This window comes from Sturnira hondurensis, unplaced genomic scaffold (assembly GCF_014824575.4).
Source record: "Sturnira hondurensis isolate 20B ecotype Veracruz unplaced genomic scaffold, ASM1482457v3 Scaffold0019008, whole genome shotgun sequence".
In the NCBI taxonomy this organism is placed as follows: domain Eukaryota; kingdom Metazoa; phylum Chordata; class Mammalia; order Chiroptera; family Phyllostomidae; genus Sturnira; species Sturnira hondurensis.
In genome coordinates, this window is record NW_028091639.1 from 106,590 (window position 1) to 178,678 (window position 72,089).

Consider the following 72,089-nt stretch of genomic DNA (forward strand, 5'->3'; position numbering starts at 1 on the left):
ACTGTGGCCGTTATCACCACTGTTCAGTCCCTTCCCCCCCAGGACAAGTCAAGCCCCGCCCCCCGGGGGGGGGCGGCTAGTGGTGAAATCATCCGCCCAGGAGCCCAGGTGGCCAGGTGCCAGCGACCACAATCGCACCAGCAGACACTTTTTGCACCAGCAGACACTTTTTGCACCATAGGAGTCTGCCTACTGTATTTCCTGAGTTCAAAGGCAGATGCCTGGTGTAGCATGTCTGTCCCACTGCTCCTAGAGTGCTGGCCTGGTAGGGGAGGGGCTCCCTGTCCAAATAGAAACCCTAGCTGCCAACCAGGAGAGTTCTAGAGCTCCCTCCCAGGCACAGGCTGTACCTCCCACCTGTCCCAGAGTCCCTGACCCCACACCTGGTTAGAACCCACTGCCCGCCCCCCCCAAATCCATTCTAGAATGCTATTGCCCCCTGACAGTCCTAGAACCCTCTCCCTCCACCTGTCCTAGAGCCCTGATGCCTGTATGGAGAGTTGGGGTACAGGGGGACGGGGGTTGAAGGAGAATGCCTGTGTGGAGAGTTGGGGTACCGTCTCCCTCCACCTATCCTAGAGCCCTGATCTGTCTCAGACCCCTGCTTCTCTAGACTGTCGTAGAACCAACCCCTACCTCCCCAGACACCTGTCAAGAAGCCCCTGTCCCCCCTAGACCTGCCTAGAACCCACTGCTCTTGCATGGGGCCAGGACATTTGGCTGCAGTGTTTTCTGCCCTGTGTCAGTAGCAAAAAGGTACAGTTCCCATCGAATTCTCAGGTCTCTGTGGGGATGGGCACAAGGTGACAGCAGGGACCTGCTCTGGTGATGGAGAGCAGTCGAGGATGTGTCACTAATGACTAATTCGGTGGACAGATGGATGGCCTCTCTACTAGTGGTAGTGGCTCAGGATCCACTTTGAATGCGCAGCTGTGTGGTTCTCCAGATGCTTAGAGTCTGAAACGCAGAGCCAGTTTTGATCCCCAGATTCTGTGATGGAGAGTTGCTGCCCTTGACGATCTGGAGGCTCTGTGCTGACACTATGAGGGGCCTGAATAGAGTGGCTCTCCGGGGCGGGTGGGGGGGGGAGAAGACCATCTGTGGCAAGCACCGTAGGTGCCACTGAGTGACGGTACCGATTCAGATTGAGGGATTGCAGCAGGTCCTCCCAAGGTTATAGACAAAGCAGGCTGCAAGCACCTAACTCCCTGGAAGATTTTGGAGGTGGCATGGCCAGGGCCAGAAAGGGCGTCATGATAGGCTTGTCCCTCTTTGTGCTCAGCTGCAGGGTGCCTCCCCATTCCATCGATGAGGCTAGCTGTGTTGTGGGGCGAGGGGCGGGGCAGGGTTGTGCTACGACAGGGCCCAGGATGGGGTTCTGCAAAGCACGTGTCCTCAGCTCAGACCTCAGTCTAATGATGAGGTCCCATCAGGCTGGTGAGGCCACAGGGGAGAAGGTGCATGCTCAGACCCAGCGGCCCAGAGCACCGAAGGCTCAGACCTGCGTGGGACCTTGTGGGTAGGGCTGGGGTCCTCGTTGTTGAGGCAAGCCCAGGGTGGCCAGTGGCTGGCAGGTTTTCTCAGAGCCCCTTAAAGTTGGCATAGACCAGACTAGGACAGGAGAAAGGCTGAGAATATGAGTCGAGCCAGGTGGGACAGAACAGTGGACGGTAAGACTAGGGTCTGAGGTAGTACAGGTATTACCTGGAGCAGATGTGGATCAGGCCAGGTAGGAATGGGAGAGTTGGAGGCAAGACTGGGGGGACTGGTATTGTCAGGCTGCCATGTGGGCTGAAGGCAGAGGCCAGACTCCAGAGGGCGAGGTCAGGCTGAGGAGGGAACCTGGAAGGTGGGAGGTGTGCAACTTTCAGAAGATCCTAGAACATCATTTGTCAGACTTCATAAAAAAATTAAGTTGTGCCTCAAGCACACCATCAAAAGAGTGAAAAGACAACCCACTGAATGGGAGAAAATATTTGTAAATCACATGTCTGATTTGGGATTAATATCCAGGATATATTCGGAACTTCTAAAACTCAACAACAACAGCAAAAAATGAAATCAATCATTTCAAAAATGGGTGAAGGACTTGAATAGACATTTCTCCAAAGAAAATATGTGAATGGCCAATAAGCGCATGAGAAGATTCTCAACATCACTGATCACAGGGGAAATGGAAATCAAAACCACTGTGAGATACCACCTCACACCCATTAGGATGGCTTTTAAAATAATTAGCAAACAAAATAACAATTACTGGTGAGAATGTGGGATACTGGAACTCGTGTACATTGCCACCGGGAGTGCAAAATGGGGGCCCTGCTGTGAAAAGCTTGGTGGTTCCTCAAAAATGTAACCCCCTCATTGCCGTGTGATCCACCACTTCTACTTCTAGGTCTGCATATTCAAAAGAACTGAAAGCAGGGAAACAAACAGGTACCTGTGCACCCATCTTCATAGCACCATTATTCACAATATAGAACATGGAAGCAACCCATGCCCACAGACCAGTGAATGGAGAAGCAAAATGTAATCTGTCCGTACAATGGAATCTTATTCAGCCTTAAAAAGGAAGGGAGATTCTAAAATGTGCTACAGCCTGGACGGACCTTGGTAAATGGAATAAGCCAGACACAAAAGGACAAATATTGTATCATCTCACCTAGGTGAGTTGTCTAGAATAGGGAAACTCTAGAAAGAGAAAGTAGAACAGGGCTTCCCAGGTGTTGGGGGCAGGAGTTAACAACAGGTACACAGCTCCTATTTGGGAAGATGAAAAAGCTCTGGAGGTGGAAGGTGGGGGTGGCTGCCCAGCGCTGGGAATGCATTTAGTGCGACTGAGCGGGGCACTTAAAAGACTGTCAGAGCAGTGAATGTTGTGTTGGGTGTAGTTTACTGCAGTGTATGTTTTGCCACAAGGCATAGGACAGTAAAGTGCCTAAAACATTACTGGTAGTAGTGAAATATTTGAAAAATAAATGGCTTTCAATAAGTAAACCGGGAAACCACTCAATGGCGTCCAGAGATGAAAGAAGAGCAAGAACTCAGAAGACAGCTTGTGGCCTGCTGGCACTCCAGTCACACGCTCTGGAGAGCCCAACATTCAGGGTCCTGTTATTATTGGCACCTCATTCCTAAAAACAAACTTTTTAAAATCTAATTTTGTGACATTAATTAAACACATTTTTACACAATTTAGGTCAATCTTTTCCAAATAACAAGTAGCCTATATGTTTATGATCCACAGAACAGAACCAAAAGTCAAGACTGCTCATTTTGTACGTTTTCCACACAGGCGATGACATGCAGGCCCCATGCAGGGCCCAGGCCAGCCAAAGCCTGTAGCAATTATGCAAATATTGTGGGCTTCAATTGATGCCACTTTATGAACTTCAAATATTTTGGAAATTAAAAAAATACCCTCTTTGTTTTTCTTTTTTAACTTTGTTTCCTGATAACAGGCATTTTTAAAGTGTTTTTTTAAAGGCATTTAAAATTTTTGCTTTAACGTGATTACAGGCTTGCAGGATCATGTAAAGTATGAAATTACAGAGAGTCCCAGGTACCTTTCACCCAAGAGTGATATCTTACATAATTGTGGTATGATGTCAAAACCAGAATTAACATTGGAGCAATATACAGAACTAGACCACAAACTTTAGTCAATTTTCACCTTTCTAAAACTACATTTCTGTGTGTGCATATGTGTTTGAGTGTGTTTCTGTGCAACTTGATCCTATAGACAGATTCGGGTAATATCCCACCTTTGGGACACAGAACTATTCCATCACCACAGATGAGCTCTGGTGTTGCCTTTTCAGAAGAACTGCTTCCCCCAAACCCCCTTCTCTGTAAAGCAACTTTGAAAGTTGTCCCTTTCGAAGAAATTTGAGTCTTTCTTTTTTTGTTGCTGTCAGTCTAGTTAAAGGTTTGGCAACTTTGTTGATATTTTCAAAAAACTTTTGGTTTCGTTGATTTTCTCTATTTTCTATTGTATTGATTACCCTAATCTTTAAAAAAATATGTCTATTGCTTTTAGAGAGATGAACACAGAGAGAGAAAGAAACATTGATGTGAGAAAGAAACACCAATCGCTTGTCTTCTATATGTGCCCTAACTGGGGATTAAACCTGTAACTGCACACCAAACCCACAACCTTTTGTTGTATGGGACAACACTCTAGTCAACTGACCCACACCAGCCAGGACCCTAATATTTTATTATTATTCACTTCTTTTTGTTTGCTTTGGGTTTATTTTCTGCTTTTTCCTTGTTTACTTAAGGTGGAAGTTTATGTTATTGATTTGAGAATTTTCTTTTGTATGTATACATTTAAAGCTATAAATTACTTATAAGACCTGCTTTAGCTACATGTTATGTTTTGACATGTTGTGATGTTGTGCTTTCATTTTCATTCATCTCAAAGTATTTTCTTACTTGCTTTATATTTTTGACCCATTGGTTATTTAGGAGTATACTGGTTAATTTTCATATATTTGTGAATTTCACAGATTTTATTCACTTCAGATTTAATTCTATTTTGGCTCGAGGACACGATTGTGTGATTTCAATCCTTTAAGTTCATTGAGGTTCATTTTTGACCTTGCATTTGGTCTGTTCTAGAGAACGATGTGTATTTTGCTCAAGTGTTCTGTAGATCTCAGTTGCATCTCATCAGCTCATGCCATCACTTCAGTCTTGTTCATCATTGTTAGTCTCCAATGCAATTGTTTCACTCATTCTTGAAAACAAGTTATTAAAGTACCCAGATTGGTATTGTTGTCTATTCTCCCTGTCAGTTCTTGCTGCATGAATTTTGGAGCTCTGTTGTTAGATGCATGTATGTTTATAGTTATTGTATCTTTATGATACATGATATAATTCATGATAAAATGACCATTTTATAATTTTTTAATGGTATTGCTTATCTCTAGTAATATTTTTTGTTTTAAAGTCCTGTGTTGGACTTTAAAACTACTCAGGCCTTTTGTTTTAAAGGCCTGAGTAGAGAACTCGGCCACACCATTCTACACTTCTGACCTATAGAACTGTGAGGTAATAAGCACGTGTTTTGGGTTTTTTTTTTAAGTTTTATTTATTTATTTATTTTTCTTATTTAATTCTTGTTCAAGTACAGTTTTTTGTCTTATATTTCCAGCACGTGTTTTTATGTAAGCTGTTAGGCTTTTGAGAGTTTCTTATGCACCTTATTTCTCTTATGCAAGAGAAAACAAATACAGATTTTGGTGCCAGGTTTGATCTGCTGCCTTATTAAATACATAAGTGTGTAATGCCCTTGGAATTAGGCAGAGGGTGCTGGAAGGATTCTGAGAAGTGTGGCAGGATGAGCCCAGATGGCATGGAGGAGAACAAAAGCAGCAGTGGGGATGTCAAGAAGGCTGCAGGTGACCAGAGGCTGGAGAATCCTTCTTAGGTTTTGGAAGAATGCTTGGAAAAAATTGTTTCCACAGTATTCAAGGAGAAGCCTGGTTTCTTCTTGCTGGTTACAGGAAAAATGCAAAAGGAAAGAGAACCAGATGGAAGCCCTAGTAAACATAAAGGCACCAGATGTGATGGTTCTTGAAATTTTCATCCCTGCTGTTGCTTTTATCAGTAGTTTCCTTTCACATTTTGCAATAGTGCTCTACTGTATCAATGTACCGCAGTTTGTTTATGCCTTCCCATGAATTTGTCTTTGCTGTTGTGATTTCTTTACTCATTTACCAACTTTGTGCTGTGGTTATAAAATACATTACATTCCTATGTCAGTGACCCCCCAATTATATATGTATCGCTTCATGCAATTGATTTCTAAATAATTAAATGAGAGGACATATGCATTATACTGCCCTTTCTGACTACTTTTGTGATCACCTTTACCAGAGCTCTTCATTTTTTTCCAGAGACTGTTCAGGCTGCCACCTGCTGTCATTTGCTTTCCACCCAGGGAATTTTCCTTAATAAATCTTGTGAAGTCGGTCTGCTAGCAGCAGATTCCCTCAGATTTTGTTTATCTGGGAAAGTTTTTTTAAAAAATGTCTGTATTTTTTAAAAGATTTTCTTTATTTATTTTTAGAGAAGAGGAAGGGAGAGAGAAAGAGAGGGAAACATCAATGTGTGGTTGCCTCTCACATGTCCCAACTGGGGACCTGGCCCACAACCCGGGCATGTGCCCTAGACTGGGAATTAAAGCAGCTGCCCTTTTGTTCACAGGGCCCTTTCATTCACAGGCCAGCGCTCAATTCACTGAGCCACACCGGCCAGGGCTTGTGGCTTCATTTTCTAAAGCTTTTCCTGGACGTAAGATTCCTGTTTGATAGTTTTTTTTCTTTCAGCACTTTGAATATTTTATTTACTGCCTTGTGGCCACCATTATTAACTATTGTGAATAATGTTTAAAATATTTTATTTTAGCTTTATTTACTCCTTCTCCAATGCTTCTATATGTAGATCCAAGTTTCTGACCTATATAATTTTCCTTTCTTTCTGAAAAGTTTCTTATAATGTTTACTGCAAGCTAGATCTACTGGTGACAAAATTCCTTAATTTTTGTTTTTCTGAGGAAGTTTTCATTTCCATTTTTAACTTTTGAGGGATAATTTTACTGAATATAGAATTTTAAGTCAGTAAGATTTTTTGTTATGTTTTAAATATTTTCTTTCACTCTTTTGAGTGGTTTTGAGAAGTTAATGTAATTGTTACCCTTGCTCCTTTATACATAAGATTTTTCCCTCTGACTTCCTTCAAGACTTCTTCTGTCCTTAATTTCCTGCTTCATTGAATATATGTGTAGGTGTGTACTTTTTTGGTATTTTTTATATATATTTTATTGATTATACCATTACAGTTGTTCTATTCCCCCCCTTCATTCCCCTCCACCCACACACTCCCTCCCCCACCATTCTCCTCCCCCCCTTAGTTTATAACCACGTGTCTCAATTTCTTTAGATTCTATATTTCCCCACTATTCTTGCCCTCCCCCTATCTATTTTCTACCTACCATCTATGCTATTTTCTGTACCTTCTCCCCTCTTCTCCTCCTCCCACTCCCCTGTTGCTAACCCTCCATGTGTTCTTCATTTCTATGGTTCCACTCCTGATCTAGCTGTCCTCTTGGTTTGCTTTTGTTTTAGGTGTGGTTGTTGATAACTGTGAGTTTGCTGTCCTTCCACTGTTAATATTTTTCATCTTCTTTTTCTTATATAAGTCCCTTTAGCATTTCATATAATAAGGGCTTGGTGATGATGAACTCCTTGAACTTGACCTTATCTGAGAAGCACTTTATCTGTCCTTCCATTCTAAATGAAAGCTTTGCTGGATAAAGCAATCTTGGCTGTAGGTCTTTGGATTTCATGACTTGGAATACTTCTTTCCAGCCCCTTCTTGCCTGTAAGGTCTCTTTTGAGAAATCCGCTGACAGTCTGATGGGTACTCCTTTGTAGGTGACTGTCCCCTTATCCCTTGATGCTTCTAGGATTCTCTCCTTCATTTTGGTCTTGGCTAATGTAATTATGATGTGCCTTGGTGTGTTCCTTCTTGGGTCCAACTTCTTTGGCACTCTCTGAGCTTCCTGGATTTCCTGGAAGTCTATTTCCTTTGCCAGACTGGGGAAGTTCTCCTTTATTATTTGTTCAAATACGTTTTCCACTCGTGGCTGTTTCTTTCCCCCTTCTGGTACCCCTATAATTCGGATGTTGGAACGTTTAAAGATGTCCTGGAGGTTCCTAAGCCTCTCCTCATTTTTTTGAATTCTCATTTCTTCATTCCTTTCTGGTGGGATGTTTTGTTCTTCCTTCTGGTCCATTCCATTGATTTGAGTCCCAGTTTCCTTTCCATCACTATTGGTTTCCTGTGCATCTCCCTTCATTTCAATTAGTTTGGCCTTCATATGTTCCTCTAATTTGTGAGCATCCTGATGACCAGTGTTTTGAACTGTGCATCTGAGAGTCTGGCAATCTCTTGGTCACTTAGAGTTATGGGCTCTGGGGCTTTGAGTTCTTCTTGAGCCATCTTTTGAACTGTTCGTGCCTGTTACTTATCAGGATCGGAGCCCTAGGTATTCACCAGAGCAAGGTAACTCAGTCGCTGGGTTGTGACCTTATATGTGGGGGGCGGGGTCAAAGAGGAGCAATGCCAGTCTCGCCTGCCACCTCCCACCACCACCGCCACAGGTGCCGCAGCTGCCACCATCACTGGGGCCCGAGTGCTTCGTCTCCCCGCGCACAAATGTGCCACCACCGTCAGCCCTCCACCACTAGGTTCACCGCTGGGGCCTGTGCAGTCCGTCTCACTGTGCGCGAACATGCGACCTCGGTCAGTCTGCCCCACACCCTGACTGGGTCTGGGCCACTTGCGTGCCTAGGTCAGGGGATCTTTTCTGCCTGACCCTGCTCCACTGCTGGCTCTGCCCCTCTTACCGTCCCGGTTGAACGGTTCGTTATTGTTGGACTTCCATATAATTCAATTTTCTGTTCTTTGGCTGTGTCTTTGTTCTCCAAACCTTTGTTGTAGTCAAACTTGGTTGTGGGAGAAGGCACAGTGTTTCCACCTATGCCTCCATCTTGGCGGAAGTCCACTTTTTTGGTATTCATCCTATTGGATGTTCTCTGGGGTTTCTGGATCTGTGGTTTGAAGTCTGTCATTGGTTTCAGAAAATTCTCAGCTACTCCTTTGTTTCTCTATTTCTTCTGTTCTTTTCTCTTCTTCTGATATCCCTATTATGTGTATGTTACACCTTATTTATTGTCCCACAGGTCTAGGGCACTCTGTTCCTTTTCATTTTTCTCTTTGCATGTTAGTTTTGGAAGTCTCTATTGATGTATTTTCAGGCTCATTGGTTGTTCCCTTGGCCATGTCCAGTTTACTTATGAGCCCGTCAAAAACAGTCTTCATTTCTGTTAGGATGTTTTGATCCCTAGCATTTCCTTTTAATTCTCTCTTAGAATTTCCATCTCTCCTTACATTTCCCATTTCTTCTGCATGCTGTCTACTTTATCCGTTTGGGTCCTTAGCATTGACTTGAGTCCCCTTAGCATATGAATCACAGTTGTTTTAAATTCCCCATCTCATAAATTGAGCATCTTTGCCACATCTGAGTCTTGCCCTAATGCTTGCTTTGTCTCTTTAAACTGTGTTTTTGTCCTTTAGTATGCCTCATAATTTTTTTTGTCAAAGGTGACATGAGTCAATGAACTGAGGTAAAAGCAATCTTTAGTGAGAGGTTTGGTTTTCTTGATGGTGTAGCTATCTTGTTAGAGCACAGACTTGCCTGTAGGTCCTTGTTTTGTCTCACCTACCCTATTTGATCTTTGAGCTTCCCTAAAGATTTATTAAATATTGTCTGAGAAGCACACTTTTTAAAAATTGTTTTACTGTTTTTACCCAGGAGCCATTTCAATGTGGTGGTGAGGTGTGAGGCAGAAGAGCATTCCATAGACCTATGAGACTATCTCAGAATTGGTGGGCCTGTATCCTGGGCTGTGACCTACACACGTGCTCCTCAGCCCCTCTTGGTTGGGACCAGGAAGACAAAGGGACCGAGGTGGGTGGGCATTTCCTTCCCCTGGTGGGCCAGGCTCTGGGGGGAGGATTTCTCCTGAGGGCAGGCCTTCTGGAACAACCGATGTTCTGGTATTCACAATGGCTACTTCCCCCAGCAGTCCACCTAAAGCAGGAGGGGATTTTTCTCCCACCTTCAGTGGGAGGGCCTGGTGTGGCTCCCAGAGGCAAAGTTCATGGAAGTGTGGGGTCCCTGGGGTGTTGAACTCTGTCTTGTCCACACTGAGCCTCCAGCATTTGTCAGTTATAGCTCAGGTTTTCCTGCCCAGCACTGGTTCTCCACTCAGGGCTTTCTGGTCATGTGTTTCTGCTTTGGTAAGTTGTGATTCTCTGGGTTCACCTGTCCCCCCAGTTTGGGGGGTTTGCCCTATGGCCTAATTTCTCTGAAGGACCAAAGAAGAGTTGTTGAATTTCAGTTTGTTCAGGTTTGGATGATTGTGAGGATGGAGTGACCATTTCCAGCTCCTCACATGCCAGACTGGAAACCAAAAGCTACCTTTATTTTTAAAAAAATTTAAAGAGATAATTTTTTGACTTTTATTGAGAAATAATTGACATACATCACTGTACAAGTTTAAGGCATACAGCACAATGGTCTGATTTACATATGTTGTGAAATGATGACCACCATGATAGATAATCAGCTAATGGCCACCACCTCATATTGATACAATAGAAAGAAGAGTAAGAAGAAAACAAAGAAGAAACATGTTCTCCTTGTGATGAGGACTCTTAGGATTTACTCTCATAACAGCTTTCCTACTTGTCACACAGCAGTATTAGCGACAGTTGAATATTGTTCATTACCTCTCTGGGACATAATCGTCTTATAACTGGAGCTTCGCACCTTTCAACCACCTTCCTCTAACTCCCCTCCCCTCACCCAGCACACGTCTGAGCTCCTTTCTATGAATTGTTTTGGATTCCATGTATGAGTCAGGTTATACCTTCTTTTGCCTGTAGACTTTCACATAACATAATGTATTTAACTTCTATCCTTATTGTCATAAATGATAGGGTTTCTCATTATTTATAGCTGAATAGTATTCCATTGTAAATACATGCATATAGTATGGTTATATCTCAAAATTTCTTTATTTATTCATTCCCTGATGAATACTTGGTTGTTCCTGTGTCTTGGTTATCATATATAATATAGATATTTGCATATAGAGGTGCAGATATCTTTCTGAGTTAATGTTTTTATTTCATTTGGATATATTCCCAGAAGTGGAATTGCTGGACCATAGGGTAGTTCTAATTTTAACTTTCTGAGGAACCTTCATAACAGTTTTTCATAGTTACTGCACCAATTTACAGTCCCTCCAACAGTGCACAAGGGTTCCCTTGTCTCCACATGCCAGCATGTGTTGTCTCTTGTCTTTTGGGCAGTGGCCATTCTAATAGGCCTGAGATGATATCTCATTGTGGTTTTAATTTGCATTTCCCTGATGACACATAATGTTGAGCATCTTTTCATGTACTTGTTGAATTTTCATATATTTTCTTTGAGAAAATGTCTGTTCAGGTCATTTGCCCATTTTTATTTTTATTATTTTTTAAAATTTCTATTTATTTATTTTTAGAGGGGCAAAATGAGGAATGAAAGAGAGAGAGAAACATTAATGTGTGGTTGCCTCTCGTGCACCCCCCACTGGGGACCTAGCCCAAAACCTGGGCGTGTGTCCTGAGAATCAAACTGGCGAACCCGCAGTTTGTAAGCTGGCGCTCAGTGCACTGAACCACACCAGCCAGGGCATTTTGCCCATTTTTAAATTGGGTTATTTGCTGCTGAGTTGTATGATTCTTTGTATATTTTGGATATTAATCCCTTATCAGATAGATGGTTTGCAAATATTTTTGTTCACTCATAGGTTGTCTTTTCACTTTATTGATGGTTTCTTTGCAGTGCAGAAATTTTTTTGGTTTGCTATCCCTCTTGTTTATTTTTCACTTTGTTGCTTGCATTTTAGGTGTCACATCCCCACCTTCCCAAACATCACAAAGACCCATGTCAGGGAGGTTTATTTCTGTTCTCTTCCAGGAGTTTCATGGTCTCAGTCTTACAATTAAATCTTTAAACCATTTCAAGTTAATTTTTGTGAATGGTGTAGCATAGGAGTCCAATTTTATCTTTTACGTGTAAATACTCAGTTATACCGGCACCATTTATTAAAGAGACTGTCTTTTCTCCATTGAGTATTCTTGGCTCCTTGTCAAACACTAGTTGACTATATAAGCTTGGGTGTATTTCTGGGCTCTCAATTTTTTTCCATCAGTTTATTTGTCTGCTTTTATGCCATTACCATATTATTTTGATGAATATAGCTTTACAGTATAGCTTAAAGCCAGGAAGTGTGATGCCTCCTGCTTTGTTATTTTCTCAGGATTTCTTTGGCTGTTTAGGGTTTTTTGTGGTTCCATGTAAATTTTAGGAGTGTTTTATTCTAATTCAGTAAAAAATGCCAGTGTTATCTTCATAGCAACTGCACTGAATCTGTAAATAACTTTTGTTACTGTTGACATTTTAACAATATTAATTCTTCCAATCAATTGAAAGCGAAATACCTTTCATTTGTGCCTTCTTCAGTTTATTCCATCAGTGTCTTGTAGTTTTCAACATAGAGACATTTCACCTATTTGTTTAATTTATTCTTTTCAATTGTTTTTGATATTATTGTAAATAAGACATATTTTTCTATTTCTTTTTCAAATTAGTTGTTAGTGTATAGAACTACTAATGATTTTTGTATGTTAATTTTGAATCCTGTAACTTTTCTGAATTCACTGATTAGATCTACAAGTTGTTGTTTTTTTTAGATTTTATTTATTTATCTTTAGAGGGGAGGGAGAGAAACATCAATGTATGGTTGCCTTTTGTGTGTCCCCTGCTGGGAGTTGGCCTGCAGGGAACCGGCCTGCAACCCAGGTATGTGCCCTGACTGGGAATTGAACTGCAATCCTCTGGTTTGCAGGCCTGCACTCAATCCACTGAGCTACACCAGCCAAGGCCCTACAAGTTTCTTTTTTAAAAAATATTTTATTCACTTATCTTTAGAGGGGAAGGGAAGGAGAGAGGGAGAGAGAGATCAATGTATGGTTGCCTCTCACGCGTCCCCTGCTGGGAACTGGCCTGCAACCCAGTCATGTGCCTTGACTGGGAATCAAACTGCAATCCCTTGGTTCACAGGGCTGCACTCAATTCACTGAGCTACACCAGGCAGGGCTAGATCTACAAGTTTCTTGATTGAATTTTCAGAATTTTCAATATATGAAGTCAGGTCATTTGCAAATAGAGACAATTTTACTTTTCTTTCCAATTCTGAATCTTTTGTTTCTTTTTCCTTCCTGATTTTCCTACCTCGGACTTCTAGTATTGTGTGAATAACAGTGATGAAAATGGGCACCTTTGTCTTGTTACCATCTTAGAGAAAAATCTTTCAACCTTTCACCCCTGAGTTTGATGTTAGCTGTGGGCTTATCATATATGGCCTTTATTATTTTAAAGTATGTTCTTTGCTTAATTTACTAAGAGTTTTTTAAAATTGTGAGTGGGTGTTGAATTTTGTCAGATGCCTTTTTCTGCATCCATTGAGATGGTCTTATGATTCTTTCTTTCATTCTATCAACATGGTGCATCACATTTATTGACTTGCATGTGTCAAACCATCCTTGCCTCCTCAGGATAACTCACGCTTGATCAGGGTGCACTCTCTGTGATCATTTTAATGTGCTGCTGAATTTGATTTGGTAATATTTGATTGAGAATTTTTGCTTTTATATTTGCCACAGATATTAGCTGTAATTTTTTTTCAAGTTTTTTTGAAATTAAAAAAATTGAGGGGGAAATGCAGACAACTGTGCTTGAACAATAAAAGAAAAGAAAATATAAAATAAAATGTAACAGCTTTATTACAATGTAATCCACATAACATACAGCCCACCCATTTAAACTGTATAACTCAGTGATCTTGGGTAGATCACATCTTTAATTTAAAAACGGTGGTAAAATATATATAATATAAAATTTACCATTTAACCATTTTAAGTGTATTATTCAATGGCATTAATTACATTATATTCACAATGTGGTGCACCATCATCGCTATTTATTCCCAAAACTTTTCCATAATCCAGCCAGAGTCTCTGTAACTTTCAAGAAATGACTCTCTATTCCTCTTCCTCCAGCCCCTGGAAACCTCTGTATCACTTCTTGCATCTATGAATTTGCCTATTCTAGGACACTTATATAAGTGGAATAATACATAATTTATCCTTCTGTATCAGGCTTATTTCACTGAGCTAATTTTTTAAAGCTGATTTGTGTTGTAGCATATACTAGAACTTTGTTGTTTCCCCCAATATTTTGTTGTGGTAAAATACACATAGCATGAAATTTACCAGCTTAACCATTTTTAAATGTGCAGTTCAGTGTCATCAATTATATTCCTGTTATTGTGCAACCATCACCTCCATGAAATTTTGCAAAATTAAGACTCTACAGCTGGGGCAAAGGAGGTATAAGGAGACTAAAAGGTAATGTAAAAAATACAATAAAGATTCTTTTAAAAGACTTTATAGCCATTAAATAATACTTCCTCATTGTCGCCTGTGCCCAGACCCTAGCAGCCACCACTATACTTTTTGTCTCTATGATCTTGACTACTCTAGGGATTTCATGTAAATGGAAACATACACTTGTCTTTTTGTCATAGGCTTATTTCCCATAGCACAATGTCCTCAAGTTTTATCCATGTTGTGGCCTGTGTCAGAATTTCCTTCCTCTTGAAGGCTGAAAAATATTCCACTATATATATGGACTACATTTTGTTTATCTATTCATTCATCAGTGGGCACTTGGGTTATTTCCACATTTTAGCTATTGTGAATAACGCTCTCTCAACATGGCTGCACAAATCTCTCTTCGATTTTCTGTTTTCAAACCTCTTGGGTGTATACTCAGAAATGGAATTGCTGGATTACATGGGGGTTCCATTTTTACTTTTTGAGGAGCTGCTTTACAATTTTCCACAGTGGCTTCACTATTTCACATTCCCACCAACAGTGTATGAAGGTTCCAGTTTCTCTACATCCTCACCAACATTTGTTTTTTTCTGTTAAAAAAATTCTCCTTATTATGGGCTGTGTTCTCTTGCTTCTTTGCACGCCCAGTATCCTTTGAGCAGATGCCAGAAATTGTGACTTTGACCTTGTGGGTGTTGAGTATTTTGGATTCCTCCACATCTTTTGATGTGGGATGCATTTAAGTTACTTGAATACAAATAGATCTTTCAGGTCTTGCTTTTATGATTTGTCAAGTGGGTCTGGTATGGTGCTCAGCCTAATGTTAATTATTCCTTGCTGCGGAGGTGACAACTTCATGAGCACTCTACCCCGTGCTGGGAGCTTTTTGTGGCTGGGGAAACAGGCACTGTTTCCAGCTCAGCATGAGCAGAGCACTGTTCCTTCTAATTCTTTTGGAAGATTCTTTACCCAACTTTGGGCAGTTTTCTCACATGTTCATGCTGACCAGATTCAGCTGAGCACCCACAGGGATAGGGCTCTATCTCTTTCCTGAGACCTGGAACCACCTTGGTCTCCTCTGCTCAGGTGCTCACTCCTCTAGGCTCCAGCTGGGTTCCTTTGATGTGGTCTGGAAACTGAAACAGTCAAAAAGCTAATTCCATTTATTTTCTGTTTCTCGGGGATTACATCATTCACTGTCTAATGCTCAGGGCTTGAAAACTAGTCTTCTGTATTTATTCTTTTTGTGTTTTTTAAACCCTCAACTGAGGATATGTTTATTGATTTGAGAGAGAGTGAAGAAGGGTGGTAAGGGGGGGGGGGCAGAGAGAGAGAGAGAGAAGCATCAATTGGTTACCTTCTATATATGCCCCAACCAGGTATTGAACCTACCTACAACCTTTATTTGGTGTGCAGGACAACACTCCAACCAACTGAGGCACTGGGCAAGTGCTCTTTGTGTATTTTTGGTTGTTTCAGATGGAAGATAAATCTAGTCCCTGTTACTTCATCTTAGACAGAAGTAGAAGTTTGTCTTATTATTTTATTTAAAACAAAATCAAAACAAAAATAGCATGTCTTCTTTTAGAAATACTCACATATAGCACTAGAGTCAATTCATGTCTTTTTCTGAATTTCCTTCTTATTCCAGGTAGTTTCTCTTCTGACTCCTCTTCTCAGTCACGGACAGCTCTCCTCATCTAAAACTGTTGCTAAAGCCATTTGGTGAGCTCTAATTTGTTATTTTTCATTTCTGAAAGTTCTCTTTGGTTCTTTTCCAAATCTCCTCCTTTGTCAAGTATATACTCCCCAGTGGTTGCAGAAATTCACCAGCCTGATTTCATCCCCTTGAACATCACAAGCACATTTGTTTCACAGTTTCTGGCTGTTAATTCAAAGTGTCTGGATTGGTTCGGGTCTGTTCTCTCCTGGTTCTCGATTATGGTGTATTATCTCGCATTTCTGATTGTGTTTATTGCTGAACAGTATTTATATGTTATTTTTAGAAGTACTTTAAGGTTAAAAGTGACATTACCATTATCCCAAGAGGATTTTTGGTTCTTTCTGTGACACACAGGGTGCACTACTGATGTGGAGTTACATTACACAAGTCCGAGCTGAGGCTTTCCAAGCCTCACATGTGACTCAGGCTGGGTCTTTTTCTAAAAGAAATAGAAAAATATGTCATATTTACAATAATATCAAAAACAATTGAAAAGAATAAATTAAACAAGTAGGTGAAATGTCTCTATGTTGAAAACTACAAGACACTGATGAAATAAACTGAAGAAGGCACAAATAAATGGAAAGGTATTTCGCTTTCAATTGATTGGAAGAATTAATATTGTTAAAATGTCAACAGTAACAAAAGTTATTTATAGATTCAGTGCAGTTGCTATGAAGATAACAATGGCATTTTTAATGAATTAGAATAAAACACTCCTAAAATTTACATGGAACCACAAAAAACCCTAAATAGCCAAAGAAATCCTGAGAAAATAACAAAGCAGGAGGCATCACACTTCCTGGCTTTAAGCTAGGTAGCCCACATGCAGCCCCTAAGTGGGCTACCTCCCTGCTGGCTCACACCCTGGGTAGTCCCATCTTGTTTCAACCCCAAGCAGGGGTGCTTTGTTGTGGCCACACCCACAGAGGGTCCTGGCCTCCTGACTTTGTCTCCCTAACCCCAAAAGAGGGCCAAAGTGACACAAAGCCAATGAAGCTGCATTTCCAAAAGGGCAGAAAAGCCTTGTGTGCCTGACTCGCTCTGGATCTCCTTGCTCCCTTGGGTCCAGGGCTTCGTCACCATGTTTTAGACACTTCCCACTCCTGGGGAAATGGCTTTGATGAGTTTTTAGTTGTCTTCATCAGGAGGCCCTTACTGCAATGTTTGGAATTGTTGAAAACCTACTCATAATTTAAACCGAAAGTTTTAGTGTTGTCTTTGTCACTTACATTTACTTTTGTATAAAGTGTAGGGTGGGGTTCTTTCATTTTTCCCACTGGAAGCCACCTTTCCAGGGACAACATGTTGAAGAGGCCCCCTCCTCAGGCCCAGATGGAAGTTGCATGTGTGTCAGGCTCTAGCCCTGGGCTCTGTTCCATCATCACTTACCTGTTACCAGCCCAATTCATCCCTACCTGTGCACCACTGTGCTTTACCTACTATAGCATCATAACACACTTGTGTATCTTGAAGGGAAAATTTGTCTGCTCTATTCGCCTTATACCTCCCTAGCCACAAGAATTGTAACTTTTGGGAGGGTAGCAAATTTATTTCAAGAATGGTACAACTGAAAGACATAAGTGGATGATTTGGTGCAACTTATAGAAATGGTGAAGGCAACTCCAACACGCATGCACTGCTTTGGTGATGAGGGAAGTCCTCCTGACCCTGTGGCTGTGGGAAGCCAGCCTGGGGCTGAGCTCTCTTCACTGTTTCCCAGGTGTGCTTGTCAAGAGAGATGCTCTGTCATAGCTGGTTTCAGGAGCACCCAACCTGCACAAGTTTGTTACCATGGTCATTCTGTCCTTGAGGAATTTCACCTGCTCATCCAGGTACTGCGCCTCAGTGAAGTAACACAAATGAGGATCATTTTTATCAGTGACCCATTGTGCAAATCCAGTGGTGATTGATTCACACTTTTTCCCAAGTGTGATGCACACTCCATTGCATTCAGCCCATTTTCCCAGTCATTACGGTCTGGTTTCTTGCTATCCTGAAGGAAGATTTGGCTACCTCGTTAGTTCTGCAGCTCCATCAGTTTCTCAGCATGTTCCCTCTCCTTATGAGACTAGTGAAGAAAATATTTGGCCAAGTTTTTCAAAGCACTGTCATCACAGTCAAAGTAGTAAGACATGGACAGGTAAATATAGGAAGCAAGAGGTCCAGGTGAATCAGGCAGTTGATGGTGGCTTCAGAGTCCTGGTGGCAATTCTGGTGCAATTCAAGATACACAAGTTAAGGCTATTGCCCAGCTTGTTTTGCTGCCTTATGTCTCTGAATCAACAGGCAAAAAAGGAGAAGCTGTGCTGGCTGGGTGATTGATCCTGATTACCAGATGACCCAAGTGCATGGTGACACAGGAGGTCCCTTACAGTGTCTCTGGTGTCACCATGACAAGTAAAATAAAAAAAAACTGCAATATCTTGACTTAGGCAGGACTGTTGATGGCCCAGATCCTTCAGGGGAGAAGGTTTGAGTCCCCCGAGAAGTAAAAACAATGCCCAGCTAAAGTGCTTGCTGAGGGCAAAGGAACTATGTAATGACTAGTGGGAAAGAAAAGCTGTAAGTACCTTCCACGACCATTTGAAGAAACCAGGACTATAATAGTTATGAGTATTTTTCCTCCCTTTGTTATGAATATGTTTGTGTGCATGTGCATATGTGTGCACACACACAAGCATGTATGTGTGTATGTGTTACAGGATGTTGAGGAGAAAAGCACACCTCATCTGAGGACACTGCATCCTCTCTCGGGGAAAGGGCTAGTGCTTTTCAGTTGTTTCAGGGTGGCTGTGTTACATTACACAGAAAGGTGACGTGGCTATTGCCTTTATCTGAAGATTAAGTCTGAATTGGGAGATCTTGGAAAGGGAGGAATGTCATGGCTAACTTTGTATTTCAACCTAACAGGGCCACTGTGCCCACTGTCTGTTCGGGTGTTGTTTCGGTGTGGTTGAAGAGTCTTTTGTGGAAGTGATCAACAGTTATATTCAGTGACTCTAAGTGAAGGGGATTCCCCTCAATATGTGAGTGGGTATCATCTAAAGTCCACCAAAGGCCTCAGGAGCAAAAACTGAGGTTTCCTAAAGGGAAGGAGGCCTCACTCAAGACCAGCACAGAAACACTGCCCAGTTTCAGGCAGGCCAACCTGTCCTACAGATTTCAGATGCAAAACAGTAATTTCAACTCTTGCCAGAATTTCCAGGCTACTGCCTGCTTTATACATTTTGAACTTGTTAGACTCTATTCCTCTACCAAAATCTGTAACAAATTAACAAATTACCACACATGCAGTGGCTTAAAACACCAGAAAGTGATTATTTCACAGTCCAGGAGGCCAGAAGTCCAAAATTCAGCCATCTGCAGGGTGGGTCCTCCTGAGGTCTCTGAAGGAGTGTCTACTACATGGCTCTTTCCTAGTTTCTGCTGATTGCTGGCAATCCTTGGAATCCCTCTGTAAATCCTTGTTAAATGCACTGCTCCAATTTCTATCTCCATCTTCACATGGTGCCTCTCTATGCCTCTGTGTCTTCACAAAGCATACTTCTCCCTGTATACCTCTCCCTCCTCTTCTTTGAAGACACCGGTCACATTAGCTTAAGGGCCCACCTTATTCCAGTTTGCCTTCATCTTAAATCTAACTATATCTACTACAACCCTTTTTGCAAATAAAGTCACACTCTGAGGTACTAGGGTTAGGACTTCAACATATCTGTTGGGGGGACACAGTCCAACCCATACACATGATAATACTCTCCAAGTTAATCTGCAGCTTCATTGCAACCTTATCAAAATTCCAGTTGGACTTCCTTTAGAAATTAACAAGCTCATCCAAAGAATCATATGAAAAATGACTCAGAACAGCCAAAATAATCTCAGAATTAAAAAAAAGGTTGGAAGAAGACTAATATTTCATGATTACATGGTTACTACAAAACAGTGTGGCCCTGGCTGGTGTGGTTCAGTGGATTGAGCACTGGCTTGTGAACCAAATGGTCACTGGTTTGATTCCCAGTCAGGACACATGCCTGGGTTGCAGACCGGGTCCCCAGTAGGGGGCATGGAAGAGGCAACCACACATTGATATTTCTCTCCCTCTCTGTCTCCCTCCCTTCCTCTCTCTTTAAAAATAAATGAACAAATATTATTTTTTAAAAAAAGGTAATATGGAACTGACATAAAAATAGAAACATACATCAACAGAACAAAATTAAGAGTCCAGAAATGAACACTTACATTTATGGCCAATTGTTTTTTGTCAAAGATTCTGAGACAATCAAAGAGAAAAGATTAGTCTTTTTCAAAAAATGGTACAGGGATAACCAGATATCCACAAACAAAAGAAAGAAATTGGATTTCTAACTCAAATCACACACAAAATTTAATTCAAAATTGATCATAATGCTAAACATAAAAGCTAAAATTATAAAAACACTTAGAACAAAACATAGGAGTAAATCTTCATGATCTTGGGTTAAGCAATGGTTTCTTAGATATAAAACCCAAAGTATCAATGGCAAAAGAAAATAGATAAATTGGACATCTTTAAAATTAAAACTTTTGTAATAGAACACATTCAGGAAGGTGAAAAGACAGCACACTACTATGAGAAGATATTTGTACATCATACATCTGATGAGACTTGAATCAAAAATTCATAAACAGAACTTCTAGCCAAGATGGAGGCGTAGGTAGACACACTGTGCCTTTCCACAAAACCAAAATAAGGACAACAAAGATTTAGAAACAAAATAACAACCATTGCTGATAGAAAATTGAACTGTATGTGAACTGTATGGAAGTCCAACAACCAAGGAGATAAAGTAGACATAATTCATCCAAATCAGTAGGAGGGGTGGAGTCAGCAGCCAGGTTGAAAGGGGTCGTGGCAAAAAAAAAAAAAAAAGCAGTGGCTAGCAGACACAGGCTAGCAGGTGGCAGTGAGCAGACCCAGCAAGGCAGTGGACTGTGGAGGAGCTTGGTGCACAAGGTGGCTTGTGAAACCGGGTGGTCTCACATTCACAGGCAGATAAACCAGGCAAAACTGGGAAGCAAGACAGACCACACAACCTAGGATCTCAGAGCAGGGAAATAAAGCCTCAATACACCAATTGAAAACACCTGTGGGGGTTAAGGCACAGGGAGAGACTCCCAGACTCACAGGAGAGTTTGTTGGAGAGACCCACAGGGTCCCTAGAATGTACACAAGCCCACCCACACTTGAATCAGCACAAGAAGGGCCCAGTTTGCTTGGGGGAAGTAGCATAAGTGACTGAAATCCGACAGAGAGCAGAGCAGGCACCATTGTTCCCTCTCGGACACCACCCCCCACATACAGCATCACAACTCAGCCATATGTGTTACCCAACTCTGGTGAACACCTAAGGCTCCGCACCTCACTACATAACAGGCACATCAAGACAAAAAAAATATGGCCCAAAGGAAAGAACAGATCAATGCTCCATAAAAAATACAACTAAGTGACAAAGAGATAGCCAACCTATCAGATGCAAAGTTCAAAATACTGGTGATCAAGATGCTCACAGAATTGGTTGAATTTGGTCGCAAATTAGATGAAAAAATGAAGGCTATGCTAAGTGAAATAAAGCAAAATGAATAGGGAACCAATAGTGATGGGAAGGAAACTGGTACTCAAATCAATGGAGTGGACCAGAAGAAAGAAAGAAACAACCAAACAGAAAAGAATGAAGAAACAAGAATTCAAAAAAAATGAGGAGAGGCTTAGGAACCTCCAGACACCTTTAAACATTCCAACATTCAAATTATAGGGGTACCAGAAGGAGAAGGGGAAGAGCAAGAAATTGAAAACTTATTTGAACAAATAATAAAGGAGAACTTCCCCATTATGGCAAAGGAAGTAGATTTCCAGGAAGTCCAGGAAGCTCAGAGAGTCCCAAAGAAGTTGGACCCAAGGAGGAACACACCAAGGCACATCATAATTACATTAGCCAAGATTAAAGATAAGGAGAGAATCTTCAAAGCAGCAAGAGAAAAGGAGACAGTTACCTACAAAGGAATTCCTCTATTGATACATCAGACTATTAGCTGATTCATCAATAGAGACCGTACAGGCAAGAAAGGACTGGAAAGTAGTATTCCAAGTCATGAAGGTCAAGGACCTACATTCAAGATTGCTCTATCCAGCAAAGCTATCATTTAGAATGGAAGGGCAAATAAAGTGCTTCCCAGATAAGGTGAAGTTAAAGGAGTTCATCATCACCAAGCCCCTACTATATGAAATGTTAAAGGGATTTATCTAAGAAAAAGAAAAAGATGAAAAATATGAACAGTAAAATGACAGCTAACTCACAATCATTAACAACCACACCTAAAACAAAAACAAAAGCGAACTAAGCAAACAGCTAGAACAGGAACAGAACCACAGAAATGGAGATCACATGGAGGGTTAGCAACAGGGTTAATGGGAGGCAGAGAGAGAGGGAAAATGTACAGAGAATAAGTAGCATAGATGGTAAGTAGAAAATAGACAGAGGGAGGGTAAGAACCATGTAGGAAATGTAGAAGATAAAGAACTTATAAGTATGACCCATGGACATGAACTACTGGGGGGGCCGAATGTGGGTAAGAGGGGGTGTGCAGGGTGGAGGGGGGTGAAGGGGGGGAAATGGGACAACTGTAATAGCATAATCAATAAAATATATATATTTTAAAGATTTTATTTATTTATCATTAGAGAGGAAGGGAAGGAGAGAAGGAGAGAAACATCAATGTATGGTTGCCTCTCAAGAGTCCCCTGTTGGGAACTGGCCCACAACCCAGGCATGTGCCCTGACTGGGAATCAAACCGAGATCGTGTGGTTCGCAGGCCCGCGCTCCATCCACTGAGCTACACCAGGGCCAATAAAATATATTTAAAAAAATTAAAAAAAATTATAAACATCTTACAACTTAATAGCAAAAAATCAATGTGAAAGAGTCAATCTTATCATAAATTGAAAGAAAATTCAGTAAAGCAGTATACAAAAACAAAGAAACAATAGCTTTCATACATGTGTACAAAGCAATAATCAGTCAGAAGTCACCAATATCAGAAATGAAGGAGGGTCATTACTGCAGGCAAATAAAGGATAAAAAGGTAATATTTACTAATAACTTTATGCCCATAAAGTAATTAAACAACTCAAGTGAAAAGGACAATATTCTTGAAAGACACAAAGTACTGAAACTCACTCAAGAAGAAACCAATAACCTGAGCAGTCCTATATGTATTACAGAAGTTGAATTCATAGTTAAAAACCCTTCAGAAAATAACATCTGAGGCAAAGTTGGTTTTACTGGTCATCCTATGGATGAATCTCTAATATGCTGAGTAGAGGAAACCAAACTCTAAAGACGATATATATGATATTCTGAAAAAGGCAAAACTATGTGGATGGAAAACTAGATTCATTGTTTTAAGGGGATGGGGGTAGCGGGGTTTGACTATAAGAGGGCACAGGGGACTGGGGACAGTGAGACTCTTCTATGGCTTGACTGTGTTGGTGGTATAGCTGTCAAAACTTGTATATTAGATAAATTTTACTGTGTGTAAGTTACACCTTAACAGAAAAGTTTTTGATGACTGGATAGCATATCTAGAAATAGTAAGTGACCTAATAGAATTGAGTGAGCTGTAAAGAAAGCTGAAAACCTCAGGATCTATAGCATAGATTTCTCAAAAAGAACCAGTATGTCTAGATCTGGCAAAGGGAGGGAATGCTAACACTAGGAGTATTTGGGGCAGGAACCATTTGAGAGCAATTACTATACCCCTAAGTCTTCTCCCCACACCATACTTCTGGACTAGTGTACCTTCCTATTGCAGAAATCTGGAGTTTCATTTTCTGCAAAGAGTGAAACAAGTGATCCCACTGGGGAGTCCCAGACACAGTTTAAGGCCTGGGTGCCAACACTGGATGGTTAGGAGATGGTGAATGTACTTAATGCAGAATACTTAGGCATAGACACATTCCACCTAAGCTGCCAGAGCACTGCAATGAGACCCTGGATGTGCAGGAAAGGTCTTGATCATCTGTGATGCTGACACGCCCAAGAGAGGTGTCACAGAGATACCGACATTAGCAGCTCCCATGACTCACTCACTTCTCTCACTAGGAAGCTCCAAGTAAATAAGCAATGCCCACAGCCCAGAGCTTCCAATCCCTTTTTATTCTAACAGTTGTAATTTCAAACAGAAGACAAAGGAATGTCAGATCTCTACAAGAAGGGCCTCTAACATGAAAAATAAACACCAACTCAATCAAGTGGAAAAATGTAAATTTATGAGAAACAAACTCAGCTGGGAAAAAATTTAAAGTTACAAAGTACTTACAGTTTTTTAAGATTTAAGACAAGAACAATAAATACATTCCGCGCAGGCCTGTGAACCAGAGGATCGCGGTTCAATTCCCAGTCAGGGCACATGCCTGGGTTGCAGGCCGGTTCCCTGCAGGCCAACTCCCAGCAGGGGACGCACAAAAGGCAACCATACATTGATGTTTCTCTCCCTATCCTTACCCTCTAAAGATAAATAAATAAATATATAAATTTCATCTTACTCCTGCCATTAATCACACCACCACAAGTCACCTACTGAAAGATTCTGAAAGGTGAATGAAAGAAGGTTGACTAGCTCAGGACCTCTGGACCAGAAGAATATCCCAGTGGGGAGTTCTTGGGGTGTTTCTTCTCGCTGTGGGTCCAACTTGGGGTTATAGAAGTCTGCAACCTGGAAATGCCAACAGACTCACCCCCCCCTCCGACACACACACACACACTGGCCATAAGAAAAGCCAAAGGCCAGGAAAAGGTGGTCCAACCTGACAGAAACCTGCTCTGTTCTTGAGGTAAACTGCTTCAACAGGCATCCTGCCTGTTCTTGAGGCAAACACAAGGAAAGCTGCATCCCTCTGTCCTCTGAAAGGCACTGAAGAGGTGGTGGGAGGTGATGTGCCAAGCCCTTCCCGTCCAGCCAGGTGGCCCCCGTTGAGCCTGCAGGAGGCCAAGATAGCTCAATCTCAGCATTACTAACATTTGGGGCTGGAAAATTTCTTGTTCTCGAAGGTGTCCTGTGCACTATAGAATTTTTAGCAACAGCCCCCTGCAGAACTTTATAAACACAACTGCCATTGGAACCACAGTCCACTATAGTGAGCCAGGATATGCATTCTGAACTTAACAGGTTGACTGCCTGCTAAAATAGGCTTAAGTGGAAACCATGGCATCATAAAAATTATCCTCAAAATGCATATGATATAGCCCACAATTACTTGTCACATTGAGAACTAGGAAAATCTCAACTGCAATAAGAAAAGGTGTGGGGGCGACTTTGCCTGCAAGTACCCCTGTCTGCCACGGATGAAAATAACCCCACCAAGACATGATCTGCTTGGAGAGGAGAGGTGGCCAATCTCTCAGAGGAAAAAGGCCAGGAGCCCCTTCCTCCAGGGGCTTTTATTGGGTTGTAATACACAGGAATACAGGTGGTAAGGATCACATAGTAGATAACATTTCAAAGAAATCTGAGGGCTTAGTCTGAGTCAGTGTCTTTCAGGAAAGGGGGTTGCAGAAACTTTGGGAGACATACTCATTTCCTTCTCAGACCCTTAACATATGAATGAAAACACTCTTAGCAAAGCAGGTTTCACAGGACTTTTTAGGAATTCTTTCTTATGCCAGATTTCCCCCGATCTGCTCTAGCAAGACAAGGAGCTGCACCACATCCCCATCAGGTTTTCAGGCTTAAGTAGATTAGAGCCAGGAAGCGCTTCTCCCAGAGGACATGGGGACCTGGGCTATGTCAGAATAGCCGGGGGGCGAGTGTCCATCGCTCCCTCTTTGTTGCAGCCCCCCAAGTCCTTCCATGATGGCCTCCCAAGTGATTGTGTCTGGCTTAGGTTGCCCCTCGTCTGAGGGGTCTTACCCTTCATTGACTACCGACCATGCTTTGGGGGCAGGGGAGGAAGCAGAGGCAGCGTTTGCTACCAGAGAAAAGCTTTGTCTCCTCATGGCTCACATTCCAGAGGTTGCTCACTCAGTCTTAGCCATGGGGGGTAGTTACAACTCCTGAAACCAGGCACAGAGGTTCCCAACAAAAAGGCAATCAACAGAATTATTGGACAAAGATTTTAAAGCAGCCGTCATAAAAATTTTCCATTGAGCAACTATGAACACACTTTAAACATATGAAAGTGCAAGTAACAATGAAAGAAGAGAAATTATTGGCATTATAGATGTTCCTGTACTTATGATGATGTTACATCCCAATAAATACATCATAAGTTGAAAATAGTATAAATCAAAAATGCATTTCATACAACTAACCTACCAAACATCATTGTTTAGCCTAGTCCAGCAATTTTCAATCAGTATGCTACATGAATTTTTAAAACATGCAATACCTGGATTGTCAAATTAAAAAATGGCAATAATCAACACAACGATAGCTGTTTGGTATGAATGAATCAAAATTATACCTATTTTATCAGATAAGCAAAACATATTTTTTTAGTGGGCTGCAGAATTTTAGTAATTAGTGTGTGTGTTGTGAATTGAAAATCACTGGCCTAGCCTAACTTAAACATACTCAACATTTACATTAGCCTACAGTTGGGCAAAATCATCTAAGACAAAGGCTATTTTATACTGAAGTATTGAATATCTCATGAATTTTATTGAATAAATAAAATTCTTTTTATTGAATACTGTACTGAAGGAGAAAAGAAAAATGGTTTTGTGGGTATCACTTTTACACTGTTGTAAAGTAAAATAAATCCTTCTCAAAGCATTATAAGACAGGGAACATCTATAAAAGGCAAGGGATGAATATCAAGAAATATAAGGTACAGAGATTTCCCAGTACCCCCTGGTCCCACACATGCATAGCCTCCCCCATTATTGACCTCTGTATCTTCTTATTAATTTTCCTGTGAACCCAAAACTTCTATAAAAATAAAATCTATTTAAGAAAATCGGTGTGTGTGTGTGTATGTGTGTATACACACAGAAGGTATATATATATGTCCAGAAGGTATCCAGCCACATACTATAAAAAACAGACATTTACTGAAGAAGATACAATATACAAAAAGCATGTACATAGGACGATGATGCCTCAGCCACCTTCAAAGTAGGCACCTCAAGCAGTTCTCCCAATCACCATCACCTGCCTCCTCATATTTTCCTGAAATTCATCCATGGTCTGAAATCTCTTCCCTTTCAAAGGCAAATTTAGCTTTGGGAAAACTTAGAAGTCTCAGGGTGCCCAATCTGGGCTGTAGAGCAGCTGAGTCACTTGATTGATTTGATGTTTCACAAAAAATTCTGCAGGAGATGTGATGCACGAGCAGGCTCGTCGTCGTGATGAAGCTGCCAATCACCATTTGTCCATAGCTATGGCCTTCTGAATCATCCCAGTAGTTTCCATGGAGGAATGTTCAAGCTGAACCCAAAATTTGATTCAGATTCATTGCTCTATTTAGTCATTTTGAATATGATTGCCACACAGTACACATGCTCACTCAATGGCATCTACTGCCCCCACTACTAGTATAGTGAAGTCATTATTGTCCACGCATGTGCATTCCTGTCCACTCTCCTTGGCTGCCAGGTTACATCAATCTTGTGCAATCCATAACAATGGCTCGTTTTCTTCTAGACAGACCTTGTGGGAAACCCGAAAAACCAGGATTATCTCCTATCGTGCAGACTCTTTTGTAGTACACGCTTCCCCTGCTTGAGTGTCTTAGGAACCCATCTGTACTAGTGTACTAGCTGGTGTTGTTGTGAGAGGCTGGGTTTGGCTTCATTTAAATTTTTTTTAAGAATCTTTCAATGTGTTTGCACATTTTCCAATAGGTGATTTACAAGCACACTTACCCACACCATGCTGAATGTTCAGCAGTTTTTGACCAAAAACCGCACAATTCACCCTGTGCCCCACCCTCTCTATTCACCCAGTCTCACCCCAAGTGACTTTTCTGTTTGTTTCCTGGGATGCAGAGTCCTCAGAAGGAAACATTTTGCCAATGCAGAAGAGATGAAACAAAAAAACAGCAGAAGCACTAAAAGGCATCAAAATGAATGAATTAAAAAGTGTTCTGAGCAGTGGAAAAACATCTTGATAGGTGTATTGCATCAAATGGAGAGTACTTTGAAGGCGACTGAAGTTTAAACATGTAATAATAAATACAAAATTTTTATAAATAAATTCCATTTGGGGGGGTCCCCCCTCATATGAAACACCCAGAGGTAGGCAAACTATTTCTGTACAACTCATGAGCTAAGAAAGGTTTTTACATTTCTTTAATGCTTGGGTAGAAACAAAAGAATATTTTATGGAATACAAAAATCAAATGAAATTCAAATTTTGGTCTGTAAATGAGGTCTTATCGGAACACAGTCCTGTTCATTTGTGCACCCACTGTCACAAAAGCAAGAACTCTAAAGTTTTCACAGGGTTCAGTGGTATCATGTACTTTCCTGGCCCTTTTTTCTCTGAAGATCACATAACTTGCTTTGTTCAATGTCACATTAGCACACACGATCAAGATGAGCAATTGCGCTTGCACATTTCTGTCATACAGCAACATATGGTCAAACCCAGTCTTGCTGGCTGCAAGTTGGAAGACACTGTGGGAAGTTAAGAGCCAAGAGCCAGCCAGCTCACCAGAGTGAAACCACTTGGTGACCACAGACCACAGCCTTCGGTAGAACAAGGTCACCAGAGACCCCTGAGCACAGCTCTAGTGGGTGCACAGCTCTAGTGGATGCTCTAGGTCTAGAAGGACTGGGGAACACATGGAGGCAGTTCCAGCATTTGCTGGCGGTTCCTGCACGTGAGGAGGCAGGCACATCCCTGCAGTCAGGCGCATGCGCGTGCACCATCCCCTCATGCCTCGCTTGTTCAAGTTCTGGCGCCATCAGGCGTCAAGTGCCGGCAGCCATCGCGAGAACAGTGGCTTCGCCCTTGTACCGGGTTCTCTGCCGAATGGCTGCCCTGCTCTTCTGCCCCTATGCTGGGCCTAAACCTTCGCATACAGTCTCGACCCTCTTCTTGCAGCTGCTGCTGCTACTCCTTCTGCCCCGCTCTTGGGACACAGCCACAGTGCGCAGGCCCCCTGACAGCGAGGGGCTCACCTTGAGCCGTGACTGGGGTAGGCAGTGGTTGAGGGCAGTATGGTGCTTCCCTCCTTGACCCCACCACGTCAGAGGCCTTTTTCCTCACCCTTTCTCGACCTCACCCCCACTCCCCCACCCCCCCCACCCCCGTCCCCTTCGCTCCTCTCCCCTCTGCTCCCTGCCACACTCCCCCCTCCCCCCTCTCCACTTGCCTTGGCCGACCTGGCCTGCACCAACGGAGCTGCCCCTCATGCGCACCACTCTGGTCTTTGCAGCCTGTGGCCAGCGTCATGTGCAGGGGAAGGTCCTGGGGGGAGTGGACGCCCCGGAGAAAAAGTGGCCATGGCAGGTCAGCGTGCACTATAGGGGCTTCCACATCTGCGGTGGGTCCATCATCAATGAGTACTGGGTCCTGTCAGCAGCCCACTGCTTTGGCAGGTGAGTGAGTGGTGCCAGGGCTGTTCCAGGGAGGCCCAGGGCAGGAGGCTTGCTCTGGAGACACGTGGAGCAAGACTTCTTGGCTTTGGAAAGAGAATGGGTCAGCCCATTGGCTCAGCCCATGGGGAGTACAGCATCAGAAAACGCATCAGAAAACACAATGCGAGTTTTCAGCTGCACCAGAGCAACATCACATGGCTCAGCCCGCTATAGCTCCTGTTGGCCGGGGCAGTGGAGGGATCCTCAGGGCCTTCTGCATTTTTAGATGGGTGTGGAGCCAAGTCACAGGACGATTAGTCATCAGAGAATTAAGAGGTAAGGAGACCCATCAGAGTAGGGGAGACTCACTACAGGATATCAGGCTAGGAGACACGGCGGCGGGGAGGAGCCGCACAATGGGATGAGAGCTGAGCAGAGACCTCTAAGCAGTTCTCTGTACACCTGACAAGCTCACCATCCTGGGCTGCTGGTGACCAGTAGGTCCTGATGTTTTCCCCCACCCTCCATGGGCCCAGGTCAGGACTTCCTTGGGGGCAACTCTTCAGACAACCAAGTCCCCACTGTCCTGCAAGGGATTGCTTTTCCCCATCCTGGCTGAGAGCTGGGACACCAGGCTGCCTGCCTCCAGAGCTCCAGGCCTTCAGACTGTGTCTGTGAGCTAATGGTGGCGCCTCCCTAGGTTCAAGGTGCTTTAGCTACAGTGCCTTTGTTCTCTGTCCCCACAGGAACAGGGATACAGAAGCCTATGATATGTACGTGGGCCTTGTGGACCTCATGGTCGCAGGCAGTCACACCCAGTGGTTTGAGGTGAATAAGGTGATCCTGCATGACACATATGAAGCACACCACCCTATCGGAGGCGATGTTGCTCTGGTGCAGCTGAAAACCCGCATTGTGTTTTCTGATGCTGTACTCCCCATCTGCGTTGCCACCCCAGACATGAGCCTTCAGAACCTTACCTGCTGGGCTACAGGATGGGGACTCATCTCTCAAAAAGGTAAGAGAACAAAGTGCACCATCCGTACCTCTTCTATGGCACTACAGGAAAGAAAGTGTTCTGTCATTGATAGGGTCGCAGGCACCTGGGGACTGGAATTCCGACCTATTAATCACTATTTTTTTCTGCCACTATGGAGTTTTATTTTATCCCTGGCTGGCTTTGTTGTACACAGAGAAGTAGTTCCTTATGCTTTGAGTGTGGAAATATTTAGTATATCAAAACCACTAGTTTCACAGTAAAGTTTCTTAAGATTATAAACTTAACTTAGAAGTAACCTTTTCAGCCTATTAAAAAGCACTATTAGTTATTCTCCTTTTCTGCATAAAAGCCTTATTTTTCTTTCTAGGTTTGTACCTGGGTACTTTAGAATTTTTATATCTAAGTAAAAGATTCTTTTATTTTTTGTTTTTTTAAATATTTATGTATTTATAATTTTAATTGTATTTTTCTCATTACCATTTACCCCCCTTATATTCTCCTCCCCCTCTGCAATCACCACACTATTTGTTGTCCATGTCCATGAGTCCTTCTTCCTTTTTGCTCCATATCTTCACCCCTTAAATCCCCCTGCCAAAGCTGTCAGCCTGCTCTCTATGGTTCTCTCTATTTTGCTTGTCATCAATGAACAAACAAGTGCTGGTGAGGATGTGGAGAAAGGGGAACTCTTGTGCACTATTGGTGGGAATGCGGATTGGTACAGCCACTGTGGAAAGCAGTATGGAGACACCTCCAAAACTAAAAACGGAACTGCCTTGCGACCCAGTGATTCCACTCCTGGGAATTTATCCAAAGAAACCAGAACACTAATTCAAAAGAACATAAGCACCCCTGTGTTCACTGTAGTGTTATTTATAATCGCCAAGATATGGAAGCAGCCCAAGTGTCCATCAGTAGATGAGTGGATAAAACAACTATGGGACATTTACACAATGGTATAGTGCTCAGCTGTAAAGAAGAAAATTTTACCCTTTGTGACAGCATGGTTGGACCTGGAAAGGTTCTTTTAAATTGCATTTGCTAATCAGTTATAGCTATTGACTTTTGCACATTGACCTTCTTTCCAGCCACCTTATAGAACTAATTTTTAATAGCTTGTGAATTGATTATTTGATTGTTCTAAATATTTTTAAATCATGTTTTTCTTCCAGCAAGATTGTTTCATCACTTCCTTTCCTATATTTTATTTCATTTCTTTTTCTTATTGCATTGGTTGGCAACTCTAGTAGAAATTATATTAGGTCTCTTTTTATTTTATTTCATTTTAATGGGAACATTTCTAATGGTTTACTATTAAGTTTGTGGTTTGGTCCAGAGATTTTAGATTGGTATCTCATTCCAGGATAAGAAAGTTTAAAATCTTGTTTACTTAACTTTAGAAAATGTTATTGAAGGTAAGCTGCTATAAATTACAATTAGGATGGTAAGTGTAATCCCCATGGTAACCACAAAAAATAGCTCCAAAATATACACAAAAGGATAATTTAAGGGAATTCAAACACTTCACTGCAAAAAAAAAAAAAATCAACTAAACACAACGTAAGACAGAATGCCAGAAATGAGGGACAAATTGCATAGCTGCTGTGGAAAACAGTATGGAAGTTCATAAAAAATTAAAAATAGAATCATCACTTGACCCAGCAGTTCCACTTCTGGGCATATACCTAAAATATTTGAAAGCAGGGTCTTGAAGCAGTTAACTGCACAATCATGCTCATAGCAGCACTATTCACAATAGGAAACCAAGTGCCCACTGACCAGCAATGGATCACCAAAATATGGCATACACATACAATGGAATATTATTTAGCCTACAAAAGGAGAGAAATTCTAATATGGATGAACCTTGAGGACATTGTGTTAAGTTCAATAAGCCAGTCATAAAAAGTCATATACTGTATGATTCCACTTATATGATATACTTATTATATGATATACTCTATCATTCTAAATAAGTTTAAATTGTTCTTTTTAGTAGAGAACAATTTAAACTTTATATTTAGAGATTTCCTACTTATAATGGTAAGCAAGATAGATCTAGATTTTTGACAGCTGACCTAGACTTTTTTGACATCTGACTTTGCACAATGAGTTTTCTGCTCTGGAGTAGTTCCTGTGACATGGAAATCAGCTGCTCCTTAAAGGTATATGATTTACCCATAAACCACTGTGACCCTGGTACTTCTTGTGGGTATAAATTATTACGACTATGTTTAATTTCTATTATTGTTACTGGTTTATTCCATTTAAAATTTTATTCTTAGGCCAATTTTTATTAATTACATCGTTTTAGAAAGTTATCCATTTCAGTCCAGGTTTTTAATATAATGGTATTATATAATAATGTAATTCATATATTCTCCTCTTGTTTTTCCTCTCTTTCTTTTTTTCTGTCAAAATTTATCTATTCCATTGTCTTTCAAACACTGCCTGCCAGAGGTTTTATTTGTGTTGAAGTCACAGTGGTGGGTGGTATTTCATGGATTGGTTGCCTTGCTGTTCACTCAGCTGGCCTTTTCTTCATTTTTCTACATTAAACTCTGAGTTTGCTGAGCCATCCTTTTCTAGTTTTTTGAATTGAAAGTTTGAGTGATGTACCTTCAATCTTTTGTGCTTGTTCTATGAATGAATAAGATTAACAATCGTCCCAGCTCAAGGACTCCTTTGTTCATTTAACATATTATAGATGTATTTGAACAGTCTCTTGACACTCCCAAAATTTTTTCTGCTTTATTCCTCCTACAAATTAGCCAACATCTTGAATATTGTATTTAATATTCCCATGCATGCTTTCACACACTTTGTCTTAGAAATGACCCACTAACTCTGGTAAAGATGGCAGCATAGGTAAAACATGGCTTGCTGCCTCATACAACCACATCAAAACTACAACTAAAACATAGAACAACAATCACTCAGAACTGTCAAAATCAAGCTGAATGAAATCATCACAACTGTGGAATTTAGGAAACCACATCCATTCAGACTGGCAGGAGGGGTGGAGATACGGAACAGCTGTCCCATGTCCATGGGTGGTGGCTAAAAATTCAGGAGGGATATCTTGGGAGCAAGGAGTCCCAGACCCGCCAGCCCAGTGTTCCAGTGCCAGGAAGATAAGTCCCCATGAGTTCTGGCTACAAAACCAGCAGGGATTGAGTAAGTGGAAGAAACTTACAGAGTCCCAAGCAATTCCTCCTGAACCCACACACGGACTTACTCTGACTCATTCACTCTGTACTGGGAGAGCAGCTTGAAATGCACCAGTGGAATACAGGGAGGAACAGAAGTATCTGGCGGCAAGGCAGGAGCTGGAGGATAGCTTTCTCCCAGACAGAAAGGCAGGCAGAGTCCACTGCCCCTTTTCTGAGCCCTCCCCCCATACAGAGCCGGCAGGCAGATGCCATATATGAGATTCCATCAATCTAGCTAACACTGTTTGCCCTGCCCTGGTGATCCCCTGAGAATCCATCCCATCCAATTTATGGACCCACCCAAACTCTTAATTCTGACTTTTCCATATGAATGGCTGGTCTTGGCTCATTGTGCACATCTTTCCTAAACCCTATCAAAGAAGCAACAGCCAGTTTCAGTGAGAAAACTGAAAACTGCTTAGTGGCCCCAGGCCTGGCACTAGCAGCTGCCAGCCTAGATTAACAGCTTGGCTTCACCTGGGAATTTCCAACCCCAGCACAAGTAGCTGCCATCACAGATTGCTTTATAGCACTTTCAGGGTGGCCCTGGGCAGAACACAGGAGGGGCTGACCTTGGCCAGTGCCACCTGGGAAACCTCAGAGCCTGTGTACCCAGTGGACAGCTACAGACCATGTTGGAATACCACCACTCTGCCCCTGCACAGCTGATCCTCCACAGAGGGCAGAGATTGGTGGTCAGTGTTCACGGCCACTCCTTGCAGCTGACTGGCGTTGTTAAATTCATCCCATTGACCTGCCAACAGCAATTCAAGCTCAGAAAGAGGGTGTATTCAGCCAACATGGAGGGTGCACCTCGAATACCCACCTTGGGTGATAAGGGAGGCTGTGCCACTGAATCACACAGGACACCTACTACATCAGGCCACGCTACCGAGATGGAGTCATAGCAGCTCTACCCAATACATGGAAGTAAAGCACAGGGAGGCTACCAAAATGAAAAGAGGAAGAAACATGGCTCAAATGAAAGAACAGATCAAAACTCCAGAAAAAGAACTAAACAAAATGGAGACAAGCAGTCTATCAGATGCAGAGTTCAAAACACTGCTTATAAGGATGTTCAAGGAGCTTAGGATTTCAACAACCATAAAAAGATCCAGTCAAAAACAAAGGATACACTCATTGAAATAGAACAATTTAGAGGGAAACAACAGTAGAGTGGATGAAGCTGAGAATCAATGATTTGGAACATAATGAAGCAAAAAACAACCGATCAGAACAACAAGAAGAAAACAGAATCCAAACCCCCCAAGAATAGCATAAACAGCCTCTGGGACAACTTCAAGAGGTCCAACATTCACATCAAAGGGGTGCCAGAAGGAGAAGAGAAAGAGCAAGAAATTGGAAATCTATTTGACAAATTAGTGAAAGAAAACTACCTTAATTTTGTAAAAGAAATAGACGTGTAAGTCTAGGAAGCACAGAGAGTCCCAAACAAGATAGATACAAAGAGGAACACACCAAGACACATCATAATTAAAATGCCAAAGGTTAGAGATAAAGAGAGAATCTTAAAAGCAGCAAGAGAAAAGAAGTTAGTTACCTACAAAGGAGTTCCCATAGATTGCTGGCTGATTTCTCAAAAGAAACTTTGCAGGCTAGAAGGGAGTGGCAAGAAATATTCAAAGTCATGAAAAGTAGGGACCTACAGCCAAGATTGTCTACCCAGAAAAGCTATCATTTAGAATTGAAGGGAAAATAAAGAGCTTCCCAGACAAGAAAAGATAAAGGGTTTCATCAACACCAAACCACTATTATATGAAATGTTAAAGGGACTTAAGAATATCAAAGCTATGAACAATAAAATGGCAATAAATATATACCTATCAGCAACTGAATGTAAAAATCAAACTCAGTAAAGAATATCAGAGAGAGAATAATGGACACAGAAAGCATTTGTATGGTTGCCAGATGGGAGGGGGTGTGTAGTGGCATGGGTGAGGAGGTGAGGGGATTAAGAAGTACAAATAGGTAGTTACAGAATAGCCATGGGCATGTAAAGTACAGTACAGGAGATGGAGTAGCCACAGAATTTATAGAGATGACCCATGGACATAAACAATGGTGTGGGGATTGCCTGAGGGAGTGGGGGGTGCTGGGTGGAAGAGGCAAAGGGGAAAAATTGGGACAAGTATAATAGTGCAATCAGTAAAATTAAAAATGAAATGACCCATTAAAATATTGTTTTGCATATAAAGTTATTTAAGTCATATTATGCTTTTTCCTCTTAGAGTTATGTTTCTGAGATTAATATATGCAGTTCTAATCAATGCTTTTTAAATGCTATCTGAATGGTTCACTGTGTGAATACATTAGGATTTATCTACCATTATTGAGGAAGGTTGTGTTGATTTCTTTTTTGCCATTATACATTATGCTACAGTGAACTTCAATAAATGCTTCTCCTTATTTCCATCTGTGAAGGTATCTTTAACGCAGTGACTCCCTAGGGGCAGACAATAGACAGGATAATTAACAGCTGAGTGGGACATTTCTGGGTTTTTAGATCATCTAGTACCCCAGGTCCCCACCATCAAATTCCAGTCATTGTCACAACTCAAACATACCATCATGCATTTGCAAACACACCCTGACATTCCTTTGTTACCTCCAAAGTTCTGAGGGATATTTCTGCATAGATTACATATTTAGGAGTAGAATATTTAGATTGTACAAAACTGGCATACATGAACTTACTAAATTTTAAAATGTTATTCAGTGTCCACTAATTTGTATTATTAACTTGTATCACCAGTTTATAATCCCATAAACTGGTATAACAGGTATGAGTATTCCCATTAACACTGTAAACCCTTGGTGTTAGTATATTGTTAAATTTGACAATTTGATGTATGTAAAATGATTTTAATTTGTAGGCCCATAGTTACTAGAACATTTTGGCATCTTTTCATGTATTTATTGGCCATTTGGGACTCCAGTTTGATGAATTTACTATTTGTATTCTTTATTATTCAGTTGTTAGTATTTCTTGTCATTTTCTGATCATTCTAGTTAGGGTAAAGGCTAAACTGTTATAACAAAGAAACCCAAGTACACTGGCTTGATCAAGATGAAGGTTTATTTCTTACAAATCTGTTGAAAAGAAGGCTCAGCTATCCATGGTCAACTTTTCTATTTGTTTTAAAAAGCTGAGACTTTTTATTGTGGGGGTTAGATTTTGATCTGGATATAGATACATATTTTGCCATTTTAACCATTTCAAGTGTATAACTCAGTGGCATTAATTACATTTGTAATCTTGGACAACCATCATCACCTGTCTCTAAAATGTTTTCATCATTCAGACAGAAACTGTATAGTCATTAGGCAATAACATTCCTCTTTCCCCTGGCCCCATTATTCCTCTTTACATTGGTATGAATTTGCCTGTTCTAGATATTTTATCTAAGTCGAATCAAAATTGTCATATTGTCTCTGGCTTATTTTAATTGGCATAATGTTTTCAGACTTCAGTGAGGTTGAAGCATGTATCCTTTTAATGGCTAAATTTTTCATAATACAGATACACCATGTTTTGTTTATCCACTCATTTGTTGAGGGATACTTCAATTCTGCCAATTGCTGGGTTTTGATTGAAGAGTTTAACCCATTTCATTTAGAGTAATTACTTATGGGAAGAAGTACCATTTTGCCATTTGTTTTCTTTTTTTAATTTGAGTATATTTATTGATTATGCTATTACAGTTGTCCTATATTTTTCTCCCCTTTATTCCCCTCTGCTCTGTACCCAGCCTCCCACCATCATTCCCCCACCTTAGTTTATGTCCATGGGTTGTGCATGTAAGTTCTTTGGTTTCTTCACTTCCTATATATTCTTAACCTCCCCCTGTCTATTTTGTACCTACCATTTATGCCTCTTATTCCTTGTATCATTTGCCCCACTCTCCCCCTACCCACTCCCCACTGATAACCCCTCATGTGATCTCTATTTCTGTGAATCTGCTCCTGTTCTAGTTGTTTGCTTAGTTTTTGGTTTTGGTTTTGGAGTTTTTAGGTTTAGTTGTTGATAGTTGTTTGTTGTCATTTTAATGTTCATATTTTTGATATTCTATTTCTTAGATTATCTAAGTCCTTTTAACATTTCATATATTAAGGGCTTGGTGATGATGAACTCCTTGAATTTGACCTTATCTGAGAAGCACTTTATCTGCCCTTCCATTCTAAATAAAAGCTTTGCTGGATAGAGCAATCTTGGATGTAGGTCCTTGCCTTTCATGACTTGGAATACTTCCTTCCAGCTCCTTCTTGCCTGTAAGGTCTCTTTTGAGAAATCAGCTGACAGTCTGATGGGAACTCTTTTTTAGGTGACTGTCCCCCTATCTCTTGCTGCTTCTAGAATTCTCTCTTTCATTTTAATCTTGGTTAATGTAATTATGATGTTCCTCTTTGGTATATACCTCTTGGTGTGTTCCTCCTTGGGTCCACCTTCTTTGGGACTCTCTGAGTTTTCTGGACTTCCTGGAAGTCTATTTCCTTTGCCAGATTGGGGAAGTTCTCTTTTATTATTTGTTCAAATAAGTTTTTCACTTGTTGCTCTTCCTCTTCCCTCCTGGTACCCCTATAATTCGGATATTGGAACATTTAAAGATGCCCTGAAGGTTCCTAAGCCTCTCCTCATTTTTTTGAATTCTTGTTTCTTCATTCTTTTGTTTGTTTGGTTGTTTCTTTCTTCCTTCTGGTCTGACACAGGCACCAGCCTGTAGTGTCCTCAGCGTTATGGATGAGACATGAGGCAAATTCACAGGGACAGTCCTGTGGAGGAAAAGGGACCATACGGCTACTCCATCAAGGAGGGAGTGCCTCAGAACGGCCTGGCCACTCTCTCAAGGGGAGAGCACATTGATAGGCTAGACAGGCTTTTATTGGGTTTAATTTGCGTGGGAATAGAGGTACAGCTCATTAATCATTGTCAGGCAGTAAGGATCAAACAGTAGATAGTATAGAAAGAACTATTAGAGCTTCTTCTGAGTCAGGGTCTGTCAGCTAAAAGGCTACAAAATTTTGGGAAACAAACTCATTTCCTGCTTGGACCTTTGTCATTTAACTAAGAGCATTCTTAGCAAAGCAGGCTTCACAGGATTTTACATATCCTTTCTCAGGCCTGATCGCCCAGGGAGCCCACTCTTTCCAGCACAGGGCTGTACCGCCTTCTGTCATTGTTTCAGGCTTAAGTCAGGCAGAGGAGGCAAGACAGCCAAGGAATTAGGAGAAATGAGGACTCAGGGTTCATTGAAGCTGAGGGGTGAGGGCCCATCACCCCCTTTCTCCATAGCCCCCCAAGTCTTTCCCTGGGGCCTCCACATGATCGTGCCTGTCTTAGGTCATTCTCCCCTTGGGGAATCTTATCCATCATTGGCTAACTGATCAAGCACTGGGGGTCAGTTATGGATGAAGTAAAAAGAGCACAAGCGATGCCCCTGCCAGGGAGATAAGCTTTGTCTCCTTAGTGGTTTATGGTCCAAAGGTCACTCACTCAGCCTTAGCCATGCAGGGGTTACAGCTCCTGAAACCAGGCAGGGTGGGTCCCAATATGATTTTGTCTGTCTTTGGCACCAGGGTAATACTGGATTTTGTAGTATAGTATTGTTTCTTCCTTAAATATTTGATAAAATTAACTAGTGAAGCCATCTGCACCTAGGCTTTCCTTTGTGGAAGAGTATATATCTACTTATTGCTCCAGTATTTATTAATTTCTTGTTCTTATACAAGTCGATTCAAATTTCCACTTCTTCTTGAGTAAGAATAGTATGTCAAATTTAATGGCACACAGTTGTTCATAATATTTTTTTATAATCCTTTCTGTAAGGTCTCTTTTGAGAAATCAGCTGACAGTCTGATGGGAACTCCTTTGTAGGTGACTGTCCCCTTATCTCTTAAGTCACTGTCCCCTTATCTTTTCCTGCATGTCCCCCCCCAACCACAATGTATGAAAGTAAACAAGACAAGATGTGATCTGCTTGAGGAGGAGAGGTGGCCAGTTTCTCAGGGGAAACAAAGGCCAGGAGTGGCCAGTTTCTCCGGGGGAAAAAGAGGCCTCGAGCCCCTCCCTCCAGGGGCTTTTATTGGGTTGTAAAACACAGGAATACAGGGTGGCAAGGATCAAACAGTAGATAGTCTGAGTCAGAGTCTGTCAGGCAGAGAGTGTTAGTTTCCTGCTCGAACGCTTAACATATGAATGAAAGCACTCTTAACAGAGCAGATTTCACAGGTTTATCAGGAAGTCTTTGTGATGCCAGATTTCCCCCAGGACACGCTCTAGCAAGGCAAGGAGCTGCACCTTTCCCCATCAGGTATTCAAGCTTAAGGGGATTAGAACCCAGAAGCGCTTCTCCCAGGGGACATGGGGACTCAGGCTATCTCAAAGCCGGGGCGGGGGCTAGAGTCCATTGCTCTTTGGTGCAGCCCCCCAGAGTCCTTCCATGAAGGCCTCCCAAGTGGTCCTGTCTGGCCTAGGTTTCCCCTTCTCTGAGGGGTCTTACTTGTCAAGGACTTCCGACCATGTTTTGGGGGCAGGGAGGAAACAGAGACAGCATTTGCTACCAGCAACAAGCTTTGTCTCCTGTGGCTCAAATTCCAAAGGTCACTGACTCCTCCTTAGCCACAAGGGGTACAGTTACAATTCCTAGAACCAGGCAGAGAGGTCCACAACACCTTTCAATTTCTGAAGAGTCAGTAGTAACGTCTCCTCTTTCTCCTGGTTTTGGTAATTAGTGTCACACCCTCCCCATCATGGTAACTAACAGTTTATTAAAGTTAGTTATTTTCAAAGAACTAACTTTTGCTTATTGATTTTCCAGTTTAGGTTTTATATTTCATTAATTCCCATTTTTATATTTATTATTTCTTTTTTTTTAATTGCATTGAGATAGTTGCTTTTTTTCTACTTCCCTAAGCTGGGAGCTTAGAGTTTTTTGGTACCTTCTTCTTTCAATTCAGCATTTAAAGATACAAATTATACTCTAAGCACAGCTCTGAATATATTCCACAAGTTTTGGTATGTTGTGGTTTTTGCATTCATTCAGTTGAAGATATTGTCTTATTCCCTTTCTGATTTCCTCTTTAAAGTGTGTTATTTAATTCTTAAGTATTTAGTGAATTGTCAAATATATTTCTATCGTGAATTTCAACTTTAAGTGTGCTCAGAGAATATACTAGGTATGATTTCACACTTTTTTAACATATTGAGGTATGTTTTATGTATGGCCTACTATATAATCTATCCTGGAGAATGTTTCATGTGTGTTTGAAAAAATGTGTCTTGCTGTCATTGGTATAGAATTTCTTAATAAATCCCAGGTTATGTTAGCTGATAATGTTTTCAAGTCTTCTATATTCTTATCAATTTTCCACATCACTTAAAGGGGAGTATTGAAATCTACAGCTATGATTGGTGAATTGTCTATTTCTTTTCAATTCTGTCAGGTTTGGTTCATGCATATTCAGGCTCTGACTGGGTGTATATACATTCATAATTATGTCTTATGTTGTTTTGGCTCTTTTATCTTTATGGAATGTCTGCTTTTGTCCCTAACAATATCACTTTTTTTAATGTCTGTTTTCTTTGATACTGGTCTATCCACAGTATCTAATTGGCACTCTTACAGTTACTGTCTGCATGGTATGTCCTTTTCCACCCTTTTAATTTATATCTGTATGTATCTTAATCTGATATGTGTCTTTTGCACACAGTATCTTGATGGGTCTCCTTTTTCATTCCAGCTGTCTTTTCATTCCATCCATCTTATGACTGAAATGTTAGTTCATTTATATTTATGTAATTAATATGGTTGGATTCATAAATGTCATTTTCCTAAATGTTTTCTATATATCTCATGTATTTTTTATCCTCTACTTTTTTCTTTCCTGTTTTCCTTTGTGTTAATAAGCAAATGTTTCTTAGCATATCATGTAAATTCTCTTTATTTTTAAATTACATTTTAAAGGATATTTTCTGAGTGGTTGCTCTAGGGATTACTTAGGTTATCACAATCTACTCAGATTAATACTATCTTAATTTTGGTAAAATATAGGAGCGTTGTTTCAATATAGTTCCATTCTCTCTTTGTGCTAATATTGTTATATATGCTGTATATACATGTAATCAAAACTCAAAAGAACAATTATAACTATAGCTTCATAAAATTTAGTTTTTAAATAAATTAAGAGATGAGAAAAAACCCATCAATAAAATTATTTCTAGTACTCTTCATTTTTCCTATGGATTACACTTAGCATCTTATGTCATTTCATTTCAGCATGGAGGACTTTTACTATTTCATAAAACATAATGTGTTAATGTTTTCTCAGTTTTGATTTATCTGGGAATGTCTTTATTTTGCTTTCTAGAAGGGTAGTTTTGTTGACTATAAAATTCTTCTCTGAACAGTTTTTTTTTTCTTCCAGCACTTGGACTCTGTCTTCTACTGCCTCCAGCTTTCATTGTTTCTTGTGGGAAGTCAGCTGCTTATCTGTATAACTGCTTTTTTTCTCTTTTATTTTTTAACTATCTTTTATCGACCATGCTATTACATTTGTCCCAGTTTTTTTCTCCACTTTATCTTCCTCCCCCCTGCACCCACCCATCCTTCAGCATCCCCTCCCGCTTAATTCATGTCCATGGGTTGTACATACAAGTTCCTTGCTTTTCCATTTCCTATAGTATTCTTAACTTCCCCCTGTCTATTTTATGCCTACTGGTTATGCTTCTTACTCCCTGTACCTTTTCCCCTGATTCTCTCCTCCCCCTTTCCACTTGTAACACTCCATGTCATCTCCATTTCTGTGATTCTGCTTCTGTTCTAGTTGTTTCCTTAATTTTTGTTTTTATTTTTTAGGTTCAGTTGTTGATAGTTGTAAATTTGTTGTCATTTTAATGTTCATAGTTTTTTATCTTCTTCTCTTTCTTAAATAAGTCCCTTTAACATTTCATAAAATAAGGGCTTGGTGATGATGCACTCCTTTAACTTGACCTTATCTGGGAAGCACTTTATCTGCCCTTCTATTCTAAATGATAGCTTTGCTGGACAGATAAAATATTTTTTAAAAATCTGTAGCTGGGGCTTCTGGCTCTGGTGAAGTGAAGATGTCAGCAAATCCTTTGCCAAATAAATAAGTATAAAATGTGACAGAATAGTTTAAAAAATGTTTTAGGGCTCCAAAGATCAATCAAAAGCAAAGAAAATTAGAAAAATGCTATTTATGAAAAACTGGTAGAACTTTGGTCAGAAATGGCAGAAGTCTTGACCTCTTCACTAAGGCTTCACCACCCTGACTCCCTATCCCTTGTTCTGTCAAACTGTTGGATTGACTGTGGTTGGGCTGGCTGGGAAGACAGTCAGCCTCTCCACCTGAGGGAGAGAACTTGATTTGGAGAGGATGCTAAAACCCGCACTTGGTACTGTAAGTTCAAATATCAAACTCTGTAAGAAATGAGTGAGGAAAACATAGCACTGTTTGTCTGAGGTTGTGGTTCTACGTGGGGTTAACAATGTCTCTAACAAATTTTATGGGGACACTGGAAATAAGAGAGCTATAGAAGGCTTGGATGAACCTTCCATTCATCCTAGCTATGACTGGGGAACTATATGTACACATATGGAAGACAGAGTGGGCCAAGTGGAAATAAAAGCTGAAGCAGATGTGGGAAACATATAGACTCGAAATGTGCTCACCAGCCCCCATGCATGTTGCGCTGGCAGGCAGAAGCCTTAGCAGTTTAGGTGTTCAAGCACAATTTCTGCCCATATTATTGGGTAACCAAGGAACTATTAAGAATAGGGTAACCCTCAGGGAGCCAGAATGAAAAATAAATATAATAATTTAAAACATGAAAGATAAATATCATATGATCTCACTTATATGTGGAATCTAATGAACAAAATAAACCAAAATAGACAAAATAGAAAGAGACCTGAACACATGGAACAGGCTGATAGCTGTTGGAGGGGAGGGGAGTGGAGAGACTGGATAAAAGAAGGTGAAGAGATTAGCCAAAGATCATACATGGGTGACCCATGGACATGCACAACAGTGTGGTGATGGCTGGAGGGAAAGGAGAATGAGGACAGAGGAGCAAAGGAGAAATGGGGACATCTGTTAATAGTGTAAACAAATAGTATATTAATGACAAATAGTACAGTATAGTATACTATAACAGTAGTATAACTAATAGTATTGTACTATAACAAATAGTAAAAAAAATAGTATAAAAATAAAGTTAAAAAACAAATTAAGAAAACTGAGCACAGACATCAGCAGCTGCAAACCACAGGGGAGATTCTGCAGATTAATTCCTAACAAACTACTAAAACAAAATGAATCAAAGCTTTCAGGAAAAAAATCAGAATCAAAAATTATTACAGTGTATTATTTTTAAATTTTACTTTTCAATGACAGTTGGCATTCAATGTTATATTAGTTTCATGTTTACAGCATAGTGGTTAGACATTTACAACTTGAGGTGATCTCACAGATAGTCTAGTACCCATCTGGCCCCAACATAGTTATTACAATACTATTGACTATATTCCCTAAGCTGTACTTTACATCCTCCTGACTATTCTGTAACTACCAATTTGTACTTCTCAATTCCTTGATCTTTTGCATCCAGTCCCCTAACCCATCCCCCATCTGGCAACCATGAATTTGTTCTCTGTATCCATGAGTCTGTTGTGTTTGTTTATTTTGTTTTTTAGATTCCACATATAAGTTAAATCATATGGTATTTGTCTTTCTCTGGTTAACTTATTTCACTTAGAATAATACCCTCTAGGTCCATCCGTGTTGTCACAAATGGTAATATTTCATTCTTTTTATGGCTGAGTAATATTTCATTGTATATAGGTAACACTTCTTCTTTACCCAGTCATCCATTGATGGGCACTTAGGTTGCTTCCATATTTTGGTTATTGTGAATAAGTTGCAATAAACATAGGGGTGTATATATCTTTTCAAATTAGTGTTTCAGATTTCTTTGGATAAATATCCAGAAGTGAAATTAGTAGGTCATATGGTAGTTCCATTTTTAATTGTTTTCATGAACCTCCATACCATTATTGACAGTGGCTGCATCAGTCTGCGATCCCACTAACAGTGCACCCGGGTTCCCCTTTCTCCACATCCTCTCCAACACTTGTTATTTGTTGATTTGTTGATGACAGACATTTTGCCAGATGTGAGATGGTATCTCATTGTGGGGTTAATTTGCATCTCTCTGACGATTATTGATTTTGAGCTTATTTTCATATTTCTGTTGGCCATCTATCTGTATGTCCTCTATGGAGAAATATCAATTCAGGTCCTCTGCCCATTTTGTAATCAAATTGTTTAGGGATTTTGGCATTAAGTCATCTGAGTTCTTTACATATTTTGCATATTAACCCCTAACAGATGTACCATTGGTGAATATTGTCTTCCATTTTTCACTTTGTTGGTAGTTTCCTGTGCTGTGCAAAACCTTTTTAGTTTGGTGTAATCCCATTGGTTTATTTCTCTTGCTTCCTTTCCCAGGAAATCAAAAACAATATTACTAAGATTGTCAAAGAGTTTACTGCTTATATTTCCTTCAAGGAGTTTTATAGTTTCAGTTCTTACATTTAAGTCTTTAATCCATTTTGAGTTTATTCTTGTATATGGTGTTAAGAAGGTGGCCTAGTTTCATTGTTTTGCTTGTTATGTTCAGTTTTCCCAATACCATTTATTGAATAGGCCGTATTTACCTGGTTTTATGTTCTCATTTTCATTTGTCTCAAAGTATCTTTTGATTTCCTTCTTGATCTCATTGTTAACACATTCATTGTTCAGTACCATGCTGATTAGCCTCCATGTGTTTGTGTGTTTTTCATTTTTCTTCTTTTAAAAAAAATTTTAAAAGATTTTATTTATTTTTATTTTTAGAGATGGGGTAGGGAAGGAGAAAGAGGGAGAAAAACATCAATGTGTGGTTGCCTCTTGTGCACCCCTTACTGGGGACCCAGCCCACAACTCAGTTGTGTGCCCTGACTGGGAATAGAACCAGTGACACCTTGGTTTGCAGGCCAGCACTCAGTCTACTGAACCACACCAGCCAAGGCTCATTTTTCTTCTTGTAATTGACTTCTACTTCCATACTATTATGATCAGAGAGGATGCTTGATATGATTTCAGTCTTCTTAAATTTGTTTAGACTTGTTTTGTAACATAACATGTACTCTATCCTGGTAAATGTTCCACGTACACTCGAAAACAATGTATATTTTGTTGCTTATGGGTTAAATGTCCTAAAAGTACTAATTAAATTCATCTGGTTTATGTGTCACAAAAGGCTACTGTTGACTTTTTGATTTTTTTGTCTCGATGATCTATCCATTGATGTCAATGTGGTGTTAAAGTCCCCTACTATTACAGTATTAACTGTAAATCTCTGTTTTATGTCAGTCAATATTTACTTTATATATTTAGGTGTTCCTCCATTGGGTGTGTAAATGTTTACAAGGGCTATATTTCTTGTTGGATTGATCTCTTTATCATTATGAAATGTCTTTCTTTATCTCTTGTTAAAGCCTTTGTTTTAAAGTCTATTTTGTGTGATATAAGTATTACCACTCCAGCTTTTTAAAAATTTCTATTTGCATAAATATCTTTCTCCATTACTTTCAGTCTGCATGTGTCTTTCAGTCTGAAGTGGGTCTCTTGTAGGCAGCATTTTTTTGGTCTTATTCTCTTAACCATTCAGCCACCTTGTGTCTTGATTAGAGTATTTAACCCATTTACATTTAAAGTGATTATTGATACGTATGTAGTCATTGCTATTGCATTAGTCATATTTATGATCTTTCTTTTCCTTCTTCTTAAAGGTGTCCTGTTAATATTTCTTCTAATACTGGTTCGGGGGTGATGAACTCCTTTAACTTGTTCTTGTCCAGGAAGCTCTTTATCTCTCCTTTACTTCTAAATGACAGCCTTGTTAGGGAGAGCAGTCTTGGTTGTAGTCCTTGCTTTTCATCACGGAATATTTTACACCAGTCCCTTCTGGCCTGAAAAGTTTTTGTTAAGAAATCAGCAGATTTCTGGGAGCCAACAAGTAGATTGGTTCCCTTATATGTAACCAATTGCTTTACTTGCTGCTATTAAGATTCTGTCTTTAACCTCTGGCATTTTCATTGTGATGTGTCTTGGTCTGGACCTCTTTGGATTTATTTTGTTTGGGACTCTCTACACTTCCTGGACTTGTGTATTTACTTCCTTCACCAGGTTTAGGGTGTTTTTCAGTCATTATTTATTCAAATAGGTTCTTTATCCCTTCTTCTCTCTCTTCTCCATGTAGTACCTTTAGGATGGGAATGTTGTTACACTTGATGTTGTCTCAGAGTTCCCTTAAGATATCATTTTGTTATTTTTTCTTTTTGCTGCTCTGATTGGGTGTTTTGCACTACTTCGTATTTTAAATTACTGGTTTGATCTTCTACTGTATATAATCTGCTGTTTATTTTATCTAATATAGTCTTAATTTCTGTCACTCTATTCTTCATTTCTAACTGGTTCTTTTTCATGTTTCTGTGTCCTTTTGTTTGCTATTGCTTCACTGAAGTTCCCTCACTTACTAAGTTCATCTCTCTTCCCTTGTGTTCACTGAGCATTCTCATAACCAGTATTTTGAACTCTGTATCTGGTAGATTGCTTGCCTCCATTTTATTTAGTTCTTTTCTAGAGTTTTCTTTCATTTGCGACATTTTTTAGTCCCCTCATTTTGGCTGCTTCTCTATTTGTTTCTATATATTAGGTAAATTTTCTACATCTCCCAGTTTTGGCAAAGTGGTTGTACAAAGTGGTTGCCATGACCACGGTGGACTAGCTGCTAAGCTGGGGCAAAATTTATTCCAGTGAAACTCTAGTGCCTGCCAAGACCACCATGTGGGTGTGCTGCTTATAGAGTTAATCACATGATGCTCTGTTGTGGTCTGAACCTGGCTACTGGGTGTGTTGGTTCTGGGGCCTCTTGGGAGGGGTTCTAGAGCAGTCCAAGTTCAGCCACTGCCTGTACCCAGCACATGGGTACCTGGTAGGAGATGTGAAGTGATTTGCAGTTTTTAGCTGCTTGCACAGGCCTAAAGGCATGAGGGAGAAGCTATGCTGTGAACAGAGGCTGGCTGTTACCATTGCGAGTCTTGGGGCTGCTCAACAAGAGACACAGGGCACTCAGAGATCAGGTATCACCAGCCTAGGGCCTATGGACCTTTGAGAATTTATAAAAATGTCTGCAGCCTGGGCTGAGGTTGGTTGCCTGTGAGGAACAGCTACTAAAAGAGGCTTGGGTGGTACATGAGCTGGGTCGGGGGGAGTCTTGAGAAGTCAGCAGAGCAGGGGGAACAGTCAGGCTAATGAAGATTCAGATTTGATAGCTGCTTGCACCAGCAGGCTGTGTAGGAAGAGGATCTTCACAAAACCAATGGCAGCTTCCGTTCCAGCCCTTACCCTGAAGCTACACAATTCAGTTTCTCCCTGCATTTCTCTGTTGTCTTTTGATCTGCAATTCCTTTGCTGGAGCCCGAGGTGAGTTTTTGTGAGCTAGTGAGTCTGTGCACAGGTCCTTGAAGAGGACACCTGGGTTTCCAGCAGCCCTCCATCTCCTCTGGACTAAATCCCCACTGATTTTCAGTCAGTTGTTGTGGCGACTCCTCTTCCTGGCACTGATACTCTGGACTGGGGAGCCCAGGGTGGGGCTGCAGTGTTTGGTCCTGAGTCGGGACCTCCATAGCTGAGATATCCCTCCCTATTCTCAACTACCACACGTAGGAGTGGGGCAGCCCACATCATATATCCACCCCTCCTACCACTCCCAGCATGGCTTCTTGCTGATATCCTCAACTGTAGGGTTTCTATTCAGCTAGTCCTCAGGTAGTTCTCATGGGGTGTTTTTTTCTATTATTTAGTTGTAATTTTGTTGCGATCATGGTAGGAAGTGAGCATAGCATTTACCTTCTCCACCATCTTGACCAAAAGTTGAGTGGCTTCACTGGTATTCCATATTGTACCAGGCTCTATGTACATTAGACAATAAGAAGAAATAAAAGGTTTCCAAACTGGCATGAAGAAATAGATTTATCTCTCCACAGATGATAGGATCCTGTATATAGAAAATCACAGTGAATCCTCAAAAAAAAAAAAAACTACAGACAGTAATATATTTAGCAAAGTCACAGGGCACAAAAGTAAGTTGTGTTTCTAAATACCTGAACAATGAACAATGAAAGAGTACAGTAAGAAAACAACACCATATCATCCAAAAGAAAAGTTACATATGAATCAGCTTATCCAAGGAGGTGAACAACTTGTATTCCAAAACCACAAAACATTGCTGAGAAGAATTTTAAAAGACCTAAATAAGTTTAAAGGCAGCTCATATTCCTGGACTGGATGACTTAATGTTGTTAAGACATCAACACTACCCAAAGTGATTGAGATTGCATTTCATAGAGGTTGCTTTAAGTGATATTTAATGCAATCTCTATGAAAACTCCAAAATTTTATAGAAATGGGAAAGCTGATCCTCAAAATCTTATGCAGTTGGGAGGGGCCCTGAATAGCCAAAACAGCATTGAAAGAGAAGACCAAAATTAGAATTCTCACACTTCCTGATTTCAAGTTTTACTACGAAGCTCCAACAATGAGAACAGTGTGGTGCTGGCATGAGGACAGACACACAGACCAATGGGATCGAATGGGGGTCCAGAAATAAACCAACACATCTATGGCCAGTTGGTTTCTGACAGCCGTTCCTAGTTCACTCAGTGGGAGCAGAACAGCTTGTTCAGCAAGTGGTGGTAAGACAGCTGCACTTCCACACGCACAAGAATGAAGCTCACCCTTCGCTCACACCATATATAAAATTTTAAGTGGATCAACAACATAAATATGAGTTAAAACCACAAAACTCTTAGAATACACATGGGGTAAATCTTTGGATTTGGCCGTGGATTCTTAGATGCGGTTCATCTTAAGCTTCATGTTTTTGAAATCACACAGCATGGGTTCCTTTGTGTCCGCCTTCCTTCTCTCCCCTACTGTATTTGGGATTCACCCAAGGTATTCATAGGGTAGTTTATCTTGTTTTTCTGTCACCTCGTATTCCATTTTATGAACATGGTCAAATTTCTTCTCTCCATATTCCTGTACGTGGATATCTGGGTTGTCTCTAGTGTTTAGGGAATACGAGTAAATCAGCAACAGATATTATGGTGCAAGTCTTTTGGTGAACACACACTTGTGTATCTTGGGCATATACTTGGAAGTAGAATGTGTTGGCTACAGAGTGGGAGTAAATTTAACTTTATTAGAAAATCCAAACTTTCTAAACTGACTGTGTATTGTACATTCCCAGTGCCAGTGTATGAGACCTCTGACTGGCCCACATCATTGCCCAGTCTGACAGCGTCAGTCTTTTTCACTGTAGCTGTACTAATTATTGTGTAGTGACAGCTTCTTCAGGTTTTATTATTTGCAGTGGTTCTTTATATATTCTGGATACATGTACTTTGCTACATACACAGATATTCTCTGCTAGACTATGGCTTGCTTTCTAAATTTAATATATCTTCTTTTTGGAAAAAGGTTTTTTGACACTTCAATTTATTATGTTTTTTCCCTTTATATGTAGGACCTTTTGTGTCATGTTCATGATGATCTGGCTCTTGTAGGCCCATGAAGATAAGTCTTTTCATTTATTCTAGAAGCATTCTGAATTAAATTTTTACATTTATCTATAGGATCAATCACAGTTAATTTTTGGCACATGGTGTGAAAGATTAAGAACTACTTTTTTCCACATCAATACCCACTTGCTCCAGCACCATTCACCTAGAAGCCCTCCTTTCCCCACTGAATAGTATTAGCACCTTTGTCAAACACTGTGTGACCACGTGTGGGGGATACTCGGAGCTTCCCACTCTTCCTCGGGGGCCTCCGTGGGACGCACCTGTACCATGAGTCTGATGAGACATGTCATCCACATGCCTCTCTTCTTCAGGGCCACACAGCACTCAAGGTCCTTTGCATTTCTGTATGAATTTTAGACTCAGCTCTCCAGTTTCTACACTAAACCTGCCAAGATTTCAAATGACTGTTTTCCGAGGCTCTTGGCTCTAAGCCAGGGGTGTCAAACTCGTTTTCACGGGGGGCCACATCAGTCTCATGGTTGCCTTCAAAGGGCTAAATGTAATTTTAGGACTGTGTAAATGTAATTACTCCTTAACAGTTAAGTGAGAGCTCAGTTCTGCTGCCAGGTAGAAACAAAGTGATGGGCCAGATAAAACAAGGTGGAGGGCCAGATTTGGCCCACGGGCCTTGTGTTTGCCACCTTTTATGTTAGATGTAAAGACATCTAACACTTCTTTGCTACTTCTTAAAAGAGCCTTGAAAAATGCCACATTGAACATCTTTCTCAGCCTTTCTTTGGGGCCCAGAAACCTCTTGACATTTTGAACATCTCATACCTTTTAGTCCAAATAGGCAACACTGTAACAAGTCTTCAGTGACTTCCTGAGCTGCCCAAATCACACCCTCATTCTTTTTGAGATCTGCACCCAGCCTCTCTGGGTACATGAGTGTGCTGTGGGATGGCCTACTTAGGATTTCTAGAGTCCTTTTTTCCAGCATGGAACATCTACTAGGCAAAATCTTAATTTTTCAAGTTTTCAACAAAAGTTCTGACAGCCAAGCCCTTGACTGAGACCAAAGCAGTTTCATTTCCAACCCAGAGGATGCAACCTGTGGGCCCAGCCATGCCCATGGCTTTCTGTGTTGCTGGCAATCTTGGCACATAGCCCATATAAAACCATAAGAAGAAGAATATTTCATGAAATATGAAAATTGTATAAACTCCAACGTTCCATGTCCATAAGTACATTTGCATTTGAATACAAGCATGCTCATTCATGTGAGTGCTGTCTGGCTGTGCCCTGCTCCAGTGGTAGAGTTTAATACCCATTACAGAGGTGGTCTGGCCTACAAAGCCTCATGGTCCCTTCCAGGAGGTTTGCTGACCCCTTCTTTATTTTATACCCTTTAGCCTGTGCTTGAGAATTGGTGTGTTCTATTCTGAGTTCATCTTTTTTGTAGTACCTTATACTCAGCCAGAAGCAACCTCTAGACTTTCATAATTCTGCCTGGAGTCATCTTCTGAAGTTTCTTCAGTTCAGTAAATATGTTTTCTATTTTCCAAATTGCCATTGGCAACTTTAGAACACAGTCCACCCAACATTTTTTATCCATTTTCTTTTCATTTAGAAAAATGAAAGAATCTAGAAAGATTATACTATGGGAACATTTATCTGTTTCTCAGGTCCCAAAACCAGTGCCACATTCTTGTTATTTTTATGGACACCTCCGATTTCAAGGCACCAATTTCTGTGGCACATATGCATGGCCACACTAACACTGTATGACAGTGAACTGTAAAACCTGGTGTGCACAGTAGTGGGCCTGCACCTAGCCCCCATGGTCATGGGCAGCCTGTGACAGCCAGGCTGGAACACTGGACTCAGGCATCGTTTGCTGTCTAGAATGTTTAAAACATGCAGTAGCTGACTGTTTAGTCAGGGGCACTGACCTCTTTTCCCTTAGATTGTCAGATAAAAACACGACACCATCCAATACAGCATTAGCCATTCAGTGTGAATAAATCAAAATTATACCTTTGGTTTTTGTCAGATTGGCAAAGAGTATATATTTTTCCTGTTGCATGATTTAATTAATTAGTTTATGTGTGCCATGACATTAGAAAGGTTTGCCACTCTAGCAGACTTTGCCCATTTTTGAATCAGGTTGGTTGTTTTACTGTTGAATAGTTCTTCATATATTCTGGATATTAACCCCTGATCAGATATTATTTGCAAACATTTTCTGCCATTATGTGGGGGTTGCCTTTATACCTAGTAAATAGTGTCTTCTCACATACATTTAAAATTTTTCATGAAGTCCAATTTGTCTAGTCATCTTTTGTTGCCTGTGCCTTTGATGTCATAATGAGATCACTGCCAAACCCAATGTTACTAAGCTTTTATCCTATCTATCTTTTAAAATCTATAGAGACTTAACTTGTGGCCTAACAGACAATCTGCCTGGGAAATACCCCCATGCTCATGAGATAACGTAAGCACTGTTGCCCTTGGGTGGAGTGCTCTGCATGTGTCTGTAGTACAGGCCAGTTAGCTGTGTTGTTTAGGTCTCTGCCTCCTTCCTTGCCTTCTGTCTGCTTGTTCTTTCCATCACTGGGGTGAAGGGTATCAAAGTCTCCAGCTGTTAGTATGGAACTGCCTACTTTCCCCTTTGATAGTGTGTCACTAGGTGAGTAAATGTCATGCCACCCTGGCTGCAGAGCCCTGTGCCTGTGGCAGCAGGGGAGAGCAGGCTGACCTCTGGTGTCACTGCTGTAGTTCTTGAGTCCAGAAGCTTTTCAGGAACATAGACCTGGTTTCTGCCCTTTCTCCAGAGGGGTGCACCTGCCCAGGCCCTGGGGGCAAGAGTATAATGATGTCCCCTCTGGTGGAAGGCTCTGTGTGCAAGAAGAGAAGCAAGCTGTGTTTTCTGGGTCCTCCAGTGACAGCTGGCTGTCTCCTGAACACCTGCACCAAGGAACCCTCTCTCTGGTCCTTGCCCTGCCCCATATATTTCTCATGAGCTCCCAGTGGAGACCCAGGGAAAACCTACCCTGTGCACAAACCTCTCTCCCCTGGTTTCCCATTTCCTGAGCTGGCACGCTGCCAGCATTAAAGAACTCATGGAAATGATAGCCAGCTTCTTCCCATCCACATCCATGCCTCATGTCTGCCTCTGTGCCCTGCCACAGGTGGAGCAGTGTGTTCTGCATGCATCACTGTGGCCCTCTGTCTGCCCCTGTCTGTGTGGCCTCAGCGTCCATGTGAGCACAACAGGATGTTTCCCCCACCTCAACACTTTCTCCCTGTAAGACTCTTCACTCTTGACTCATTGGAAGTCAGCCTCCTACCCTGACAGACCCCCGGGCACTGTGCAGTCCCCTGGCCACCGTCTGCTATTGCCATGGGAAGTGTGCCCTCTGTGCATGGGGCTCCATGGTCCACCAGGGTCCTGGAGTACATGCCCCCAGGGCTGTTTCTCTCTGGAGCACCCTCCTCCTGACATCTCTCCATCTTGTGGATTCCAGCTGCCTGTGCCCCTTGCATGTCCCAGCCCAGAAAGTGCTCCTGGCAGGAGGGGTGCTCTTGGAGGCTTTGCTGCCCCTCCCACCCCTGACCCCAGCGTTCTCAGTGGCATCATGGAAGGCCTCAGGAACATTGGTAGCTGGCTGGGTAGTTTCAAACTAGTTTCCTAACTGCCCTTCCCTGGGTGGCCTCTCCCAACCCTGCACCCCAAGTCTGTGGACTCTGCTGCTCTGCATTCCTGTGTGCACCAGCCAGGGCCTGTCTCGTTCCTTGATGTTAATTGACTACCTCACCAGCACAGTCAGCAGCCACTACAGACATTGCTGACATTCCATTTGCTGTCTCTTCCCCTCAGGGTACACATGCATCAGCCCCCTTGACCCCCCAGTCATAGGGTCCCAAGCCTGTGAGAGCTGCTCCTTCCTGTCAGGCTGGGGCGTTAGGACCCCCTCACACAGTGGTCAGGGAAGCCCATGGTTCCTGGGACCAATTACTGTATCCCTCAGCATAGAGGGGATACAGGGGTGACAACCCACAAAACTTGAGGGTTCCTTTCTTGTGCACATACTGTCAGCCCCACAGTCACCCAGGGACAGACCCGATGGAGCTGTTTGCACTCAAGCTACAGCAACGGGAAAGGGATGGGCTCTTACATTTCTCTTACAAAATTCCATGTGGCATTTCCAGTCCCATGTCATTGACCAAAGTCTTGAGTCCTGGTGCAAGGAAGGGAGCCGTGGGAGGGCAGGAGTGAGAAAAGCCACTGGTGGAGCACAATGGGCAGGGGCTGGGGCTGGGCATGTCTTGGGGAACAGGGCTGGGAGGCCCTGTCCCTGAACCTGTTCTGCTTTCTGACAGGTGACTCCTCAGACCACCTGCAGGAGGTGCAGGTGCCTCTGATTCCGTTGATCCTGTGCCAGCTGCTCTATGGACACCCATCACTGATTCAGCCAGACATGATGTGTGCTGGGGACCTCATGAATATGAAGACTGTGTGTGAGGTGCATCCCACTACAGGGGCAGGCCCCAAGCCCATGGCTTTCAACTGTTAATCTGCTTGGAGCCATCGGAAACACTTGTACCAAGTGGGTGGGTGGTCTCTGAAGGCCTGGCCCTTTCGGAGCTTGGAGCACATCACCATGCAGCTACAGGCTGGGCAGGACCATAAGGTGGCCTAGGTGCACATGGGACACAGGCCCAGTCAGTGCCCAGTGCCCTGTGGACCCCAGTGCTGGCCAGACTAACCCAGAGCTATGCACCCACCTGGGGACCTTGCCTGCTACCTGTCACCCTGGGGCACCTGCTCTGTCTCCCACAGCAGGACATGGCACTGGCGAGATGTAGCTGTGGAGTGAAGCGGCTCTGGCCCTGGCTCTGCAGGGTTGGGCTCTGGGCCATCCTCCTGCAGGAGGTGGCAGGTGCCAGTTGCCAGGTTCACAGGAAACCCCTCTTTCTTTCCAGGGTGACTCTGGGGGTCCACTCGTCTGTGAACGCAACCACATCTGGGTACAAATTGGAATAGTGAGCTGGGGCCGTGGTTGCCTGTTCCCCATGTATCCTACAGTGTATGCCCGAGTGTCCCATTTCTCAACATGGATCCACCATCAGATAGCACACACCCCCCCACCTCTTCAGCCACTCCCCACACTCTCCTGCATTTGGGGGGCCTCTATCAGTGTCCTTGTGACCACAATGGCCTTCCCGCCAATGTTGTGAGTACCAGGCCCACACCCTGGCTTCCTTATGCTGCATACCACTGTCTCTGCCCAGCTCAGCCCCTCAGGTCTCTGGATACCTGAGTGAGGTGAGGGCTCCCAGCCAGGCCAGTTCCGGGTCAGGGAGGGGCTGAGCAAGTGCCACACCTAAGAGGCAGACACAGTTACCACAGAAGGGCCAAGTGCCCAGGGAGAGCAGGGTGCCTTGGCTGAGTGCTGTGACACCTGAGGTTTGGTGAGATATTAAATATTTTAAAAGTGAGCATCCTAGAAGTCCTGCGTCTGTGTTTCTACCCAGCATGCTGGCCCCCTCGTGCAGACAGAACGGCAGTGTTGGGATGCCAGGTGGTAGGGGAGATGAGAAGTACGAAGCAGGTGTAGTGTCTCTAGAAAGAAAGGATGGCCACACTGACACATGCCTGGGTCTCGAGTCCAGTCTCCAGGGAAAGGCACCATTTTAAATATAACTATTGGTGTCATGGTGTGTGAAGTACTTAAAATTCCAGTTTGAAAATTGGGAAATGTGAACTAAGAGCAAGCACATAGAAGGAACTGAGTAAAAGCAGGAATCAGTGAACCAAATACCAGAAAACACTCAGACTAACATTTTAAAAATCAACAAGTAGGAAAAGAAAACACTAACGTACCCTATTTTTTAGACCATAAGACGTACCTGGGTTTTAGAGGAGGAAAATAGGAAAAAATTTTGAAGCAAAAAAAGTGTAAAATATTTAATAACATAAATAACATAATATTTCACCAATGTAAATGTAAATGGAACTCAACAGCAGCATTAACAACCATATTCCTACCAAATTTGGATAGGGGGTTGCATCTCATAGTCTGAAAAATATAGTAACCAAGATATAAATGACACCAAAAATACACAAAACAAGACATAGCAAGAGGGAAATAGCCATTAAACAAAAATTTTTAAAAATCATAAGAGATACTGTCCAACTCTACATAAAAGAATTTGAAGTGAAAAGTATCACTTTGTAGGAAAAATCTACTACTGCTAACCCCAGTAAAACTAGAAGGTTTAACTAGACCAAATTCCATGGAAGAAATGGAGAAATTTAAGAGAGAGTTTCCCTGTCCCAGTAAAAGCTCTTGGCTGAGGTGGTTTCCCCAGAAATCACACCAAGCCTCCCACTGCAGGGGCATCTAGTGCTGCCCCACTGCTCCGAGGCAGGCGAGGAGGAGTGTGGGTGTCCAGATGTGCCTTGGCAGCACATGGCTATAAGGACACAAATCTGATGACACAGAAAGAGAAGGCTGAGGCAGTCCAACTGATGAATTCAAAGACCCTAGTGAGAGATTTGCAAATAGAATCCAAGTTTATTTTTTAAATAGTACATTGTAATCAGATAGGATGTATTCCAGTGATGCAAGGATGATTAAACATTAGGAAACCCACAGATACAATTCACCAAACCTTTGCTTTGCTAAAGAGAATAATATTAATGAAAAGTCTTTTAAGAAATTCAAAATTCATTTCCAACTTAAAAAAAGAGATAGGAGTCCATGGGTAATAAGATACATGTACTGCAGCCTGAAAGCCAGCCTTTCCTAGTGGAGAACAGAGTTTATTCCTGCTAACAGCAGGTTCAAGGGCAGGCTGCCTCTTTCTGTCCTGCTCCCTCCCGCAGGCGATAAGCCACCTCGGCTGCACAAGAGAACCATCCATGGAAATGGAAATCAGCTGTTGAAACTGTCTTGTAAATAAGACTTAGAGCATATGTAGAATCCCCAAGAAAAATTGTGGAACTGCCACAAATACTAAGAAAATTCAGTAGTCACAAGATAAAACGTGATGCAATCACTCTATTCCAGTTAAAAGGCATACATCTGAAGAGAAGACACCAATTATAATAGTGACAAAAAAGATAAGGTACCTGTGGCCTTAAAAAGAGGTGTGAAAATATAGGAAAATTTTCAAATTCTCAGGAAAAGAAGGTTTGAGTGAATGATAAGAAAGCTTATATTCTTGAATAGATCAGGTCAAAATGTATTTTGTTTCCCTGGATCTAAATAAATTGATTTCAACATTTATATCAAAACACAAGCAAGAAAATCCAGGAATAAAACTAAATATGTGGTGGGAAATAATCCAACAGAGATTCAAAACTCCCATAAAGGTTCTGTAATTGCAACAGGCCACAAGGACTGGACAAGTTGTGTCTGTGCAGACACAGCAGTAGGTAAAAAATAGAACTTGGCCCAAGTACATATAGAAAGTTCATGGACAATAAATGTATCCATTTAAATCAGTAGCATAGAACTGGCCTGGTAGCTCAGTTGGTTAGAGCGTGGTCCTGAGATGCCAAGGTTGTGGGTTCATCCTGGTCCAGGGCATGCAAGAAGCAACTAATGAATACATCAGTATGCAGAACAACAAGTCTCTCTTTCCAGCTCTCATCAATAAATAAATAAATCAGAAGTGCATTTTTGCATGGCCAAACAGAGTTGGACCCAGAAGCAGTGTTCACTGTGTCTAAGAAACTTTATTGAATCCCTCCAGTACTGCAAAACATGACAGAAGTCACCTACACACAGAGTGGAGACCGGCAGTCGCAGATCTGGAGTGAAGGCCCCAGGTGGTGTGCTGGCAGGTGTTTTAAACAGAGACGGGACAAGACCAACTTTAATGCATTTGGTGTCTTCCCCCCTCCTTCCCAGCCTGGTTCAGCCAGCTAAGAGGAAGTCAGTGTGGCCTGCATCTTCCTCCCTCCTCACACGTGTTGTGGTGATGCATCCTCAGCCAGTAGGTGAGGGACTGCTGGGTGTGCAGGGCACAGAGTGCCCAGAGAGGCGTGGGGCGACATGGGGTGCCACCAGCCTGAGCCAGGGGCTAGTCTGTAGGCGAGGGTTTTGTCCTCAACTTGCAGATCAAGGCGGGGCCCTCTGCTACCAGCAGCACCATGGGCGGTGCCATGTGTGCTCATGCGTGTCTTTGCGGGGATGGAGTCACGTGACAGAACTCCACCGGCAGGAAAGTGTCAAGAGTGCTGAATGTGTGGCCTGGGCATGCCTTGCGACCCTATGGCCTTCCTGGCCCAGCTCTGCCCCGCGGGTCTGCCAGCTCTTGCGGACACGCCTCACAGAATTTCTGCGCTGGCAGCCAGCCGATTCCGGGAAAGTAGTGAAGCAGCCCCACACCAGGTAGTGAGACTGGAGCAGCAGTTCATAGAAGGAAGAAGCAGCGACTTCGAGCACAGGTGAACTGTTCCAGTGGGTGCCTTGACATCAGGTTCATCTGTACATTTTTTTCAGATTTGCTGATCACACTAAAATTCAGATAATATTGATAACAGCCAGGAAGTAGCCTCCCCAAACAACCAAAACAAAGAACCCAAAAGTGTAAACTGGGGAAAAAAGCCTTCAAAGAGACAAAACCTGTCATTATATCACAATGGAAACTAACCCTCTGTTGGTCAAGTCATGGGGAAAATCAGGGTAGCTCGTCAGGAGGACAGAGAGGTGCACATGATGGCAGAAGGGCCGAGGCAGGTGTGAGGCCAGGATACTCCAAGGAGGAGGCCAAGGGCCACCAGGGTTGTGTGCAGGTCGCCCCACGGTGTTGTCCACCTTTGTGAGTTTATGCTCCTTCACTGTGACTGTTAACTGCGAACAGGTTTATCAGATGTGATTCCAGTAATTATCTGGAGAATCAAACAACATACCTTGAGAAGCTTCTCCAACAGATGTTTAAAAAATGTTTTAAGTACTCACACTTTAAGATGTGTTGGTTGCATTCTCCAAAATTATAGTTTTTCACTTACTGTTTTGTTTAAACAATTTTTATGGTGGTAAATATACATAACAAAATTTACCATTCCAATTATTTTGAAGTATACACTTGGTTCTGTGGTGTTAAGTACATTCACATTGCTATGCAGCTGTCGCTGCTATTCCAGAACACTTCTTCCCAAGCTGAAACTCTGTGCCTATTAAACGTTCAGTCTTGTCCCCTCCTCCCTCAGGCCCCGGCACCTGTACTCCACCTCCTGTCTCTATGAATCTGATTCCTCTAGAAACCTCCCAGAAGGGGATAATGCAGCATTCATCCTTTGGGGACTGGCGTGTTTTACCCAGCATGATTTCAAAGTTCATCCATGTTGTACCAAAATGCACTTCCTTTTTCAGAGTGAATAATGTTTTATTATAGGCACATACTCATTTCATTATTCATTTACCCACTGATGGATGTGTGAGTTGTTTCTACATCTTGTCAATTGTGGATATGCTACTGTGTACATTTGTGTAAAGTATATGCTTCATCATACCTCCTTTCAATTCTTTTACATCTCTACCCAGAAGTAGAATTACTGGACAAATGGGAATTCTGTATTTAATTTTTGAGGAAACACCAAAGTGTTTTGGTGCAGCTGCACCAACTTATATTCTCAACAGCAAAGCACATGGGGTCCAGTTTCTCTACATCATTACCAACATTTGCCTGGTTGTTCTTGTTTTATGTATTTATTTATTTTTGTTCATGTACAGTCATCTCCATTCTCCTGCCACCACTCCCCCCGACCTCTCCTCCCTCAGCCCTTACCCCCTCTTTATCTTTGTCCAGGGGTCCGTTATATATGCTCCTTTATGACCCTTTCCCTTCTTTCTCCCATTACCTCCCGTCCCCCTCCTCTGGTTACTGTCAGTTTGTTCTTTATTTCAATGTCTCTGATTATATTTTGCTTGCTTGTTTGTTTTGTTGCTTAGGTCCCACTTAAAGGTGAGATTATATGGTATTTGTCTTTCATCACCTGGCTTATTTCATGTAGCACAATGCTCTCCAGCTCCATCCATGCTGTTGCAAAGAATAGAAACTCCTTCTTTCTTTCTACTGCATTGTATTCTATCTTGTAAATGTACCACAGTTTTTTGACCCACTCATTTACTGATGGGCACCTAAGTTGCTTCCAGCACTTGGCTATTGTAAATTGTGCTGGTATGAATATTGGGGTGCAAAGGTTCTTCTGGATTGGTGTTTCAGGATGTTGTTGTGATGTATGTGTTTTGATTTGAATTTTCTTAATGAGGAGCAATGCCAAACATCTTGGTGTGTGCTTATTTGAACATTTCTTTAAGAAATGTCTATTCGAATCCCTTGCACATTTTTTATTTTGTTACATGATTGTTTGTTTCAGAGTTTTAGGGGCTTATTATATATTCTGGATATTAATCCATTATCAGATATGTGATTTGCAAATATTTTCTCCTATTTGGTGGCTTGCCCTTTTACTCATTTTTTGTTATTTTTTATTGTGGTAAAATACACACAACATAAAACTTACATTCCTAACCATTTTTAGTGCACATTTCAGTGGCATTAAATATATTCATGTTGTTGTGCAACCATCACCACCATTCATCTCTAGAACTCTTTCATTTTGAAAAGCTGAAAATCAATACTAATTAAACAATAATTCCCAGTCCTCTGTTTCCCTAGTCTAGCAATCTTCATTCTTTCTGTGTCTGTAATTTAACTGCTCTAGGCTCATTTGGGTGAAATCATTCAGTATTTGTCCTTTTGTGTCTGGCTTATTTCCCTGACCACGATGTCCTCAAGGTTCATCCACGTTGCAGCATGTGTCAGAATTTTCTTCGTTTTAAAGGCTAACATTTCATCGTATGAACAAACCACATTTGGTATATTCATTCATCCACTGATGAACATTTGGATTGCTTCCACCGATCCTTGGTGGTTGTAAATATTACTGCAATGAATGTGGGTATGCCAATATCTTTTTTGAGACCCTGCTTTAAAATCTTTTGGGTATATACCCGCGGATTCCTAGTTCATGGGACAGCTCTGTTTTTAGTTATTCAGGGAGCCACTACACTGTTTTCACAGCAGCTACACCATTTTACATGCCTTCCAAGAGTGCATACGGGTTCCAATTTCTCTACATCCTTGCCCACTTTTGTAATTTTCTGTTCAAAAAATTTTAGTTATTCTTCAATTACAGTTTACATACAATATTATATTAGTTTCAGGTATACAGCACAGTAGTTAGACATTTACATAACTTATGAACTTGTTCCCCCAGTAAGTCTAGTACCCACCTGACACCACACATAATTATTGCAATATTACTGACTGTTCCCTATGCTGTAACTTTCCATTTCTGAACTACTTTGCAACAACCAATCAGTACTTCTTAATCCCTACACCTTTTGCACCCAGCCCTGTAACCCCCTTCCCATCTGGCAGTCATCAGTTTGTTCTTTGTATCTATGAGTTTATTTCTGTTTGTTTATTTTGCTTTTCAAATTCCACAAGTAAGGGAGATCATATGGTATTTGCCTTTCTCTGCTTGAATTATTTTATTTAGCATAATATCCTCTAGGTTCATGCATGTTGTCACAAATGGTAAGATTTCATTTTTTATGGCAAAAAAATATTCCATTCTATATGTGTACCACTTCTTTAACTATAAGTCTACCAGTGGACACTTAGGTTGCTTCCATACCTTACCTATTATAAATAAAGCTGCAGTGAAGATAGGGATACATATATCTTTTTAAATTAGTGATTTAGATTTCTTCAGATAAATACTCAGATATAATTGCTGGTCATAGAGTAGTGCTATTTTTCATTTTTTTGAGGAACCTCCATGCTCTTTTCCATAGTGGATGCACCAGTTTATAATCCCACCCACAGCGCATAAGGGTTCCATTTTATCCAAAGTCTTCCCAGCACTTATTTGTTGTTTATTGATGATAGCCATTCTTACAGGTATAAGATAATATCTCATTGTGGTTTTAACTTGCAATTCTCTGATTATTAGTGATGTTGAGCTCCTTTTTAGATCAATTGGCCAAAAACAACAAATAAGTGCTGGGAAGACTTTGGATAAAATGGAACCCTTATGCACTGTGGGTGGGATTATAAACTGGTGCATCCACTATGGAAAAGAGCATGGAGGTTCCTCAAAAAAAATGAAAAATAGCACTACTCTATGACCAGCAATTATATCTGAGTATTTATCTGAAGAAATCTAAATCACTAATTTAAAAAGATATATTGGCCAAAAAGGCATTCCTCTTTGGAGAAATGTATATTGAGGACCTCTGCCCATTTTTCCACTGTATTGTTTGGGGTTTGGGAGTAACTTGTATAAGTTCATTATATATTTTAGATATTAATCTCTTATTAGATATAAGAGATTATATAAGAGATTATATCTTTTGCAAATATCTTCTCCAATTCAGTAGGCTGTCTTTTTGTTCTGTTGACAGTTTCCTCTGCTATGCAAAAACCTTTCAGTTTGGTGTAGTCCTGTTTGTTCATTTCTTCTTTTGTTCCCTTGCCCAAGGAGATATATCCCCCCAAAACATCATTAAGAATAATGTCAAAGAATTTACTGCCTATGTGTTCTTTTAGGAGTTTTGTGATTTTGAGTGTTACATTTAATCTTTAATACATTTTGAGTTTATTTTTCTATAAGATGTAAAAAGGTAGTCTAATTCTATTTTTTCTATGTAACTGTCCCATTTCCTCAACAAAATGTATTGAACAGACTGTAGTTATTCCACTGTATATTCTTGCTTCCTTCATTAAATATTAATTGACCCTATAGGTGTGGATTATTTCTGGGGTTTCTAGTCTGTTTCATTGATCTGTGTGTCTATTTTTTGCCAGTATCATGCTGTTACTATAGCTTTGTAGTATAGTTTGATATCAGGTAGCATGCTACCTCCAACTTTGTTCTTTTTCCTCAAGATTGCTGTGGCCATTTGGGGTATTTTGTGGTTTGTATAAATTTTACATTTGTTCTATTACTGGGGGGAAAATGTCATTAATATTTTAATTACTTTTTATTGATTATGCGATTACAGTTGTCCCAATTTTCACCTTTGCCCTCCTCCACCAAGCACCCCTCACTCTCTCAGACCATCCCCACATCATTGTTCCTGTCCATGGGTCATGTGTATAAGTTCTCTGGCTACTCCATTTCCTCTACTGTACTTTACATCCCCATGGCTATTCTGGAACTACCTATTTCTGCTTCTTAATCCCCTCACCTCTTGGCTGTTTCCCCAACACCCCACTCCCACCTGACATCAAAATGTCTTCCAAATCCATTCTATCTCTGTTCTTGTCTGCTTATTTTGTTTTTTAGATTCAATTGTTGATAGATATGTGTTTATTGCTATTTTATAGTTCATAGTTTTGATGTTCTTCTTTTTCTTCAATAAGTCCCTTTAACATTTCATAGAATACTGGCTTAGTGATGATGAACTCCTTTAGTGTTTTCTTGTCTGGGTAGCTCTTATCTGCCCTTCAATTCTAAAAGGTATCTTTGCTGAGTACAGCATTCTTGGCAGTAGGTCCCTGCTTTTCATGACTTTGGATATTCCTTGCCCATCCCTTCTAGCCTGCAAAGTTTCTTTTGAAAAATCAGCTAACAGTCTATGGGAACTCCTTTGTAAGTAACTAATTAATTCTCTTGCTGTTTTTAAGATTCTCTCTTTCTCTCTAAACTTTGGCATTTTAATTATGATGTATCTTGATGTGTTCCTCTTTGTGTCCATCTTGTTTGGAACTCTCTGTGCTTCCTGGACTTGCATGTCTATTTCCTTTACCAAATTAGGGAAGTTTTCTTTCATTATACTTTCAAATATATTTCCAATTTATTGTTCTTTCTCCTTCTGGCCCCCCTATGATGTGAATGTTGGAATGTTTGAAGTTGCCCCAGAGGCTGCTTACACTATTTTCATTGTTGTTTTTTTAATTCTTTTCTCTTCTTGTTGTTCTGATTAGTTGTTTTTTGCTTTATTATGTTCCAAATCATTGATTTGATTCTCAGCTTCATCTACTCTACTGTTGTTCCCTCTAAATTGTTCTTTATTTCAATGAGTGTATCCTTTGTTTTTGACTGGATCTTTTTTATGCTGCTGAGGTCCTCAGTAAGTTCCTTGAGCATCATTTTACACAGTGTTTTGAACTCTGCATCTGATAGGTTGCTTACCTTCATTCTGTTTAGTTCTCTTTCTGGAGTTTTGATCTCTTCTTTCATTTGAGTCATTTCTTTGTCTCCTCATTTTGGCAGCTTCCCTATGTCTGTTTCTATGTATTAGATAGAGCTCCTATGACTCCCCATCTTGGTAGTGTCCAGTGGTGTCTAGTGGCACAGCCTCCCCAATCACCCAAGCTGGGTATTCAAGGTGCTCCCTCCATGTGGGTTGAGTAAATCCTACTCTTATAGTTGAGCCTTGATTGCTGTTGGCAGGTCAATGGGATGGGTTTACCTGAGCCAGTCAGCTACAAGGAGTGGCTCTGACCACTGACCATCAACCTCTGCCCTCTGTGGAGGATCAGCTGTGCAGGGGCAGGGTTGTGGTGCTCTGATGTCGTCTGTAGCTGACCACTGGCTGTGCAGGCTCTGGGATTTCCTGGGTGGTGTAGGCCAAGGTCAGCCCCCACCTGTGTATTTAGGAAGTTGTGCAGCATGAGCCAAGCCCAGCTTATGTTAATATATGAATAGGTGGGTCAGTAAGTTAGTGGGACAGAGTCTCAGGGGATATCCAGGGTGGGGCAAACAGTGTTAGCCAAGTTGATGGAGTTTCAGTTATGGCACTGGGCTGTGGGCTCTGTGGTAAGTGCAGTGAGGGCTCAGAAAGGGGCAATGGTCTCTGCTTGCCTTTCTGTCTGGGGGAAAACTGTCCCCTAGCTCTTGCCTTCATGCCAGACACTTCAGTTCCTCCCCATATGCCACTGGTACCGTTCAAGTTGTTACCCTGGTGCCAGAGCTCAGGGAGAGTGAATCTGAGTAAATCTGTGTGGGTTCTTTAAGGGGAGCTGCTTGGGACTCCAGAATATTTTTCCACTGACTCAATCCCTGCTGGTTTTTGCAACCAGAAGTTATGAGGATTTACCTTTCTGGCACTGGAACCCTGAGCGGGGAGCCTAGTGTGGGGCTGATGCTCCTACTCCAGAGATATCCTTCCTGAATTTTTATCTGCCAGACATGGATGTGGGACCAGCCTGTTCTGCATCTTTGCCCTTCCTGTCAGTCTGGATGGATGTGGTTTTTAATTCTGTGGTTGTCAGACTTCCATTCAAATAGATTTCTGATGGCTCTGAGTGATGGTTGTTCTGTATTTTAGTTGTAATTTTGATGTGGTTGTGCAAGGAGGCAAGCATGTTTACCTATGCTGCCATCTTAACCAGAAGCCTCATCTTTAATATTTTTATATTGATGACATTGAATATGTAGATTGCTTCAGGCATTATTTCAATGTTACTTCTATCAATAAGCACAGTATATGCTTCCATTTATTTGTATTTTCTTCAATTTCTTCCTTCACTGTCTTACTATTTTCTTTTTATGTGTGTGTGGACCCACTATTTTATTTATTTAATTTTAAATATTTTTAGTTTTCCATTGCAGTTGATGTACAATATTGTATTAGTGTCAGGTGTGCACCCAGTGATGAAATATTTATATAACTCATGGAGTGATCACTCCAGTAAATCCAGTATCCATCTGATACCATAGTTATTACAATATTATTGACTACATTCCCTATTGACTACAATATTATTTGAATCATCATGACTATTCTGAAACTATCAATTTGTACTTCTCAGTCCCTTCACCTTTTTTACCCACTCCCCGTAGCCCCTTCCTATCTGGCAACAATCAAAATGTTCTCTATGAGTCTGTTTTTGTTCTGCTTGTTTATTTTGTTTTTTAGATTCCAGGTATCTGGCATTTGTCTTTCTTTGTCTGACTTATTTCAGTCAATACAATGCCCTAGATCCATCCATGCTGTAGCTAATGACAGGAGTTCATTTTTTTTATGGCTCAGTCATATTCCATTGTATATATGTACTGCTTCTTGTACATCCATTCATCAACAATGGAAATTTAGGTTGCTTCCATATTTTGGCTATTGTAACAAATTAAATGAACAAGTGGTTGCATATGTATTTTTGAATTAGTGTTTTGTGGGGTTTTGTTCACAGATACCCAGCAGTGGAATTTTGGGGTCCTTTTTTGTCTCTTGTTATAGCCTTTGTTTTAAAGTCTATTTTGGCTGGTGTAAGTATTGCCACCCTAGCTTTTTTGTTTGTTCTCGTTTTTACGAAATATCTTTCAGTCTGTGAGTCTCTTGTAGACAGTGTATATAAAGTCTTGTTTTGTTAGCTATTCAACCACCATATATCTTTGGATTAGAGTATTTAATAAATTTACATTTAAAGTAGTTGTTGCCCTTGCTGGTATGGCTCAGCAGATAGAGTGCTGGCCTGTGAACCAAGGGGTAACTATATCAGTTCCCAGTCAGTGCACATGCCTGGGTTGTAGGCTAGGTCCCCAGTAGGGGGCATGTGAGAGGCAACCACACATTGATGTTTCTCTCCCTACCTTCCCTGTTCTCTAAAAATAAATAAAATCTTTAAAAATAAATATAGTACTTGTTGATAGATATGTATTTATTGCCATTTTATTTATATATCTTATTCTTTTAAACACTTCTTATACTACTCTTTTGCTGGTGATGAACTCCTTTAGCTTTTTACTGTCTGAGAAGCTCTTTTTCTGACCTTTGATTCTAAATGATAGTTTTGCTGGGTAATCTTTTTTATTGAATTTACTGGAGTTACATTGGTTAATAAATTTATATAAGTTTAAGGTATACAGTTCTATAGTACAATATCTGTGTATTGTATTGTGTGTTCCACCCCAAGTCATGTCTCTTTCCATCACCACTGATTCCCCATTGATCCTCTCCTGCCTTCCTTATTCCTGTTTCCCTCTGGTAATGAACATACTGTTGTCTGTCTATGAAGTTTTAGTTGTTTGGTGTTTTGTTTTATTTTGTTTTGTTTTGTTTAATCCCTTCCCTTTACCTTTTGCAACAGCATGGATGAATCTATTGTGCTAAGTGAGATAAGCCTGTCATAGAAAGACAAATACCATATGACTTCATTTATATGTGGAATCTAATGAATAAAATAATAAACAAAATGAAAACTGACTCATAGCTGTCAGGGGAGGGGTGGAAGGCTGGGTTTTAAAGGTGAGTAAAGTTGGTTGTAGGTCCTTGCTTTTTATCACTTGGAATATTTCATGCCAATTGCTTCTGGCCTGAAATGTTTCTATTGAGAAATCAGCTGACAATCTTATGGGAGCTCCCTTGTAGGTAAAGTATCTAACTGCTTTCTTCTTGCTGCCTTTAAGATTCTCTCTTTGTCTTTAACCTTTGGCATTTTAGTTATGGTATGTCTTGATGTGGTCCTCTTTGGGTTCATCCTGTTTGAGACTCTCTATACTTCCTATGCTTACTATATTGTTATTTCCATCACCAGGTTGGGAAAGGTTTTTATATTATTCAAGTAGATTTGCAATTTCTTGCTTTCTCTCTTCACCTTCTGGTACCCCATGATGTGAATGTTTATATACTTGATGTTGTCCCTTAAACTTCCCTAACTTTTTAGATTATTTTTTATTCTTGGTGTTCTGATTAAGGGCTTTCTGCTTCCTTATCTTCCAAATCATTGATCTGATCCTCTGCTTCATCTACTCTACTATTCTCTGTTTTTCTTTTCACTAATTGTATTCTTCATTTCTAACTGACTTTTTGGTTTTCGACCTCCATTTTTATGTTTCCTATCTTTTTGTTTAAGTTCTCATTAAGTTTTTTTTGCTCTTTAAGTCAACAATTTTCAACTCTTGTGCTACAAGGATTTTTAAAACACAAAATACTTGTATTTAGTCAGGGGCACTGATCTCTTCTCCCTTGGATTGTAACACACACAAAAAAAATGACAACAGCCAACAGACTAATAGCCATTCAGTGTGAATGAATCAAAATTACACTTTTTTCAGATTGAAAAAACATTTTTTTTGTTTGCCACAGAATTTTAGTAATTAGTTTATGTGTGCCATGAGATGAAAAAGGTTGAAAATGCTGCCCTAAGTTTATTGAGTTTCCTCATACTAGTGTTTTGAACTCTGCACTGTAGATTGCTTGTCTGCATTTTTTTTTAGTTCTTTTTGTGGTGTTTTGTTCTGTTCTTTCATTTGGGACACGTTTCTTTGTCTCCACATTTTAGCTTCCTCCCTGTGTTTGTTCTATCTATTGGGAATAGTTGCTACATCTCCTGCTCTTTGTCAAGTAGCCTAATGTAATAGGTGTCCTGTAGGGCACAGCCTCCCAATCACCAGATCTGAGCACTCTAGGTATGTCCCCCCAAGGAGGTGTGTAGCCTCCTGTTGTAGTTTAGCCTTAACTGCTGTTGGCACATTACTGGGAGGGATTTACCACCAGGCCAGTTGGCAGCAAGGAGTGGCCAAGACCACAGCAGAGGAGCTGTTGTGTAGGGGCCGACACTATGGGGCAGGATTCACTTCTTCAGGACTCCGGTGCCTGCTGAGTCTGCCCCTTGAGTGTGTTGCTCACAGAGGTGATTATGTGGTGCTTCTGTGTGGTTTAATGCTGTTCATTGGGTACACTAGCTCTGGAGTTTACTGGGAGGTGTAGGTCTAGGTCACCTATCACCTGTACCCTGCTCAGGGCCATCTGACATGAGCTATAAAGCAGTCTGCAGATAACTGCTGCTGAGCTGGGCTTTGAGGTGCCCAGGAGAGACCAAGCCACAAACCAAAGCCAGCTACCACTGGCTCCAGGCCTGAGTTTTTAGCAAGAGCTCTGGAACATACTGAGGCTATATACTGCTTGTTTAAGAGGTTTTAGGAAAGTCTGAAGCATGAGCCAAGATAGGCCATTTTTACAGAAGAGCCACTGGAAACAGCTTGGGTGGGCCTGAACATTGGGGAAAGGTCTCAAGGAATCACCAGGGCTGGGAGAACAGTGCTAGCCAGGACGATGGAGACTCAGATATGGCACCTGACTGCCAGCTATGTGAGGGGAGGGCTCACCAAAGGAATAGTGATCTCTGCCAGCAATTCTGATGGAAAGACAGCTGCTCCTCCGGCCCTTGTCATGATCCTAGACTGTTTACTTCCTTTCCATCTATCTCTGATGCCTTTTAACATGCTGCCCCAGTCCTTAAACTCAGAAAAACTCTAAGTCCAGCTGCAGGTCCTTTAAGAGGAGTGCCTCCAGATGTGCTCTGTTTCACTCAGCCACAATCTCCACTGGCTTTCACAGCCAGAAGTTATGGGAACTTCCCTTGATAGCACTGGAACACTGGGCTGGGGCACCTGGTGTGGGCCTGAGACCCCTTGCTCCTCAGGGGTGGACCTTTGCAGCTGAGATATCCTTCCTGACGTTTAACCACCACATGTGTGAGTGGAACCATTCCATTCCCTGTCTCCTCCCTCCTACCTCTCTTGATATAGCTTCTTCTTTATATCCTTAGTTGTAGGACTCTGTTCAGCTAGATTTCCAGCAGTTATAAACGATGGTTGTTTTGTAGTTAGTTGTAATGTGATGTGGTTGTGGGAGGATGTGAGTACTGCATTTACCAATTGTAAATGGGAGTGTTGCCTTAATTTCTCTTTCTGGAAGTTCATTATTGGTGTATAAAAATACAGCCAATTTCTAAATATCAATATTGCATCCTGCTACATTACTGAATTCATTTAAAAGTTCTAATAGTCTTTTTGGTGGAATCTTTAGTATCATGTCATCTACAAATAATGACAGCTGTCTGTCTTCCTTTCCAATTTGGATGCTTTCTACAATTTTTTTTTTTGCATGACTGTTGTGGTTAAGGCTTTCAATACTATGTTAAATAAAAGTGCTGAAAAGTGAGCATCCTTGTCTTGTTCCTGTTCTTAAGGAAAATGCTTCCAGCTTTTCCTGTATGATGTTAGCCATGGGTTTGTGATATATGGCCTTTATTATGTTGAGGTATGTTCCCTCTATTCTCACTTTGCTGAGAGTTTTTATCCTAAGAGGAGGCTAGATTTTGTCAAATGGTTTTTCTGCATCTATTGATATAACCATGTGATTTTATCCTTCATTTTGTTTATGTGGTGTGTCACATTAATTGATTTATGGGTACTGAACCAACCTTACATCCCACAAATATATCCACTTTATTACAATGGATGATATTTTTTATGTATTGCTGATTTTGGCATGCTAATTTTTTGAGGTTTTTTTGTATCTATGTTCATCAAGGATGTTGGCCTATAATTTTATCTGTAATGTCTCCATCAGGTTTTAGAATCAATGTGTGATTCTGGCCTTGTAAAATAACCTTTTTGGAATAGATTGAGAAAGATTGGTGCTAGTTCTTTTTTGAATGTTTGGTAAAATTTATATGTGAAGATGGTCCAGGACTTTTGTTGTTGAGAGTTTTTTGATTACTGATCTGATTGTATTAGTAGTTCTTGGTCAGTTCTGATTTTCTGTTTCCTCTTGATTCACTCTTGGAATATTATATATTTCTAGGAATTTGTCCACTTTTCCCAAGTTGTTCAATTTATGGGCATATAATTGTTCATAGTATTTTCTTAGAAATCCTTTGTATTTCTTTGGTGTCAGTTGTTACTTGTCCTCTATTATTTCTCATTTGTTTTATTTGGGTCCTCTCTCTTTTTTTCTTGAGTTCGGCTGAAGGTTTGTCAATTTTCCTTATCTTTTCAAAGAACAAGTTATTGGTTTCAATGTTCTTCAGTATTTTTGGCTCTATTTTATTTCCACTATGATCTTATTATTTTCTTCCTTCTACAGACTTCAAGAATTGTTTATTCTTTTTCTGTTTCCTCTAAGAGTAAAGTTGGATTGTTTACTTGAGACTTTTCTTGCTTCCTGAGATAGTCCTGTAATGCTATGAATTTTCCTCTTTGGACTGCTTCCACTGTGTCCCACAGATACTGGGTCATTGTGTGTTCATTTTTATTTCTCTAAATGTATCTTTTGATTTCCTCCTTGATCTCACTGTTAACATATTCATTATTTAATAGCATGTTGTTTAGCCCCCACGTGTGTTTTCCATTTCTCTTCTTGTCATTGATTTTTACTTCCATATCATTGTGATCAAAGAAGTTGCTTGATACAACTTCTCTCTTCTTAAATTTATTGAGACTTGTTTTGTAGCCTAATATGTGATCTGTCCTGGAAAGTGTTCCATGTGCATTTGAAAGGAATGTATATTCTGCTGGTTTTTTGTGAAATATTCTAGAAATATCAATTAAATCCATGTACTCTAAGGTGTCGCTTCAGGTGATTGTTTCCTTGTTGATTTTCTGACTGAATATCCTTTAACAGAATGGCTATTAGTCCCTACCTTTATGTCTGTCATTATTTTGTTTATATATTTAGGTGCTCCTATGTTGGGTGCATAAATATTTACTAGGGTTATACCCTCTTGGATTACTCCCTTTATTGTTATGTAGTGTCCTTCTTTATCTCTTTTTATAAGCTTTGTTTTAAAGTCTATTTTTCTGATGTAAATATTGCTACCACCAATATTTTTCATTTCCATTTGCATGAAATATCTTTTTCTATCCCTTTACTTTCAGTCTCTGTGTGTTTTTTACTTTGAAGTGAGTCTCTTTCAGGCAACTTCCGTAGGTATTGTTTTCTTATCCATTCAGCCATCCTGCATTTAAATCCATTTACATTTAAAGTAATTTTTGACAGATATGTAGTTGTTGCCACTGAATTATT

The 72,089-nt window shown here is 41.0% G+C and overlaps 1 protein-coding gene and 1 pseudogene across 1 annotated transcript; one reads left to right on the top strand and one right to left on the bottom strand.

Moving 5' to 3' along the window:
• Nucleotides 1-17,360: 17,360 nt before the first annotated feature.
• LOC119004144 (ferritin heavy chain-like) lies at nucleotides 17,361-18,034 on the bottom strand (annotated as a pseudogene).
• A 4,344-nt stretch (nucleotides 18,035-22,378) lies between these two features.
• Nucleotides 22,379-55,711, top strand: PRSS38 (serine protease 38). The gene is made up of 6 exons (XM_037070881.1): nucleotides 22,379-22,407; nucleotides 24,988-25,010; nucleotides 29,224-29,386; nucleotides 30,112-30,383; nucleotides 54,628-54,770; nucleotides 55,231-55,711. The coding sequence occupies exons 1-6, from the start codon at nucleotides 22,379-22,381 to the stop codon at nucleotides 55,483-55,485; spliced, it is 885 nt and encodes a 294-aa protein (XP_036926776.1). The 3' UTR covers nucleotides 55,486-55,711.
• Nucleotides 55,712-72,089: the final 16,378 nt, after the last annotated feature.

Coding starts and splice junctions, on each gene's coding strand:
- PRSS38 (XM_037070881.1), top strand. CDS start 22,379: ATGGACATGAACTACTGGGGGGGCCGAAT. Junction 30,384..54,627: donor GGGACTCATCTCTCAAAAAG/GTAAGAGAACAA, acceptor GCTTTCTGACAG/GTGACTCCTCAGACCACCTG. Junction 54,771..55,230: donor ATATGAAGACTGTGTGTGAG/GTGCATCCCACT, acceptor CTTTCTTTCCAG/GGTGACTCTGGGGGTCCACT.